Raw genomic sequence first — 72,089 nt, 5'->3', positions numbered from 1 at the left:
AAAAAATAATAAAAAATAAAATCAATCCCCTCCCCCAAGCTGTTGTAGAGCTGCAGTTATTTATTGTTTGCAGGTAGCTGGAAATTAGCCCATGTGTAGCTACACTAAAGACAACACAAATTAACACTTTACCAGTTGTTATAAAAGGCTCCCACTGCTTTCCACAGAGCAATGTAATATTAAGCTGTGTGAGCCCAAAGTTCCCCCTGACCTGGTGACTGATAAAGTTTGCCCTTTTGGATCCTCCTTTACTCTTACCAGGCTGTACAATGACCACCTGAACTCAGCCAGCCACCTGTTTGCTGACTTACCTACAACAGCAGGTAAGGCATTTCATAATGGGACTTTCCTGAAGAACACTAACTGCACTGATCAGATTCTTGTAAAATGCTCTCTCATGTCCACAGTGGCTTTGCTACCCACCATCTCTGCTTTACAGTAAAGTACCTGAAGCTGTAATGCCATGTCAGAGAGAAAACACCTGTACCTTCAGCTTCAGCAGGTCAGAGCTTACCAACTCAGTCCTGAATAGACTGGGGAAAGCATCAAGGTGTAAAGACAAGTTGTGCTCTGAGCTAGCAGATAGGATGCTGAATCCATCAGTGCCAAATCCAGCCAGGGCAGAAGACAGGGCTTGCTGCGACCATTAATATGAAACATATAGCTCTCCATACTGCAGAAGTGACTTATGGTGCCCCCACTCAGGGAGACAGAAGATATTAAGTCTCTTCTGAAAATGTTGCCTTAAAGCTGGAAGTAGCTCCAAAAGCCTAAGAAGTAGCAATCAACCACTCTGTGCAGAGTAGCTCTCTCCGGTAAATGGAGTAGTTTTACATCCGATCTAAGCCCTGATTGTCATTGCATGTCCTGAAAAACAGCCTGCCAGGCTTTCTAGCAGATTTTTAAACTCTACTCTTTAGAACAACTGTAGCAGACTTAGACACTAAAACATATCCCTTGGCTGGGGCACAGGATGAGGGTTCACCTTTCCTATTTCCCTGAACTGGTTGCAACTGCTCTTCAGGCAGACCGGGCTATTTTGGGGCACATATTTTTTGGACAAATATATTCATCTGGGTTCTGCACAGAAATTTGGAAACAAAACCACAGACGCAGGCTGGGCATGAGGAACAGCAGACCAACCTATCAATCAGAAATGAGAAGTATCGTGGTGTGACCTCAGGGAGTCTTACACTGGGTGGTAAATCTGCACTGATACAAATCTTGCACTGTGCACCAGTGTGCTGGACTCAGCAGCTAAACATCAGCCTCTTCACAGTCAGTTCAGAGGCAGAGCAAAATCCTACAGCTGCTGGCCTTTAGTGCAGCTGAGACCTCACTGAGGTAGACCGGACATCAGAACTGGGCAGGCTTTGCTCACTTCTGAGATCTCAGGTACGATAATCTAACTCCTCAAAATTGCCAAAATAACACGTTCTCAGCCAAACACTTCTATAGGCACCAGCTCTTTTAATTAGCAGTTTCTCCTAGTTAATTACTTTTGGGAAATGCTCCAGGCTCTGAATTAAAGGAGTATATTCCTAGGAGAATGAGTCACCTCTCCTACTTTATAGCAATCATAGTAACAGTAACGCTTAGGGCTTGCGAGAGCACCTTGCCTTTGCAGGGCACAAAGCACACACCAAAGGGCAGGGGCTCAATGGCACCTTCATCCTGTGGAAGGGGAAACTGAGGTCCCAAAGACCTCCCATGCCTGCCTTGCCCAGCAATGGTCAGGACTGTACTGTGGCCATAGTCACTGGGCCAGGCTCACACCATGGCCACCGAACAGGGTATCCTTGCTGAATTGCCAGTCACAGAATCACAGAATCACAGAATCGCTGAGGTTGGAAGGGACCTCTGGAGATCATCTAGTCCAACCCCCCTGCTCAAGCAGGGTCACCTAGAGCACATTGCACAGGATTGCATCCAGGCGCGTTTTGAATATCTCCAGAGAAGGAGACTCCACCACCTCTCGGGGCAACCTGTTCCAGTGCTCTGTCACCCTCACAGTGAAAAAGTTCTTCCTCATGTTCAGATGGAAGCATCTGTGTTTCAGTTTGTGCCCGTTGCCTCGCATCCTGTCACTGGGCACCACTGAAAAGAGTCTGGCTCCATCTTCTTGATACCCTCCCTTCAGATACTTGTACACGTTAATAAGATCTCCTCTCAGCCTTCTCTTCTCCAGGCTAAACAGGCCTAGCTCTCTCAGCCTTTCCTCATAAGAGAGATGCTCCAGTCCCCTAATCATCTTTGCAGCCCTTCGCTGGACTTGCTCCAGTAGTGCCACATCCCTCTTGTCCTGGGGAGCCCAGAACTGGACRCAGTACTCCAGATGTGGCCTCACCAGGGCTGAGTAGAGGGGGAGAATCACCTCCCTCGACCTGCTGGCAACACTCTTCCAGCCCAGGATACCATTGGCCTTCTTGGCCACAAGGGCACATTGTTGCCTCATGCTTAACTTGGTGTCCACCAGCACTCCCAGGTCCTTCTCCGCAGAGCTGCTTTCCAGCAGGTCAACCCCCAGCCTGTACTGGTGACTGGGGTTATTCCTCCCCAGGTGCAGGACCCTGCACTTGCCTTTGTTGAACTTCATGAGGTTCCTCTCTGCCCACCTCTCCAGCCTCCCCAGGTCTCTCTGAATGGCAGCACAGCCCTCTGGCGTATCAGCCACTCCTCCCAGTTTTGTATCGTCAGCAAACTTGCTGAGGGTGCACTCTGTCCCTTCATCCAGGTCATTGATGAAGAAGTTGAACAAGACTGGACCCAGTACTGACCCCTGGGGGACACCGCTAGCTACAGGCCGCCAACTAGACTCTGCCTCTGATCACAACTCTCTGAGCTCTGCCATTCAGCCAGTTCTCAATCCACCTCACTGTCCACTCATCTAACCCACACTTCCTGAGCTTGTCTATGAGGATGTTATGGGAGACAGTGTCGAAAGCCTTGCTGAAGTCTAGGTAGACAACATCCACTGCTCTCCCCTCATCTACCCAGCCAGTCATTCCATCATAGAAGGCTATCAGATTGGTTAGGCATGATTTCCCCTTGGTGAAGCCATGCTGACTACTCCTGATCACCTTCTTTTCCTCCACATGCTTGGAGATGGCCTCCAGGATGAGCTGCTCCATCACCTTTCCAGGGATGGAGGTGAGGCTGACTGGCCTGTAGTTCGCTGGGTCCTCCTTCTTGCCCTTTTTGAAGACTGGGGTGACATTGGCTTTCTTCCAGTCCTCAGGCACCTCTCCTGTCCTCCATGACCTTTCAAAGATGATGGAGAGTGGCTTAGCAATAATGTCCGCCAGCTCCCTCAGCACTCGTGGGTGCATCCCATCAGGGCCCATGGATTTGTGGGTGTCAAGTTTGCTTAAATGATCTCTAACCCACTCCTCCTCCACCAAGGGAAAGTCTTCCTCTCTCCAGACTTTCTCTCTTGCCTCCAGGATCTGGGGTTCCTGAGGGCTGGCCTGAGCAGTAAAGACTGAAGCAAAGAAGGCATTCAGTAACTCTGCCTTCTCTGTGTTGCTGAGATGGTGTGTGAGACAGATGATTACCATGGTACCCTGCAGGACTCATGGACACACAACTGGGCTCTGATGGGACATCCAGCTCAGCATAAAAGGCAAAGATGAGAGACAGGAAAATTAAAAAATTAAACACAAGAGATACACAAATGTTAATGTATGGTAGATAACTGCAACAATAACAAAGGCTAGAAATCTTAAGTCACATGCTAATGGGCCTTTGAAGGAACCACTCAAACATAACCTTAGAGATGTTCAATCAGAACAGTTGAAGGGGCTCTGGGAATGTATAAAACTTTCTATGGGATATTTAGGGGAAGGGCCAAAGGTGGAGTGAGGGACGGATCAAAGTAGATTGGGGAGGAAAATGGAGCAGAGCAGGGACAAAAGGAGCTCATTGCATGTGAAGAAGCTGCTGATCAGTACATATCTGGCCCAGACCCRCACCTGTGTCAGTGTGATCACAGGTCATAGCAACTGGAGATAGAAGCCACAAGTCTAAGTGGCCTGTCAGTGTGGAGGCTAGCTACTGGATAGACTGAACATCTAAGGCCAGCTACTGAAGAGACCCATTTCTGTCAGTATAACACTAGTGAACTTCAAGCTTCTCTAGTCAGCAAGCAGGATAAGAGGCCTTGGAGCCAACTATATGAGAAACTATAGGTCTGAGAGATTGATACCAGAGAGTCCAGGGGTCTGAGGGACAGCTACTGGGGAGACTGTAGGTCTGGGTCAGATATGGGAGAGACCTGTCTGTGTGTGGGTATGCATGGGTGTGAGATCCACAAGCAAGCTTTGAGCCTGATTAGCTGTTGAGTAAGAATAGGATCAAGCCATTTGTATTGTTTATGTTTATGTGCATATTATTTGGATTTATATAGTGCCTGTAAAGGCACTGTTCTCATGTTTTTGTTACCCTGTTCATGGTCAGCCAACTGTGTCTGTATCAAGTGTGTGTGTGTATTGGTGATATCTGCTCAATCTTGCTGCTGGCTGGACTAGGACAGGAGGCCACAGCAGCCCAGCTCTAGCAAACTCAGTCAGAAGGAATTTCCTAAGTCTCAAAGTCCACTAGATTCCACTTCCCTTAACAATCTCTGCAGCCATTTGCATGAGGGATCTTCCTGGTCAGAGCCTCCACTCTTCTTGTACTGCCCTGACCCCTGGGCCCTAATGATGTCCTCCCTTTCCAAACAGCTGTTCCCACTCTGGGCTGCTGAAATATTGGGCAAGCTCAGAAGAAGCATGCAAGAGTGGCGAAGTCTTGCAGTGTATATGTGTCTTTATATTCAGCCCCATGGGGGTCAGTCATTTCTTCTATTTCTTGGCTTGAGCTGAACCCCTTACTCTCTCCCCAGTGCATGCTGGCTGCACATCTGGGCAGTAACTTAGCATGGTTTGGACTGAACAGTGCTTACACTAGTGTCTGGCTGTGAGCACAAGCCAGATCTGTCCCCACTTCTGCGGGCTACTCCATGTCTATAAGAAGGTATCTCACCACACATAGTACCCATGGGGACCTGGTGTGTGTGTGGCAGGGGGAAAAGGTATAAGGTGCTGTGAATCTGCAGGCATGCACAGCAAGCATGGGATCAGCTCTATATTTGGCCCCTCTGCAAAACAGCAACTAAATGCCACTAGCGACCAGGGAGATCATGGGGATGGGGCAGAGCCTACCTCTCCATGGAACCTGCATGCCCATGGCTAGCTGCCCACATTTGTTATGCTTCTGCTAAGCACCTATATGAAACAGTGCAGCAATATTGAATTCTTCATAGGAGTTATCCACAAACTGCCTTAATCAACTGTTGTGTTAATTGCTCTGTGGATTGAACGGCCCCTCTCTAAGATCTTGTTCATTAATGAGCGTGAGTTTGTGGATGTCGTTTATATTCGTATAATCGGAAAGCCATCAGGAGATTTGTGGTTGAACGATTACAAGGCTCTGGAATAGCAAGTGCCTGATTGCAGATTTCCCTATGCCTGGTACAATTACTCCTGCCTACAGGCCTCTTGAAGCTCCAGTTCTCATGGTCTCTCATCATGTGTGAGTTAGTCTGACCTCAGCTGCATCTGCAGGTAGATATAACAATACCTGTGATTCCCAGTGCAACATATCACATTGCTCCAATTCCATTATTCCCCATACCAGAGCTGTTAGTGTTCTGTAAAATTCCCACAGATGAGTTCTCTGGAGCACTCTGCTCCTCATTGGCTCTTGCCCTGCCAAACTTCATTTGGGGCTTCCACTGCTTGCAATTTCCTTGAAAAAATGGGAAAAACTGTCTCCATGAGCAAGATGTATGAAAATTTGGAACAAAGAGAAGAGATTTTTCACAGGAGCCTCCTTCTAGTAATAAGAGCCCTGTGAGGACCAGTCCTGTCTCAGAAAAGCTGACATATCACAGAGACTTTGGTGGTAGAAAAGGGGCTCAGTAAAGTAGACTGGCAGAGCACAGCCTTTTCATAGCTCACGAACACCACTTTAACAAGACTGGAATCAGTCAAATTCAGAAATGTATGTCCTCTTGTGAGAAACCTGAGCTTGTTTAATTCATGAAAAAGTCCTGGGAACTGATGTACAGATAGGGGAAGAACTGGGGGAAGTCTGGCAATGGTGTTGGGGGCACTGCCTGGCCAGAGCAGAAGCCCTGATCTCACAAATCAGAACTAATCAAAAATGGTGGCAAAAACACTGTGCCAAGCTCTGTGTTTGGTTTTCATTCAAAAACACTATGTATTTTTGGCCCAGATTCTAAAAGCACACAGTTATCAAGCTAAACTCCCATAATCTAGTACCATGCCCTGCATAGTCTTGGATTTGAAGATGCCTATTTTGGAAGAGTCAGGATGAAGGCCATTAGAACAGGGGTTGCAAGCTGAAATCTCTTCTAAGAAAAACCCTCACTTAGCACTCCTGTATGACAGCAATCTGGTTTTCCACCACCCATTTAGTGGAAACCCAACAGCTTTTCTGATTTGCTCCATGTGTATTCACACCACATGTTTGCTTCTTTTTGATCTCCTACAACTCATGGACGAGACTTGCAAGGATTGCACTCAGTCCTGCTAGGTGTGCCTCAGGGACTTTGCAATTCAGTGAAAATTGATAGGCAAATTAGCCAACGCATATATTCTACAGGTACCTTTCCCCTGCCACATGCAAGCTGATGAATGCTTCAGTGGAAGCCTGCAGTTTGGACAGGAATGTTTTTCACATCATGAATGTGCATTAACAGAAAGTGCAGATAGCCATCTAATAAATACAAGCAGATCAGCTCACAGATGCAGTGAGGTATGGCATAAGGAACACAAATAATCACATTGGAACAGAATGCATGACCAGTAACCACGTAGCACATCTGCAAGTGGGATCAGCTGAGGGATTCTGCACAGACCTTGCTGCTTTATGGTCAGACATAGATAGAAAGTGACAGTTCTTTTCAAAACGATTGCCTGGTAAATCTCTGATTACACACCCATGTGTTGCTGGGCAGAGCCCTCAGGAGTCATACTAGCAATCCAGCACTTGGTTTACACAGCTCCTTCTAGCAACAGAGTGCAGAGCTGGAGAGGCTGATGCCCTGGTGGCAACAGAATAAGATCGGGAGCAGAGGTTCAACAAAAAACAAGAGAGATACTATCAAACACCCAAACTTCAGAAAGCAAAATTCTGTGCTTTCCAAAAACACAAATCCATCAGAAATCCTGAAACTGGCCTCAAATTGTGAGACTTGTTTGTAGAAGAATTAAAAACATTCGGCTTTCTGCTCTTATTGAATTCTTCTCTATTCATGTAGGTAACAGCCCCACTGTCAACTCTTCCATATCAAACAGAAATAAGTGAGTTTGCCCACTGAAAAATGTCTTACTACAGAGCTTTTGGGCCAAGCAATGCCCAAACACACAGCATCTTTACTCCAGGGAATTCATAGTCTGGAGAAAAGCATAGAAAAAAAGCATGGAAAAAAGCTTTGCCACAGAAGTACATACTAAGATCCACAACACTCATCTTAAGAGTATCTAATATTGTAGCTATGAAGCAGGTAAGGAGCAGCTGCTCCCCACCCATTCATTGCAGATACTTTTCAGAAGTCACAGGAAGAGCTAGGACAAGTATGTGTGGACTCTGGGCCCTTCCACAAAGCTAAAGTGTCTTATAGGCACAACACTTGACCTCGCTTCAAGCTCACTTGAAAGCTGGGAAGTGTCACATTTCCTACTGCAGCATAAGGCAAATTCAGGTGATTTGTGATAGGACTGTGTGAGTTGACAAGTCTGCTTTTGGCTGCAAAAAATACCAAGTAGATACTATCCACATGCAAGTGTGTGAAGTCTCAAACTGATCTCACTGCTTTTAAAAACTGCCAAATCAGAGACAAGCTATGATCTTGCTCCTTTCATCTGGAGAGGGCTGAAATGAACAGTGTATTTTTAGTGACCTAAAAGCCTTGGCTTGAACCGATATAGACACACAGACAGTGCCATTCCATGACCCAGGCTGTGTATAGTGAAGGGTTTTGTGTAAGCAAAAAGGCAGCTTTTCCAGAGGAGAAATTCAAATTCTTGAATATTTGGTCTCTGTTTGTTTTAACTTCTCCAAAATTATTGGTGTCTGGGTCTCTTGGCTTTGTACAATATTTCTGGGCTAGGCCAAACTTGGGCCCATCCTCAATCTACAAATCTCCAGGGTATTTCTGCAAGGTTTCTAGAGACCTGGCCAAGACTAGAAGTGAAAGCCATTTGGGAAAATAAATGAACATTAACTGAATAGTCCAGATTTATTGGGAGCTTTTAAGGTTTGGGATGAAGATATGACCCAGGAAGTGGAGATGATACTTGGTTGCGCACCTTCAAGTACTCACTTCCAGGTGGAGACTGTTTCTGTGCTGTTGCACAGCACTAGCAGAAAGCATCCATAGGGAACAACTGTAATGCAACCAGCACACCTACCCATGGTCCCAGTGCAGAATGCTGTGGCGTCTAAGCTGATTAGAGCCCAAATTGATTGTATTTTTATGTCCTATATGTCCTTTATGCTGTCAGTCTTAAAGAAGTTAGGTGTTCCACTAAGTACCTCATGAGTGATAAGGAGCATTAAGGGCCCTGTTCATCAGTGGGTGGCTTGCATGGGAAAGAATACATCTATGAAAGCGCAAATTTCAATCTTGTTCTGTGTTTTATGTGGAAAAGCATTGTAAACACAGCACCAGAACCTTCTGACTAGGTAACAGAGGTTCTGCAGTTTGTTATCTGCAGGTGCAGGAATCGTGGCCTCTTTTTATGGCCCTGATTTAGGGAAGTATTTGAAAACAATCATGATTTTCCCCACACATATAAGTTTTAATGAAATCTGTGGGACTTCAGAGGCCCATGCAGGGAAGGACCAGTATCAGTTGTATTTCCCCATTCTGTGTTGCAAGAGTGGTTTTGCTGACAGATTCTCAGCACTTTGAGATTTGGTCGCATTACCTGGCATAGAACTGCGAAGAGTTAGAGCATACTCTTAGGAATGACAGGGTCTCCTGCGATGGGTGGTCTCCCCCTGCTCCCCGTGCATCTGTTTAGCAGGGCTCCTGGGGGCCCTTCAACATCCCAATGGAGCCTTGTTTTTTCAGAGGTCTTGGTATCACTGAGAACAGCAGGATATATCAATACATAGTTAGTAAGGTGACTGTAAGCACATTTGTCTCCTAAGTTAGGGACAGATGGGCTCTCAAGGCCAGGCTCATGGTGGGTGTTGATACAGCAGCACAGCCTCCACTTTGGGCAGAGCTGGGGTGCAAAAGCATGCTGGAGGTGAAGGACACCTGCATGCTCACTGCTTCAGCATGGGCCCATATCAGGTCCCTGCGGCCTGGAATGACCAGGCTGGGAAGGGACTGAACAGACCACACCAAGCAGGCAGCAGGCTTCTCAGCCTGGCTGTAGAAACCTGGAGTCAGCTGGAACCAGACTAACAGCTGAAAAAGAGCCCATGGCCTGGATGTCCTTGTATCCAAGCCCACTCCTCACACATTGCTCACAGTCTTAGCCCCTTTCCAGCTCCCTTGTGCATGCATCCTTTTAGAAGAGGGTCCTTAAGGCAGAAGTATTATGCTTTTAGCAGGGACTGTGTTGGGATTCCTCTGAATACTTCTTCTGTGCCAAGCACTGCTAAGTGGTATTTCCCTTGCAAGAGAACATGACTTCTGTGAGACCTGTCCATGGTGCCACAGAAGAGGCCACTCTTAGCAAAAGACTTTTCCTGAGACAGCCCTTATCACAGTGCTCCAAAAATACAGGATTAAGCAAAAGCTGAGAGATCTTTGGCCTCCTTAGCATCTCCTCCTGGCTCGGGAGGGGACAGGAATTGTCCTCTTTGGCACAAGAGGGCAGTAACAAAGGAGCTAAGCAGAGTAGCCCAGAGACTCCTTTTGAGGTCAAGTGCCAAAAGCCAGAGGTGTGAAAGTGTGCCTGCTCTCCTGTGTACCCCAAGCAGAGGAGAGCCCATGTGGATGGGCCTAGGCCGTTTTCTTTAGTTACAAATGCAACAGCCAAACTCATGCTCCCTGAAGCATTTCCCTGCCCTGTCCTACACCACCCCCTGGCAGAGCTCGGCATTAAAACTCATCTCCTCCTCTCCTTGGTTTTCCCTGAATGCCTCCACCTTCCCAGCTTTTCACTGACATCCCTTACTACAGAGCAGCAACCCCTCCCCATGCATGCTAAATATTGATATATCCCCTCTGCCAGTAACATGGGTGCCCTCGGACATCCACATAGCAGTACAGCTGCATTGCTGTCTGCTCATGCCCATCCCAGGAACTTTGACACCCAGCTGCTCCCATGTCTGTTTCCCCAGTGTCCTGCTATCTCAGAGCAAATCATCTCACAAATGGTGAGGATGGATCCAGCCAGCCAATGGCTTATCTCTGGTTGTGGCAGCATCAGAGGCTTCCAATTTGTGAGAATCTGAAGTAAGAAGTGAAAACAACCTGCTTTTCACCCTGGATCTTTTCTTAGTGTCTAATGACCAGAGACCAGCACAAGCTCTAGAGCAGAAGTGTTCATCATTCTTCATTATTCTCCTAACAACCATCCTCTAAGCTTCCTGACAGGGCCTGATGCCTACAGAAAACGTCCACACTCTCTGATTCTAGCCAAGTATTTGGCTGACTTCCTGTGGTGATGACTTTCACAGTGCAATGTATTCACTGGGAAACGATGTGTCCTATTTGTTTTGAAGTACCACATTTCTAAACCACTGCCTGCATAATAAAATAAGTTTTATTATGCTACTTTTCATCAATGGTAGCAGCCTTGGGACTTCACAGACCCTCTTGAGCCTCCAGTCAGTCCTGTGCACATTATATGGACTGAAATGCCTGCACAGCCACCCTCACACCTCTTGATTGTGTGATGGCACCCGTTTTCCAGACAGATCCCTTCTGGTATGCCAGATGGTATGTGCATCAAGAACATTCTGGAGTATCCTCAAGGACACCAGGATGCCAGATTTTCCTCAGAACACTCCCATTCTTTCCTTTACCAGAGCCTGTAACAGAAAGTGCCAATTGCTTCCTCCCTGGGGGCAGAGGAATTAGAGTTCAAGGCATTCATCTAAGTGCTGCAGCACGGCTGTCATGAGCCACTGACCATCTCTGCTGTGACCTATCTAGAATTTTAAACTTAAGAGGATTTTCTCTGACCTCCCATATGATTTGAGCCAGAGAACCTTACCCTGTGACTCCTGCCTCAAATTCTGTAACTCAGAGTTGAGCTAGAGTAGTTCTTGTAGAAAAAAGCACCCAACTGCTGCTTAAGTCCCCAAGTTGTGAAAAATCTTCCATGGCCTTTAGCAATTCTTTCCTCTTTTTCTTAGAAAGATGTTCTCTATTTCCAGTTTGAATGTCTTCTTTCTGTCTGTTACACTAAAGAGCTCCTCAGTTCAGAAATGGTCTTCCCATGATCTTGTCGCCTTTCTTGTGATGAGTTAAATAGTGAGATCTCCATTCATCTCAGTTAAGACACTGATCTGAGACCCCAGGAATCTCTGTTCAGTGCAGCACTGTCCTCCAGGTCTTGCTCAGGAACTGTAGCTAATCTCAGCAGAAGGACATAATTAAATCAGGGCACTTCTCTGAGTGAAGACTTGTACTCACTGGCTAGCACTTCTGGGCCATTGAAGATTAGCTAGGGAACATTTTGAAGCAGCAGAAAAATCTGCATCTTAAAGACATTATTTAAATTCAGTTCAGTCCAACCAGCCTTAATGATGTTACCCACAATATATCTTAATTTGATGTTGGTAATAAAGTTCACTGTAGCTGGAGCAGTATCATACCAATGTACCAACATACAAATGAATGTTACCCATGTCATTTAGTACCCCTGGCTGTTAAGGTGTCACTTTAGCCATATATTTAATAAATAGGTCCTTTTATGACTATAATACTGATAAGTATTCGACTAATTTCCATGTATGTTGCATTCTATATGTTGCTAGGGATTTTACCAAGGCCGTCACCAATAGCAACTGGGACAAGGAAATAATAAATTCAGGAGGCATTCAGAAAGATCTACAACATAGAATCACTTTATAACAATACAGGAAACATTAATCACATTGGTGGTTAATGGGAGAACTTGATGCAATCATTTTAAATCCCCTCTGAGAGTGAGAGAAACCACTTACTGCTAAGCCCCAGATCTGCTCTCAAACCGGAGTAAAACTTGCCTGGAAACTTTTGCCGGGTTCATGATCCCAGCCTATTTTTGTCTCTTTAGCCTGTGATGCCTTTGCTCTGATCATGGAGCACTGCAGCAATACAAGAGAGGGCTTCAGAGACATCTGGAGTCAGAAAAGGTGCCAGAGAGCTACATCTTCCGGTGTGTTCTAGTAACTGAAAAAAGCTGCAGTGGGAGTGTTCATTTTCCCCAGACAAAATCACAAGCTGCAGCCAGCACCTTGCTAATTAGAAACTACCTGTGCTGTTGGAATCAACTGTGTTTTAATTCCATCCTCTTTCTGCACTGCACTTGTCAGAGAGGTGTGTTTTTATTTTAATTGCTTCACCACGCTGATGTGTTCTGGAGTGGCAGCACCTGGAGTACCCCACAGCCTTACTGCAGCAACAAGTAAAGACAGGCAATCCCCAAGGAGGGGAGATGAGGCGGAGGGGTCAGACTGAAGCCATAATGAGTACTCTGCTGTTTCAAAGCACAAACCCCCATGTTTTCCCTCAGTGCTGTGTTTGGGGGTTGATTCCTCTGTCACATTGCCAGTTCATTAATGCGCACAGTGCACCATTGCCTTGCCCATAGGACACCCTGCCACACATGTGCAAGTCAGATCTGAGCAGTAATCTGTCACCATGCCGCAGCTCAGACTGGGGTGGCCTTACAATAGCTCATTATTTTGGCTCATTACAGCCACTTGCACCACGGCAGGGTAACCTGCTGCTGTAAGTTGGTAGCAGCTTGTCACACCAATCAATTACGCAAATCCTCTCCCCCGCAAAAGGGAACAAAAACCTACTCAGCACAATTTCTGTATAAAGAGACAGACCTGCTGATTTTAAACAGGAAAAGAAAGAGGTTAGTGAGAGAAGGGCAAGGGGCCCTGACACCTCTGTTGGTTGGCATCTGAGTACCTCAAATCTGTAGGATGCGAGAGGAAATGCTTCATCTGAGGACCTTCCTCAGCTTCATAAAGAGAGCTTGAGACAAGGGAAGCAGAGCTGGACTGGAGGGGGCTTTGTGAAGGGGAAAACTGGCACGTTTTTGTGCAGCACTTCAGTCAACACAGCCTTGCATTTTCCTTCAAAGACACTTCTGGGTAACTGTGGTGCATTATGATACCACCACAGCCCCGCTCCTCTGCACTGTGAGACTCTTCCCTGGACCACAGCTTCACAGCCCATCTCCCCAGCTGTGAGTACCACCCAGCTGGGACTGTGCTCTTTGGACCCACAGGGTCTGTGGCTCCACATCCCGGCAGGACTTCCCCGATCCTCTGAGGGACATCTTTGATCCATGGGATGTCACGGGTGGCTGAGCTGGCTGAAGTGGGAGCCTGCTTAGACTGCAAACAGGGAATGCATGAAGAAACTGACTGTATGGTTCTTTAATAAAAACATTTGGATCAGGGCAAGCCAAGCAAGAAAAGCAAGTCTTGTGCACCCTGTGTGCCTAGCATTTCTGAGGTTCAGTGTATGCCTCACCCTGTCGGTGCAGCCCCACTTCTCCAAAAGCTCCTGGCTTTGTGCCTGGGCCCACCCCACAGCACATGTAGGCAGCCTTGCGTGGTTCAATGCCCTTCTGCTGAGAGTATGTATCATTTTCTTATGCCTTCCCTGTAGGAGCAATGCTGGGTATCTAGGCATTCATTCAACCCAGCCTATGGTCCCTCAGAATAAAGCTCTTCTGTCTCCCTTGGCCCCAGCTCCCCCTGCCCATCAACCTCAACCCTTGATTCCCTCCCTTTCTCAGTTCAGGAGTACCTCCCTCAAATGCAACTGCCCCTCAACCTCTACAGTTTTCTTTTGCTGGAGCTGAAACATGCACCCACCTATGTACACCTGTCACACCTCTGTGCTGCCCTTCACCCCTACAAGAGAAGTCTCAATTTACCGCAAAGCCCCTGTACCTCATCCTTCAGCCCTMCATGCTCTTCTACATCTACAAAACCCTGTCAGCTGCAGTCTGCAACTCTGCCACACTGCACACACCAGCTCTCTTTGCATACAGATCTCTTCTCTGTCTCCCTTGAACCCACTGCTCTTATTCCACCTACATCCTCAGCTCCTCAGTCCTCTGTGCAGACAGCACTCCCAGTGCTGTCTCTGCAGTGGATGGCCTGGTTGGTGGGGTTGCAGATGACTCCTCCATGTGATGTTCAATAGGCTCCACTCCCTGACTTGAAGCTAAACAGAGCATTGAACCTATATAATGAAGGCTCACTCTCCTTTCCCCATGTCTAAAGCCAGGATGCCTCTTTCCACTCCCAGGACTGGAGAATGCACTGACTGCATACGAAAAGGACAGACATGGCCAGCCCTGGCAGCCTAGGGCTCCTCGGCAGGAGATACAGATGAAGAAGTGCCCAGCTCATTGCAACACAATATCCAGTCAGAGGGACCCTTCTCATGTGCTGTTTGTGGAGGGCACTCTCCTGGCTTTCCAAAATGCTGGAGCAAAAATCTGACATGATCTTGGTGCTCCAGGTGCGGTGCAAAGGGTACCTGTGCCTGGCAGAGAACTCTCATAGCTAGTGCTTTGCAGCTTAGGGGCTCTGCTGAGCAAGCTCTCTCCCCAAAGCCAGAAAGGTTTTCAGGAGTCTTTATGCAGCAGTTGGGAATTAGGTCTGTGCACTCTCTAATGCCCACAGTTATGGGGAGATTGTTGCATGGTGACTCTTCCTAATATATTCCTTGCATGGTGCTGCATTTAAGCCACTCATTTATCTGCTCACCCTGCAGCATACCAAACAGCCCAGGGCTAGAACAGCAAGGTCAAGCCTGAGCATAGTTCTCCTTAGCCTTGAGAATGATTCTGGTGTATTCAGGATACAGTGCAAGCAGAATCCCTGCCCTTTTCCCTGTCCTGTCGTTACACTTATTCTCCAGTAGCATCAGGGATGGTGGTACTATTCGAAGAGGCTGAACGGAGGCAGAACAAAGTCAGCAGAGACACCAGGTACCTGGGATGGGGTATGACTCCTCAGGGGTGTCTGCAGCACCATCAGGCCCTGTGTGCCTTTAGGAAAATTAGCTTCACCAAGCACCTTCTAACGGCCTGCTCAGCTTAGGCTGGATCACAGATCTGCCATAGCCACTGGACTCAGGTCCAAGTCCTTCAGCTGACACTGGTTTCAGGGAAAGGGGTCTCAGCAGCCATCTTGGATGTGCTTTACAGCAGCCTATGCTTGGTTAAGCTGCTTCCTCCAGGAACTTGTTCTTGTGCACAATGCCATGTCTCCCCCGCAGAGCTGCATTGCACTGGTCTGACATTGAAAGAAGAAGTCTTCACTCTCCAGTGGGCTCATGGAGATACTGAAGAGAGGGGAAATCAACAGATAGTCTTCAAAGAGACCCTTTAGTCCTCAATATTTTTAGAAGATGAATTACCACAAAGCACTCGAGACATGAGCTCTACTTCAGCTGGGCTACCTCTACCAGTGTGGGACAAGGGCTGAATACTGTCTTCGGAGGGAACCAGAAAACATCAGCTAGGGCCCGCCTGTGACCTCTGGACCAGGGGCAGGAGAAGGACCGCTGCCTGAGAATAAAGATTATTTCCAAGGAAAGAGGTTGTAGAGTTCCTGTAAATAGTGTGTGTTCTTTAAAGCACTAGTAGCCATGAGCACAATGTGGGGATCACAAAGGAAGCATGGGTAGACAAAATGTCCATGCAAGAAGTCTAAGGTAGTGCTGGGGTCAGATACAGGCAGAGAGATACACAGTGCTCATACTGAAGGGGGCTGCAACATCTCTTTTCCACAAAATCCCTAGCTCTTGGGTATTACTTCCCATTCAAAAGCAGGGTGAAAAGGTGAAACCCTGGATAGTTTTGCAGCACTGAAAACTCTCAAACATTTAGTCTCAGCACCAGGGTGTTCCCCTTCCCAGGACAGACCATGTCCTTTGCGACTGACAGCAGCAAGCACCCCCCTTTTGTCTCAGGGAAGACTCCATGCTTGCATCTCAGCTCAGGTTAAAACACTGGTTGTCAAGCTGTCCAGAAACAAGCATCCCCATTTGAACACAGTGGAAGAGTTTGATCTGGGTGATATCAGCCCACCACCAAATATTTCATTTCATTTTCTCAATGTAAAAAAAAAAAGAAAGAAGAAAAAAGAAAAAGAAAAGAAATTCTACCATGAATATTTTCAAATGTGCAGACGTTTCATTTTCTGGCAAAAATCTTGCTTTATTGGATGTATTCTTAGCTCCTGCAGGTCAAAATACATCCAAAGAGATGGTACATAGAGTACCATGGAGTGGTACATGGAGTGCGCAACAGGTTTTATGCTGAGTGCTTTTGCTCTCAGTGTAGATCTGGTTTCACAGGTTCTGCTGCTTGAGTTTTTTGCCAGTTGGTTTGGCCGTGCTGTCCTCTAACTTGCACTGAAATATTGTGGTGTGTACTACAGTTAGTTAGTAATTACTGAGGTGCAGTAAAGATAATTGCCTCTTCTCTAAAGAGTTAGCAGTAACACAGAGTAATTCATATTAAATACCTGCAACTGAACTACTTGGGGTCACATTTGTTAATTGATCTATTGAGTTGTTTCTATTAAAGAGTAAACAATTCAGTTGCTAACTGAAAATAATGCCCAGTAATTCATTTACATAGTCTTTAACATTCCTAGATCACAGCTGTGTGTGGCAGGAGCAGCTGGTCCCTGTGCATCTGTGCACACACAGCATCTGCCACAGGAGGTCTCTCAGCCACCCAGGTGTCCCCTGCTGCCACCGTGTCACCACGTTGGCCCTGCTCATCTCTACAGGCAGAAAGTCAGTGGGACTGCAAAGAGCCCACAACCCAGATGTCTGCCTTGCATGCTGCAGCAAACACTGCTTTTGACTCCCAGTGTTGGGATGGGGCAATACATCTCTTGAGCATCATCTGCAGTGATGCATGGGACAGCACTATGCTGTTGCACATCAGGGTAAGGTGTCCACCCCACCATGTCGTGGCCATCACACAGCCTTGCTTTGTCAGTGAGTAAGGGGAGCAGCTATGGGGCAGCCAGGAAACTGGCAGATCTGGGAATGAAAAATCCCATAGTTGGTGTAGAGAACTTCCATGAGTGTCTGCAAGGGTAAATCAGCACGGAGACACTGGAAACAGCTGAGAGCTGGGTGTGCGCTCTTACACCAAACAGCTCAGGCAAGTACCTGAATTTAAAGGGCTGGGATCTCACTGTGAGCCAACTGTAGGCCCAGCCACAGCTGGGCTCTATGGGATGTGGAGCTGCACCCTTACATGATTTCAGAGGGGAAACGTTCTGCACATCCAGCATGCAATTACAGAGCCCTGTGCTAAGAGCCTGGGTGTGGGAACAGGGAAGGTGATGGGCCACTGATGAGTCTGTCAGGGAGGTGGGCAGGAGATCTGGCAGGAGAAGGGCTCGTTCTTGAACACCATTGTGGTGTGAAGGGAGCTCATGAGACAGAGATGGCAGTGGGACAGTACAGGGTGGAAGGAAAAAGCACTCACATATGCAAGGGCCAACCCAAGCCTTGGTACTTAGCTCCATGGGCAGCTGAAATAAGGCAGAGCCTCATTTCCCTGCTCCTTCCTCACATTTCTCTCCAGCAGTGCCCATACTCACAGAGACACAAACTTACCCACATAGCAGAAAACTACCCAGTCTTTGGGCTGGGATTTTTATCTGTTGCTTTGGTGAGTAGACATGATTCATGGAAGGTCTAGTGGGGGCTAGTGCTGGCCCAGGGCACACAAGGCTGGAGAGAACAGTAAAGGAAAGGGAGAGAGTCCCAGACACATGCAGGAGCAGGACCACCACTGGGAGCTTTGGGGCAGTCAGGGTGCTATCACAGGACTGTGTGGAAGGAGAGGCACAGTGCCCGCTCTGATCTGCACTACCATGCTAAGGCTCCACTCACTTGGCACTTGACTTGCTACCTGTTGGTGGAAGAGGAGCCATTCAGAGACAGCCCAGGAAGGGGTTCCCTCCAAACAAGCATCTGCTCCCAGGCCAGAGGGGAGCCCTGCCGAACACAAAGAACTGGCTGTGCAAGAGCAACAGGATTCATTGTTCTACGCTGCAGCAGAAGGAAACAAAATCCTGGCACCCAGCTCCATCACACAATCAGATCTCTGAATGAGGAACTCAGTTACTTTCCTAACGAGTGTTACTCAGAACGTATCATCTCAAATAAAGGCTCCAGCCCCTTGAGTTTTAGTATAATTTTTGTGTTTAATTACCATGTGAGGTTCTTAAAATCACTTGCTTTCCTGAATAAATACAAAAGCAAGTGCACTGCTCCAGCAATTGGTGTAAAGTCTATTGTAATCCAAACTCAAAACTCTGGGTTGTGTGAAATGGGGAGAATGGGCCAGCACAGCCTGATGCACAGCAAAGAACAAAACTCAGTACACCATTTGCACATCTAACAAGTTGGCTAAAATAGACCACTTAAGCTGACACATTTTATTCTAAATGTAATGGGCATAAACCAAGAAGGCAAGAGTTATAACAGGGATGGTCTTGACCAATTAGTTGATTCTTTCAAAGACTGCATCTTGCAAGCAACACAGAATTTGTGTTCCATAAAAAGCACAGCATTCTTTGTTTTATCTGTGAGGAACACCCTTCTCTGCCCATAAGACATTGTGGAGCAAAGGCTGCCCCTCTTAGAGGGGTGTGTGTGTGTGTGTGCGTGTGTGCGTGTGTGTGTGTGTGTGTGTGTGTGTGTGTGATGAATGCTCTTTTTGAAAATAGTGAAGCCAGCTAGACATTGACTTCTATGGTGCTAGCTACCAAAAGGTAACCCATGCACAGGACCAAAATCACTGCTTGGAATGAGTCAGTGTGATTTGCAACTAGACCAGCATGCCTGAGAGCTTGGGGAGTGCTGCGATCAGGCAAGTTCTGTCCGCCCTTCTCATTACCCACCCAAGCTTGTCACACACCATAAAACAGCATCTGCTGACAGCCCACTGAGCCCATAGCTTGCAGCCAAGTTGGAACAGACCTACCCATCTTTCACATAAGGATTTCCAGAAAGGTTCTTGCTTTTAAGGAGTATGTATGGAAAATTGACAGGCAGCATGCCAGGCCTTTGGGGGAGGACATACAAATTTGCTGGACTCACCTTGATTGTAAGTGGAATGGAGCCAGCCCCTCTGATGGTGCAAACCAGCTTTGTGTCCCATCAGACTCTGTCCAGAACACGCCACAGACATTGAATTATGCATGGCTGCTGTTCACCCTTGGGCTGTGCTGCATCCTAGGTGGTGACTCTCATAGCATTCCTGCTGTTCTCAGAGGTTAGGTCCACATCTCAAGCTAGGCTGGGATTAAGCCCATCATAGTATAGACAAGGGAGCCTACCAGACCCAGAGCATTCATTATTTTCCCTGCCCCTCCTGTTGGCCCTCTCAGACTCTTTACTTCACTCCTCACTGAAACATTTGCCCCAGATAGCAGATGGCATCATGCTGCATGTGCCCAGGTGATGAGCTCTTTGCATCAAAACCAGAGCAAGTCCAAGACCTGTCTCTGGATCTTGTGTGGATCATGGAAGACAGTGCGCATGGGAAGAAACTGTGCATAAGGTCTCCATCATGGCCAGCTACCTGGGTTGGTTCTGGCTCTGCCCCTGAGCCCGGATCATCCTTTGAATGGTCAGCAGTGCCTTGCAAGTGAGCTCTGGGACACTGAGGTGCTTGGAATCAGGTGATTGGTCCACAAGCAAAGAAAAAAATCTGTCACATCCATTGTCCCAAGCTGGATTAAACAAAAAGACAGTGATGGCCCTTGATCATGATGGAGGAGTACTGAGAGCATTCTGTTTGTGAGGCAGGAGGGAAGCAATCAGTAGCTGGAGGATGTACTGCTGGCCCTCCTGCACCTCCTGTCTACTGCTGCACAAGTGGTGAAAAGGAGGAACATGGTTCTCATTCTTCCTGCAACAACAGGATCAGTCACCTAGCATGCAGCATGGCCAGCTGGGCCTTCACATTCAAGTATTTGCCCCTCTTCAGTCACATGCAGCAAAGCTAGCAGGGAGAGGAAGGGGCAAGCAGATTAGGGGATGGAAGTCCAGCCTAAGTGCTTGAGTGACACAGTCTTCGAGGCAGTGGCAAGTCTGCAAGAATAAGGATGCCAGTCATAAATCTGTAACACTTTTTTTTTTTTTTTCCTGGCAGAGACAGTTCATGACATTATTCATATCACATGACTGCTGTGTTCCTGACCAGATCAAGTGGTTTGGGGAACCACAGTCAAAAGGAATGTGAATCAAAATACCTGACTGCTTTAACACTCACTTAAACCAGCCAGTAAGTCCCCAGCCAAGTGGCACACCATGCTTACACATTGGGGAAAAGCTAAGGCTTTAAGAAATTAATGAGTAAGCAAGTAAGACAAAAGCAGAACATGGGCAAATCATTGGATCCAGCTAACATGCATGCTGAGGGCCACAGGCTTTATTTAAGGAATGAATGATAATAATGACATTTCTTTCTGTTTAGTAAGAGAGAAAAGGAAAAGCGAGAGTGAGCGAAACAAAGCAGATGTGAGAGCCATCTTGAACAAAGCAAAACAATGCTCTTGGCACTGGGCTGGCTGTAATATCTGCCTAATCCTTGGTAAACCAATGTAGTACATGTTAAATATTAAAGGCAGGAATTTATAAACATCCAGGAGGATGGAACTGTGAGTGTCAGAACCACAAAAAAAGACATTACAGAAAAAATTGATTTTTTTTATTATTATTATTTTTAATAGAAGCCCCTAATTAGTGCATGAATGGGCCTCAATAGCTGCAGCCTGTCTGAATTTTATTAAAACATCTGATGCATTGTCTCGTGAAGCCATACTTGAAAAATTAATTCAAACTGACTTGGCTGTGGTCAGAGTCACATGGGCTTTGAATGAATGGAGATCCACAAAGTGCAATAAAAAACCATTATCTCTTGCACGACAGCTCATTTCTATACAAATGAACCTTGCTTTGTGTAAAACACAGCCCAGCTCTGCTTTCACTTTGTCAGGCAGGAGTATCTCTGATGAAGCCATGGAGAAACAATGAAATACTCTCTTAGACGGAACAGCTTGGTGAGTTCTCTGTCTTGAGTGTATGTGAAAAGGAGGCTGCATTCTTGAAGTGTCACAAATTTTAACAGCTGGTTTATTTGTTTGCATGCTTTCTCAGGAATGCTTGGTGTCTCTAACTCTCATGACTTTCCTTACAAGTCTTATTATATCTGGTGTTTTTTTCTTTAAGCCCCAGCTGCTGAATTCATATAATTATCATGAGAATTTCAATTTTTGATTAAAATAAAAGTAAATTTCTAATTTTCATCATTGCTGAAAAAACATTAAATATTGAGTGAACCCTCAAGTGCACATCAACACAGAAGCAATGGATAATTGCTAATTATTTTTGTTGTTGTTGCTGTGTTTGTCAATCCTTTCCCAATACTTTCTCTGCATGTGATCACTATTTTTGGATATTGAAGGCAGTTATGACTGTTTTTCACTCACCTTTACTTGTTGCTCTCCTGGTAAAAGGACTCAGTAACCCAATAAGGGGGACAAAATTATCCCAAGTGACCAGTAGCATGCGGTGAATAATGAGTAGCAAACAGTCAACTGTCACAATGAACAGCCTTTGATAACCCTGCAGAATGAAAATGATTTACCTGCACTTACAGAATCCATACGAATAATGAATCCATTTGCAGAACTGAGCATCAGCTCGTGAATGAATCTACAACCAAAGAAGCACTCAGTAATACAACAAAAATTAATCATTATGATCTGTTTACATAAACGTACAAACTCTAAACTCACAAGGTACCATCGCTCAAGCTGGGTGGTAGAATGAGTCTAAGCAAGCTTGTCACAAGTTTTCTGTCTTAGTGGTAATGAAAAAAGGCTATATAGTAACTGTGTTCTCCTTTGGAGGCTCTGTTCCCATTTCTGAAGTTAGTGTTTATGACTACAGCAAACTTTTGAGCTGAAATTAAATACTTGCTTTAGAATATCCTTTTAAAAATGGAACATGGCATCAAAATGAATATTCTCTACCATATTTTATAGTGAAAAATGTCAGTCAAAAGCTTCAGCCAGATGTAAACAAAAAAATAGACTGATCTGTCAACTATCAGAACTGCTTTAATGCCCTCTGTTTTCTTTTTTTGAACATATTAAGACAACTGGAGCCATAAAATCATATGTGTGGGTTTCCTTGCTAGGAGTAGATCAGAAAAAAATTCTGATAAAAATAGCAACATTTTTGCTGTAAAGAGTTACTGCAGGCCTAGATATGACACCTGGAACTGAGGTCAAGCCTTGTGCGCTCCATCCAGACCCAGCAAGCCAGAGCTCCTGGCACAGGATCCCAAGCCAAGGGAAGAGCCATGCTGAAAACCAATTCCTTCCAAGATATGGTTGTGCAAGTGGCGACCAGTGTGTCTTCCCAAAAACAACACCTTTACAGAAGCTGTGTGGAGAAACCATAGTGCCAAACCCAAAGCTAAAGCGGTGAGGAATCCTGGTGAGAGCCAAGACTTGGAGAGGTCTTTCCCAAGGAGAGAACACTGAGTTGTCGTCTAGCAATGGAGCCACTGTCTGTTGTAGCAAGAGCGCCACAGGGCAACTAGAAGAACCATAAAAGCTGCCATCTAGTAGTTAGCTGAACTAATTGTTCTTGGGGAAGGACACACAGGGAGCAGCCCAGGACAGCCCAGTGCGGGGAAGACCTCCTCCTACCAGATAGCTGCAGGGAGAAGATAGGTTTGGGAAGTTTATAAAATTATTAATTTGAATGTCAAAATTGATGCAGGGTTCTGGGTTCAGCCTGCCACCAAACCATGTCTGCCATGGCAGCCTGGAAATATCCCAGTGACAAACCACAGTTTATTCTCCTGACAACTGCTTTAGTCCAGCTGAAATCAGAGGGCTACATTTCAGCGAGGACAAGGAGTCAGTGTCCTGCAACGACCAGGAGATCAAGGCAGATCATTTAATGCTCACGCTGCTGCACGACTGTCATTGCGACGCAGCTGAGAGTAGAGGCCTGTCTGTGCATGTGCATGTGCGTGTGCACTCCCCACCACCCTGACAGGCACAGATGGTAGTTTCTCAACGAACAGATGAGCTGTTTTTCCACAAAGCAAGTGCCAGAGGTTTTGTTCATGTGCAGAAGTGCAGGAAGCTCCAGAGCTCTCCTCTGTGGGGAGAGAGTAGACAACATGCACTCCTCCACAGACCTGCTCTCCAGCAGGAAGGCTTACCATGTCAGAGCCCCCAGCTGGGTTAGCCACGGACACAGGGGAGACCCCACATCCCCAGGCCCTCAGAATCATGCTCCACAGCTCTGTGACCTCCAGAGCAGTCTATTTCTGCCAAAACCCCACAGCATAGCTGAACAGTGTTCTCTTTTACTGGTCAATCTCTCTGCCATGCCAGCTCAGGGGGCCCCAAGGGGAATGATCCTAAGCACAGTGACATCTCCTATGAGATGCTGTCTGGGGACTCTGTGCATGGACATGACTGCAGCTGCACCAGCTTCCACATGGAGATGTGGATGCAGTTACCCCCACCATAGCCAGTGAAGGCCTGCTGTGCCATCTGGGAAGAATCCAGCACTGGTCACTGTCAGTTCCCTCTTCAAACCAACACAGTGCTGCCCCTATGCACCCACACATGGCCCCAGAGCTGCCAGTGGTCTCTGTGCAGACACAAAGACACAGAACTGCCACAGCACCTCCACACCCACAGGCAGATCCAGCACTGCCCATGGTCCCTTTGCACCCACCAACCACGCGCAGCACTATCCACGGCCTCACTACACCCACACGCGGACCTAGCGCTGCCCCTCTGCACCCCAGTACTGCTTGTGACCTCTCTGCGCTCACACACACCCACATACACTCAGAGTGCTGCCCATGCATATCTTGAGTCCTGCTTGGGTCCTGCTCAGTTTTATTCAGACTGTATGCAAGCATCCTCCCAGAATAGAGTTTGCTTTCTCATTATTCCCACTATCCCACTAGCTGTGTCACAGCACGGCTCTAGATCAGAGCCCTGGCAGTCGAAAGAAGGAGTTGCCTTAGCAACAGGAGCGGTGTGAAAGTGCACGTACTGGCTGACATCCCTTCAGTGCACAGGTTGAGGCAGCAAAAGGTACTAGATCTGACCCCGTGACAACCCCCTGCCAGTTGATGCCCAGGTCAGTAAAAGGGAGTAGAGTGCATGCCCTTTCCCAGCTGGAGTCATCCCTCAGCTCTCCAGGCCCTCAGCTATTACACCAGGAGTAAATTGAATGTACATTTTGCTTTGCTAATTGCTTCCTTTGTACTGGCTTCTTAGCTGGAACAGCAGGGTGATATCCAGGACTAAACATATGTAAATAACCAGCAACACAAGCTCCAAATTGCTGGCTGTAGTTCTTTTTTAAGTGTCACTTAAGTGAGGTCAATTGTGGCAGAGTAAAAACGTTTGGGTTACTAGACAGGAGCCAAAGCAATGGGAAAACCTCAGAGAATTCTGGGGTGGAAGCAATGCCAACACACCACACAGCAGCACTGCTCTGGGAGCCAGCAACTCAACAGGATCTCTACCTAAAGAGCAAAACATGCCGTTTCAATCTGGTGATGTACTGCAGAATGAGGAAGGTAATGAATCCAAGAGAGTCTTGAAGGGCTTAACTTAGAAAGCCATTCCCAATGTGTCAGCAACTCCCCCCAGCAGATACTGAGGGTTATCTACACCCCACAGCCACTCAAAGGTGCCACAGGAAAGCACAGAATCCCCCCTTGCAAATACGGTAAACTGCAGAAGTGAATCCAGAGAGTAGATGCACCAGGAGCCAGTTCATTGCAAACCCACCCGGGCACTGTTGGTAACCTGCATATGCAGACAAGTGCCCTGGGGTGCAGGTCAGTGCTCATGTGTGCACTAACGTTTGGTGCACTAACTGGAGTGCAAAGCAGTGGGCACTGCAGAGAGGCACAGCCACCTGCATTTAAAGGTGTGGAGCAGATAGAACACCTGAAGAGCTCTCCTCTGTGGTGATCTGCACCATGGATCACAGGAGAACTTTTCCCCACATAAGCAAATGACTCTAATTTGTCTCCATTCCTCTTTCTGCTTGTGAAAAGAGTCATTTTTTACTTGCAAGGCAGAGGGGGAGCAGTGCTGAAAATCCCAAACTTGTGGCTTATGGTAACTTTCCCCTCCACCGCTGAAATAATAGGGAGAATTTCCATTCATGAGATTCCAAAACTTCTGCACAACTTGGCCCCTCATTCCCAGGGCTCGCCTGGACCCAGTGTGGCTCATTGCATGTTAGTAACAGAAAAAAGCTGGGTCTACAGTGATAGGCTGAAAGCCAACAGGGGAGATCCCCCATGGCCCAGTTAGCGCCTAGCCGGATGGTACCACTCAATGACTGTCTGTGGTGGCACAGGTAGCAGTGAGGCCCCACCATGTCCAGTCCTGTTCCAAGCCAGTGCAACTATGCCAGGCCGTTACACACAGGGATTTGATGTCAGTTCCAGGACCTTTCCCTACACAGGCACAGCCAGGAGACTTCGTGTGTTACCAGCAGAAATTCATCCTTTGGCTGATGACCCTTTGGGTTCATTGCTCCAACTTTCACACCAAAGTCCTGCCTTGGTGACAGGATGCTGACCCAGAGTTGGAACAGGGCTGCCCACAGCCCCACACTGAAGGGCACACACTGAGAAGGGACAATGAGCCAGGGTGGTCCAGGGCACCAAGGATGCACTGAATCTGCTGGATTTGATGACAACAGGGCATTTGGACTTTAGAATGAGTGCAATTTCATCATGCACAGCTGCCAGGAGGGTGAACTCTGTGCCTTCCTGTAGGATATGCAAAGTGAACATGACATCTTTGGCAAAAGGCACCCCTGCCCCAGAACATTTGATTTCCCTTAGCAGGGAGCTGTATCTACAGGTGTCAGGCTTGCTGGGGGTTTGCTCCTGGGAACTTCTTTGCTGCTGCTTACACAATCTGAGATAACTAGTTTCTCACCTGAGGATGGGGCTAACTTAGGACTTGCCTGTTTTCAGCATCAATGCTGGGCACATTCAGCCCATCTGAGTCAAGCAATAGTGCCTGATGCCATGCTGTAGGAAGCTCTGATTTGGAAAGAGTGATACATGACAAGGATAACCAATGGCCAGTGAAGCAATATATGTGAGTGTCACTTTCTGGGAGAAAGCAGTACACATATACTAATTAAATGACTAGGGTTACCAAGATGTTAATAAGTGGAATTGCAGCATCTGCTGTGGCATGTACTTCACAGAAAAGACTAAGGCTACTATTCAGGGTCCTGGGCCTCTGCACTGAGAGAAGTGGCAGAAATTCTGGGACTGCATAGGAAGTGGGAAAGTCAGTCTCAAAGCATTTTATACATTGCTTCTAAAAATTGACAGAAAAAATAATAGTTGTCCAATGCTAGACAATTATCAAATGTTGTTAACTTTCTTTTTCCTCAAAGTATCATTTTTGGACAAAAGCCATTGAAAACTGCATTTTGTAAGAATGTGCCAGCTCAGAAAAAAATCCTTAAATAGTATCATCAGGTATAAAAGAGAAGCTGCAAACACTCAGGTTAACTCTACTGTGGGCATTCAGTATGCATTACTGTATCTGAGACTGCATTTTCAAGATTGGCTTATTCAGAGACAATACACAAGACAATAACAAGAGCTAAATTAGGATAAATTACATCTAGAAGCACAGTGTTTACAGGGACTGGTAATTCACGCACAGTATCAAATGACTTTTATGACAAGAATCTGCTTTTAGTGGGCTCAGCTGTTGTGAATGAATGCGTCTCCATACCAATGCAGATTTCATTTACCTGGAAAGTGTTTAGTCACCCCTAAGGATGGGAGATAGATAGGTGAACAGACAGATGGATGGAAGGATGGATAGATAGATCAATAGACAGAAACACAGATACCCAATATAAAATCTGGTCTGCTTTGAAATGATGGTATTTACAGAGGAAACGTACAGAATTGTATTTAGCAGCTTTATTAGGTAAATGGACTAACTAAAAATGAGAAAAAATCACAGACAGGATTCTTTGGAATAAGCTGCTCTTAGAGAAATTAGGCATTTGCAAAAGACACAAACACAGCTTTTTCATTTCACTCGAAGTAAAACTTCCACTGGAGAACACAAAGTGCTTGACTTGCAACTCAGCATGACCAGTGACCTCAGTGACCTCATCCCCAACCAGGATATGGTTGGACATCTTTCTGGCTGTTGCTAATATAAAGACAAGAGTCCCATTAGAGGAGCAGCAAGTTGCTCAGCAGATCAAGGATAAATGCATATAGTCATTGCACATCTCTTGCAGTCCTGAAGTTCTGACATTGCCGTGACATCAGCCTGTGACACATATGAACCAGCAACATATGGAGAGGAGCCAAGGTGGAGTCAGTATTTGAGAAAATATCCAAGAAAGAATTTGAATGCTTTAGAAACCTTGCAAAAGAATCCACATAAACAAATTTAGATGGAAGCAGCTGTGGTGCAGGGATGACCTTTTCCAAGCAGTTTTACAGAAAATGAACTTCTGAGCTCCAGTTAAATACTGTTTGGGAAGATCAAGAGGGAGGTAGGAAGAAGAAAGATGAAGAGTTATTTCCATGCTGTTGCTAAAGGGCATGCTAGATGATGGGATGAAAAGAAAACCCAGAGGCACTTGGACAGTGAAGACTGTGTTCCTAACGGGGGTTTAAAAATGTGAGCCTGGCATACTGCAGTGTGGCTGTGGCCAGGCAATATATTCATAATGGCCCTGATGTCCAGCCAGCTGTTTTGTTTCCCCATTCCTGATTGGTTCCACCCCAAGATCCGCATGCAGAGCAGTCCCCACTGCTCATTAAAGGCCCTGCTATGAAATTTTATGGTGCACGCACCAGTCCGCCCACAGCAAATTCGAAGCTTGGATATGAGCTGGCAAAGTGCTGTGACAGGACAGCATATCAAGACCTTGCTCTAATTTTATCACATGGTTATGCTAACTATGTAAAACAGATATGGTTGGAAAGCATATGGTGCAATATAAAAATCTCTATAAAATGAATTACAGCAACTTCACAGAGAAGATGTAAAAGAATTAAAAAAGAACATTTCAACAGATTTTCATATAAAATATAAAACTGCTTATTGGCTGGTATAACATGATTCTGAAGTAGTAGCTCTTTCTTTTAATTTTACACACACACATATAATGCATGCACCCCACAGAATGATGGTGACTGAGAGTCCCTCAAATGAATTCCTCTGTTGTGGTGACAGTGTGCTACATATCTTAATAAAAATGTTACAGCTGGACCTCAGATTGTGTAATATGATCTCACTATTGATTTTCATGTAATGAGATGCTAAATATCTTTGCCTATGTACATCAGATCAATGAGAAAGATGCATGATGTATCAATGTTCAGCATAAAGATTATATCATGAGCCTCGTTTGTTTAAGCAGTGAGATGATCAATAACAGATAACTTCAATCAAAAACACATCAATTAATAACTGCTTTTCAGCTTCTGTCCTTTTTGTCATTTCAGCTATTTGACAGATGAACTTTATGTTCTCTCAGCTATCAAGCTGTGGCTGATTGCCCAGGCAAGTGTATCAGATAGATTGGATTAGATTAGATTAGATTAGATTCTACTTCTTGCAGTTCTATACAAACTGCAAGTTCTCTGTCTAGGCCACTAATAACAAGTTAATAAAAAGTGAAAGAATTGTCAGCACATTCTTATTGATACTCCCACATGAAAAACACATGATATGCTTAAGAAGCCATGTTATGATTATACAGATGTAGCAATTACTCTGGGCTAATTTGACCTCAGTGGGCTTTGCATCAGAATCTTATGAAGAAACAACCTTAAATACATAACAACAAACAAGGTTTTAAAACAGAAAACTTCGAAATGTAAAAATGGAATGTTAAAGAATCAAAATCTGTATAAGAAAGATAAATTCTTCATAAAATTTATCAAGAAACAAACATGGCTCTGTCCCCTTGCACCGTGACAGAGTATATGGAGCAGTCATGTGAAATGGTAATGTTTGATGAACAGCTTCCCATCTTTCTAGGCTGGCTGATTGCCCCCAGCTTCAGCTGCAGCCTGGCAGAGCCAGGCTGGCCTGGCAGGATGTCTGTGGACTGAGACGTGGGTTCGCACAGGAGCTTCTCCGAGAGACTGTGGTTCAGGACTCAGTGTAGGGGGACCACTCTCCCTGAGAGGAAGCAAGGTAGACTCTGCTTCTCCTCTTCGCCAGACCCCAAGAGCTTTCTGACTAACGTCTCCCTTGAAACAGAAGAGTTGGACTGAGTTCAAGTTTATTGTGGAAGTGTTTTATTTCATTTCAAGAACTGAATAATGAGAGTAGGAGAGAGAGACTAAAAATTCTGAGATGAAACAGAAACTTCTCATCTCCTCCTCTTCCTTTTTTATAGCCAAAGAATGGCTGAAATTGTGACTTATTCTAGAAAAGTAAACAGAAACAGGAAACAGCTGAGAAGGCAGGGCAGGAAACAACCCATTTTTGAGTTCAAGAAAATGGTGGGATCTGCCACATTCCTGACCACATCCATGGCATTCCTATGGCCACATCCAAGCCTTTGGACTACATATTCCTCCCCTCATGGATTGCTTTTCTGGCTGATAGGAAGCTGCCAGTCCCTAGTAAATGTACATAGCACATCACCACTGTTGCAGTGACTGTCTTGCTGGCAGTCAGAGCCCAATGAGTAAGCCTCCAAAACTTCCCTTTCTACGAAGACAAAACCCGTTAGTGGGCACAGCTCTTTTAAGAAACCTTAGGCTGATCTGTTATGTTTTCACCAACAGTGAGCGGAGTTCTCATTCCCAGACTGATTCCTTAGGTCATTTCCTTCCCATTCAGACAATTAAGGATCTCTGACCCCTCCATCCCGGACATTTCCTCCAGCTTCTGAACTGTAGCAATTTTTATTGTAAAGCTTCCAGAAATGCTTGCTTCTAACAGGTGGAATGAAACTACAGAGCCTGAGGTACAAATTAGAGGCCCTTTAGTGGTGGACATCCTTGGTCCTTTTTTTTCCACCTGCTTAGGGAAGACTGGAGACCTTCGGAAAACTGAGGGTTCCTCAGGATGAAGGAGTCAGCCTGCCCAGCCACTGAGCAAGAAACAAAGTCCCAAGACCTGAGTGGCTTGCCTGTAAAAAATCTGCAAGCAAGTTTTTCCCCAGCTTCACCAGTGCACTGTGAACAGGTCCTCTGCTTTATAACGAGACTGTCTGGCCGGACTACTTGTTCAGAGAACAGCCTCCAACTTCTAAAGAGAGTCTAAAGCTGCAGGCTGGGAAATCCGAGTGCTTGGTGTCTTGTCGTATTACAAGACAAAGACAACAGTAGGCAAATGCACCAGGCCTTCCCCTTCCGCTGTGCCTGGAAGTTGTACAAATTACTCATGAAATGACTGTTGCCCCAGAGTCCCACCCCTCATAGCCCTGGGGGTGGCAGCCAATGATGACAAACAGTGTTTAGGAGTCACAGAATTCCCAAAGGATTCCCAATGTTTGCACAGCCAAAATCCCATAAACTTCTTAGAAGTTTGCTTTGGCTGGAGGAAACAAAAGCCAGGCAGTGCCTGGACCACACTGTGCTCCAGGGATTTAGGAGGATAGGTGGTCCATCCCAGACACTCCAGCAATGGACAAGGGCCACACCAGCACCATAAATTAAGAGTGAAGGTCCACAGGATAGATTCCATGTCACTGGGCAGGAAGCCATGATTGCAGAAATGCTTGGAAACAAGGAAAGGAGCTGTGAGATTGGACATTTCTCCTGTCTGTAAGAAAGAAGCAGGCTGTACAGTAACAGTGGCCTCTATTTCAGAAAAGTTGTGTGCATGTGGTATAAGCAGGTCAGAAGCCAAGCATCCTGGAGGGGGTTCTTCCACTCTCCTGGCTCTGGGCTGTTCCACAGCAACTGGCTGATCACAGCCCTCTGGCATAGCACACACTTTTTTAAACCACATGTTTCTATACTTGGTTATAAAATCCACATCCACGCAGCTGCAGTTGTTTCCCTACGTCATATAATCAAGGACTACGAACAGTAACACATGACTCATGTCACTGACCAGCATGGTGGGAAATCTGAACACTGACACTGACTGCTGGCAAACCATCAACAGACCTAGAGCAATTTGCCTGAAAAAATGCATGACTAAGCCTGAATGAGGAATGGACTTGCAAATGTAGCAACCTCTTCATAGAAAATTCACTAAGAGGAAAAAAAAAGGCACCACTGCCTGAATTAATTCTTGCAGATGATTCACTTGACTCTAATTATAGTTGAGCTTCTAAACACAAATGTCAATTAAAATGTTATAGTTCTTCCTGCAGCTGTCATTCATGCGCTGGTGAAGAGATCAAGACCAGAGCTATTAAAATCTTCAGGAGTGAAACTAGGTGAAAAAGAGCCCTTCATGGAGTAAAATTATCAGGGAAGAGTTTTGTCCTGAACATTTTAGGTCCACAAAGCTATTATCTATATTAGAAACCAACCTTCTGCTGCATTCCCAGCAGGCAACTAAGGGCTTTTAGGAATGGTTTCTTATTTCTCTGAAAATGCTGCAGCGCACACAGACCCCCTACCACCTTGAAGTGGAGTGGGGAAACAGAACAGGACACGACTATTACTGTCTGGTCCCTTACCCACAAGCAGAAAAGTAAAAAGGCTGAAAAAAGCAAAGTATGAGCTGAATGATTGTACCCAACTCCCTGCCTCTGTGTTGGCTGGTGACTTGCAAGGAGTAGATGTCTGAGAAATAAAAAGAGATTATTGCATTTTATCTCTGATAAAAATGCCTGGATTAATTAACATTTTTTGGTTCAGCATTTTTAGACACTCGGATGAAAAGCCCTTCCACAGGAATGCTGTTCTCACCCTTCTAGTTCAGCCAGGATTTGTCTTGAATAGAGGCCAGTGTCACTGGTTTGTAACTGGCCAGGCCTTCTCTCCTGGGACTGGATAAAGTGGGGGAATAGCAGCCTTATGTCACCTCTCATCTAAAGTAGGATGCAGGTACACACATTTTTAGGGTGTTCCCTGTGCTCTATTGAAGGTAGGACAAAAATACCAGTTGTTGTAGACATAAAATAATACAGCAAAGACTGCATTGCCTTTTTGAGTAAAGAGAATCATCCTATTTGTTAATTACATTGCAGGTTTTGGACTTATATTCATGTCCCCCAAGAGAGCCAGAGCTGTCCTTGGTGACGGCTCTCAGGCCTCTATGAGTTATCTCAGGCTTCCCCATGGCCTCTGCGGCCACCACCATGTCCTCACACAGCACTCCCATCTGCGTGGTCTGGCAGGACAACCAAGTCATTCTCGGGTATCACCCAGCAGGACAACAAGGTCATATCTCAGTTTCCTCACCTGGAGCTCAGACCACAAGTTTTTGACAGGCAGCCTTGGGGATTGTCTTCTGCTACTTTCCAATCACCCTCTCAGTTCATGCCTGTAGAGTTGCTATCCACCTAGCTCCCTCCATACTTTGAGGGTGCCAGAGGCTCTGTCTGCACCCTGATTTCTTCCAGCAGTATTCTGATGCAGCTGTGAGCTGCTAGGGCAGAGCAGAGCTTTGTGCCACCTGGACCCCAGGCAGTAGTGGCAATAGCTCTGCTGGGATGATGTGTCTGTGGTACATATTAGGGCTCATGAGCACATCAAGAGGAAGGGTAGTTCCTTGCCCAGAGCAGACTAGGGCTTCACCCCTCCGGAGGGAGTAGCTTTGCAGAGGGTAGCTGGGATTGCCATGCACATGCCTGTTGCCCAGCAGGCTAGTAATATTAGCAACCAGTTACTTTCCAACCATCTTGGCTGTCCGAGCACCACCACCCAGATGCCAGCAGCACCTGGAGGAGGGGATTTCTTTCACTGAAGCCCCCATGCCACATCCCTGTAGGCAGCAGAGACGCCTTCAGGCAGGTTGTACTGACAACCCTCTTGCTGTCTCCCAGACTTCTCCTGCCTGGGGTGGGAAGGGAGCCACACAGATACCCACAAGAGGAACATGGGGGAATCCTGCATAATGGGGGAGGGATGCAGGTCATCAGAAGGATGCTGAGCTTTGCCCAGGTTTGTTACCCATGTGCATGCCCCACAGAACACAACAAAGTTGCAAACCCTGCTTGAGGCAAGCTAAATACTTACATCCCCAGAAACCTGAAAAAAACAGTCCAAAAGCCAGTGCTGGGGGCAGAGATAAGTGCTAAGACCTCCTGCATTTGTTGGCTAGCTCTTGGGAAAGGAAAGGCTGTTGGGCAAAGGGACAGCATCTCCCAGGGGAAGCACAGCCTTAATAGGATCTCTGTTCCATTATTTAAACTTGCTCTTGGCTGAATATGCCCAGGTAACTCAGGTTAGGTTCTAGCCACTCAGTGAAGACTCCTAGTGCAAATTAATAATCTGCTGCTTCCTGTTCAGCATGCTCAGTACCATCTCAGCAGTTAACTCTGCAGCCTGTGAGCATTTGGAGTATACAGTTATTTTATTTTCCTAGGACAGATGGCAGACAGCACTGTAGTAGAGGGGCAGATGGTGGTACACCTATGAGCAAAACAAAAAACCTGCATGGCTAAGCTGAAAAGGAACTCTGTTCCTGTTCTCAGACACACCCTGTAAACCCAGCCACATCCATGTGACTTTCTCTCACCACACATATGGAGGTGAGAGCAGGATGTGGCCCTTAGGGTTTATTAAAGCATCAGGTGCAGAAAGGAACAACAGTTTTGTCACTTAAGATATAATTTGAGGATAAGAAAGTCAGGGCAAGCCTAGCACCAGGTGAAAACTGCTAATCACTTCACTGACACAGGAAAGCTGCGTGTGATCTCCCTCCTTTCCCATCTTCTGCTGAATTAAGGAAGGCAGAAGAGTCTGGCAAAGCCTAGAACTACAAGAGGGAAGGCAGAGTGTACAAGAGAAAGTAATGTACAGCTAATGGCCAAGGCTAGCTGGAATCTCTGAGCAGGTCCAAGGGAAGAGAAATCATGGAGAAATCAGCACTGGTGCATTACCCGGGTCTAGCAGCCCAAACATTCCTGCCCAGGAAAAATAATAGGACTGAACTATCCCTCTCAGTGTGGAGAAAACACCCTGGGCAGGTGTCAGCACATGGCAAAGGGCACAGCAGCAGCTCTTACTCTCAGTAATGCCTTATTACAGAAGCTATTGATCCTGCTTCAACACAGTTCCTGCTCTTTCTCCCTAAGCATCTGAAGCCAGGGCCAGCTCTGTGTTTCTGGTGAGCTATTCAGCCTCTTGCTCTTGTCAGATTAATTGAAATTAGAAGATCTATGGCATAATAAGTTAAAGTTCTGATTTTGTAAATGCTTTCAGTAAAGAAGGCGTATCACAAGCTGCCTATAGCACCATGTGCACATATCATTGGATAAAAAATATTTTTTTCTTTATCTAGAAACCAAATCCAAATGTTAAAGTGGCTCTAATGTAGGACTATGAGAGAGGAAATAGATTTTAAGAGCTGGAATTTAGGATAGTTAAGGAAACTTGGAGTTTGACAGATCTTAGATACCTCAACTATTCAGGCTTCTGGATAGAAAAAGTTAAAGGGAAGCAGCCTAGGAACATTCGGTTAGGAAAACTATCCATTCCGCATAACAATAAAATAAACAACAAGGCTATTCAGTTAAATATTCTCAGCTTCTACCTATTTTTCTGTGAAATCAAATGACCCAAATTTAAGCCTTATTGCTCGGTGCAAGACATATGAGCCAATCCAAATGTTAAATATTGTAATCCTGGGGGAAGCAGAACCCGGAAAACCCCCAGCAGAGCTTTTTACAAGACAATTTCAACAGAAGCCCTGGTAGAAAAAGGCACATGAGAAGACAGAACTGAGTAGCTACTTTACACTTACATGTCCCACAGAATAAAGCTCGCTTAAAATCTCCAGATTTTGATTAGATGTCATGTTACTCCAATAAATATTAACTTCCAGTATTTGAAACCTCTTAAAAAGAGAGTGATAAGAAGGTCAGACCCACAAGAGATATGTCCCTCCTGGTCTCCAACAAATTAAATGTCAGAGCTATCAAGCCAACATTAGGAAAMCCCCGTGTTGAGGTCTTGTGTGTTTTTTTTTTTCTGAAACAACTCCTTTTTATCCACTCTGAATGATTATTTGCTCCCTTGCCATTCATTTTATAATTAGTCTCTCTGGAAAGAACTTGAATTTTTCATTGACTCACTCATGGAGAAGTAACTGTTAACTAACTTTGTTCTTCTGGAAGGTTTAAATGCCAAACTACATCCTGCACTCAGAGAAATTCTTGTTTTCTGGTTCATTAGAGGGGCTGCTCCCTTAATTCTGCCCCAATCATTCAGGCACAAGGTAGGAAATACCCAGAGTGTAAAACAGCTGCCAGCTTAGATAGTTCTTGGCAGGGGCTCCTGAATGGCAGAGCCCAGTGGTGCTTTCCATCACCGATGCATGCACAAAGGAGCAGTACTGCAACTCACATTACAGATTTCATTATCTTACCTTGATGGTGGTTTCTCAAAGCAAATAATGATCAAGAAACTCATTGTGCAAATGTTCCTTTGTTTTCCATCTTTTTAGGAACAAAAGAGACTTATGGCCTGGAATTCCTTAATTTGAAGTATGAATGGAAAGGGGATGAAATAGCAGTCTTTAAATGACTCAGAATCAACCACAAATTTGTACCAGTGCCTCATCAGCTTGAGAGGAACTGTTCTCTGGGCTACTAAGGAACGATCTTTACGCTTTGTGCAAGAAAAAGAGTCTGGTCAAATCTGAGAGGCCAGAGTTAGAAGAAACCCTGTTGGATTATGGCAGAGACTTTTAGAAATAATAGTCTAACTGATTCCATTAGAAAATTTGTTATTTTGGGAATGGAGTATAAAGCATCATAAAATAAGAAAATGTTTGATCATCAAAGAGCTCTTAGAAAGAATTTGAACTTGTTTGCACTGAGAAAAACTCATTTTTAGCGTGGATTCATAAAGAACAAAGACTCATGGGATCACACTGTCTAGTCTTCCCAACCGTCTGCCAGTCCCTTTGTATAAGTAACTTCAGTCACGCTGGGAACAGGGGAGAGGTCTCAGAGACATGAACAGTTCTGTCATGAAAACCTGCAGCTCAGTAAGAGAAATCAATGCTGTTAGTGTCCCCGTTGTGGTGAAGGCAGGGACAGCTCTACCCTGATCTGCTCAGAGCAGCAGCAGGCCAGTCAGCACAATTCCTATCAGCCATAGTTCCTATTAGCCTCAGGCAGCCAGTCAAAAACAAGTAGGAGGATATTTGGGGTGGTAGAGGTGTTTTAGGGTGAGTCTAACAGAAACAAGCAGGACCTGAGAGTCCTGTAGGAGATTCAGGGGTTGTGGAAAGCAACTGTAAATACCATCTCACAGAAGCACAAAAATATATCATGGATGTGTTTAATTTACCCGGTTAATGTGACCTGTTTTTCATTCAGGATGCCCATGGTCCTATCAGAGGCCTGTTACTGCCCCAGCCGTGCCATTAGCATGCCCATCTGCAGATGCTCTGTTCCTCTGCAAGAAAAGGTGGCCATTAGCTCCAAAACCAGCTCCAGGTCTAGGCAGAGGGACCAACTGCTTGGAGCAGCTACAGCTGGCCAGGCACCTGTCTGGCCTTGCTCTGCCAACACTGAGGAGCCAGCTGGGGAGTGAGGAAGGAAGGAAGGAGGTGACCCAGCTCCAGCCTCTCCCCAGTGCTGAGATGGATCCAAGCTCCCCTTTCTACCCAACCCCTTTTCCTTCAGCCTGTTCATGCTCACAGCCCTGGATGGAGGGCAGAGGGACAAAGGCTGAGCAGAGCAAGGTGTGCGTGCAGGGTCAGCACAGGCCTGTGAATGTGCCTGAAAGCAAGTCATCTAATGCAGCCCCCTAAACCTCTCTAGATCCTCTGGCAACCTTTCTCCCCTGGCTCTTCACTTGCTACTCGGAGCCCTCCCCTCTCCGAGATCCCATCAACAACTCCAGGATGGACTGCACTTCCTCCCTCATAAGAACTTCTTCTGTAGCCACCCTCAGATGGAATTCGGGCAGTAGAAGGCACAAGGGCAGATTACATTACTTTGTCCCTCATCCTTGCAACGCCAAAATTTTACTTTATCAGAGTGCTGAGAAGGTTTGAGCTGGCTGTGCTGTTTCTCTGGTGTGTGTGTGTGAGCCAATTAATTGCATCGACCTTCAGAGGGCCAAGGACTAAAGTCTAGGCCCAGATGCCTTCTCATTTAGAATAGTCACAGAGGAGAAAGTTTCACGTCCTTGGTTTTATCTCACCTGCCTCACTTCGGTTGGAGTGAATACTCTCTGCTAACCTGGTATATAATGCTTCTGTGCTGAAGAGCTCGAGCACTTATGTTATGAATAAAGAATGCACATCAGCTTCCAATCAGATGTCTGGAGCAGAAACTTAATACATTTGTGATTTTTAAGCTCTTCATGGCTTGATTAACTACATTTTCTAGTATTTTTAAAAATTGAGCTGGCCAAGATTTTGAGTTGGGGGAAGAAAAGTCTAATCAAGCTTGAAACAAAAATATTTAAAAACGACTGGATAGGATGGAATTTAAATCAAATAATATGTGTCTATGGATGGATCTTTATTTAAAATAGTCTAGGATCTGAGGACTATATATGAATTTGGAATAGTGTTAGGTTAAAAAATATCCCTACAGCTTTTTTTTTTTTTTTGGGGGGGGGGGGTGGTCTTCTTTGAAGGAGAGGTTGCTAGGATCAAGAGATAGAAACATTTCTGCTGTAGAAATCAAGCCAAAGTGAAATTTTGGCTGATATTTTATTTCCATTGCCATTCAGGAAATTACCAGTTTGGGTTCAGATGCCTTTTACCTCCTTATTGAAAAATGGAGTACATGCTATGCAATGATAATATTTTGTTTATAAGGGTCGTTTACTTGTTTGCATGGAGAATGGAAGAAATAAAGAGAAAATGCATAATGTAAACATTATTTATGATGTCAATGCATCAACGGATTGCTAATGTTTGCAATTTTATTGGTAATTTTAAGACTACTTTATAGATTGGTTTAAAATTTAGATTGACTTTAGGACAAGTGTTGAATCTGTGCTTTTTTATATTTTGTATTGTATCAATTTTAAGATGAGCATGTATTTGGATTAGCAGAATGAACAAATTTGAAGATGCCATAGTAATCAATTCAATAGGCTTTCACTGACTGATTGAAAATGTAAGGAAAAACTTTTCCTCCTATCATTTTACTCAGGACTGACTTTCACATCCTTTCAGGTAGAAAAAAAGAAAGTTCTTCAAGTATTTCACACAGAGCCCTCCCTTCACTTTTCAGTAGAAATAAAAGTGCAGGAAGTAGAAAGAAAGTTGTTCAGTGAGCATCAGAATTAAGACAATCTATTTTCTATAGATAGCTTCTAATATTTCTTTATCTGCCTATCATTGGATCTTCCTTATATCCTCTCTTACACTTCTCCTTTGACAGTACCTCCAAATTGCTGTGTGGTCCTGACCCTCCCCCAAGTCCATGTACATGCAGCAACTCTAATTCCTTTCCATGTGCTTCAGCTGCCAGCTGGGCAAGAGGAAGAACACGCTGCAACTTGCCCCAGCTGTGCATGCTATTGTGTGGCTAGCTATGAGTGCCTGTTGGCTAGAAGGCAGAGGACAAGAGGAACAAGTAATTATTGAGTGCACGCTGCACCCTTTTAAGAACGAACTTCAATGACTTTCAAATCCTGAGACACATCCACCGAATTTAGTTGCAATCAGTAAAACAGTTAAAAAGTTTTTAAGGGGCCTCAGAGTGGGAGAGAGTGATAGGCAGACATGCAGAGAAATAGGTAGATAAACAGACAGCCTGATCACATAAATCTCATGCCATTAGGGAAAGAGACTGAAAAGGGAGAAAAAAAGAGTGAAATAAAACCCACAAGTTCAAAAAAGTAGTAAATACTTCAGTTCTGAAAAACTGGAAACAAGCAAAGTATCTAAATGGAACAAAAAAACACGTTTGAATTTGTACAAAAATTTTGAATTTCAAACCAGTGATGAAAAAGTAGCTCACATAACAAATATCACATAAAACATAGGCTGCTTCTCCATTAGCAAGCAGTGCAGTGCAATAGGTGTGGCTTTGTAGAGTGAAACAGAGGGTGCCACAAATCCAGCTTCCTTTGGGTGATGATATGAACAGGGAAATGGGCTGAGCTAGTAAATCAGGTCACCTGCTCAGAAAGCTTCCAGGTGGGCCCAACTTCGGACATGGGATTCAAGAATGCATATGATGTGCTGCTTAAAGTAACTTCAGACAGACAGACAGCAAACTGTTTGGAAATAAGCTGAAATAGGACTGTACAGTAAAGAGCTCTGCAAATAATGCTAAACAGGAGGAGATGATGAACACCAGAGGGGAAAGACAAATACATGCAAAAGTTCTGAAGTATGTGTAGAAAATAACAAAACACAAATTGCCCTGGTAAATAAAGGGTAGGACAGTTTGGGGAAAATCATCCAAAATAGCAGACAGTCAACAGGAGAGAAAGGCAGTCAAGCAGGGAAGCCACAAGGCTGCGATAACTGCAGGGCAGCAAATTAAACCTTCACAGCCTGATCTGACTGCAAAAAAAGGCCAGGAGTCCTATGGCAAAACTCAGGAGTGTCAAGCCAACAGGCAGAAGAGAGACAGTACTTGTATAATGTTATGAGGGTATAGGCACATGATCCCCAAATACTTACAGCAAACTACAGAGAAGGACAGAGAAGCAATATAGCTTCCCAAGTGCACAGGGACGACTTACACTACCACAGCAAGAAGAAGGCAAAGACCAGCAGAGCTTCTTCACCTGTTCAGAGCAGATCCAGAGCAGTGAGGATATTAACTGGATTTTTCCAAGACACAAAAGTCCTAGTGGTTCATTGCTTCTCCTCCAAGAAAACAGCAGTGTCAAGAAGACAGAGGTAAGCCTGTCTAAACTCCCAGTTTGAGACATTTGAAACACAGGTCCAACCCAGGAGCCTGTTCAGAGGCAGCTCACCAGCACAGGAGACCCAGTGACATAGGAAGAGTGACCAAAAGGTCATATCTATCCACTCATTCACCCAAAACCTCCTGCCAAAAGCTCATGTACTCCATTGCTCGTTGTCCAGAGGCCTAACCACAAGCTGAGCTGATTCCCTGCCTGACTCCCCTGCTCAGACCTCAGCTTCAACGAGTGGCCACCTTACTGTGAAGGCTCCTCCTCACACTCCCAAATTTAGCTTGGAACTGAGAAGCTTAGGTGACACCTTTGGTGTGTTGCTGCTGTTCTTCTCAGTGAATTTTTAGCCCTTCAGTGAGAATATCCCCAGCTGTAGCTCTTTGTCCTATTTTCACATCAGCAGATTGAGATCTCAAACAAGCACTGCGCATAGTCCCATCTAAACTGCTGATCCCATCCAGGCCTGCTCTTCCCTCAAGAGCCTATAACAAGTTTTATGCCCCTAAAACACATAGGCTAACTTAGCAAATTATTAAACAGCAAAGAGTTAATTTGCTTCCTGTCAGGTTAAGCCCCATGTTCTCGTTACAGGAACTGAAAGTGCCTAGGGAAGTTTTCCAACATCCTTCAAAGCTCTTCAGCCACAGCCTCAGCTTTCTTGCCAGCAAGTGGAAGTTCCTGCCTGCCTCCCCACACGTCAGGGAAGCCCAACCCTCCTGGTGTGCTCAGGCACCAAGTCCTCAATGGCTTTCAGCACAGGGTCAAAGACCAAAAAGTTCCTTTTCCCAAATGGATTTCTTCAGAGTACCAGCTCAGCCATCTAGGATCCAGCCCAAGGCTGGTCTCACAGGAGAGTCCTGGACCTTGTCATCAGTGTGGCACCAGGGTCCCATTTCAAGACATAGGCCCACATTCAGCTCTCTGCCAGCCTGTTTGCAGTGCAGGAACCACACAGAACACACATTTTAGATTGCATCTTCTGTACCAAGGCATCTCCCTCAGTGCCCTTGCCCTCCCACAGCTTGTCCAGGTGGCTCCTGCTCCCAGGAGCCTGCTTTAGTTGAAGGGAAGGAGGCATCTATAAGGAACCAACTCTTCTCCAAGGAACTGATTAACAGTCACTAACCCCATTCCCATCTATAGATGCATACACACCATCAGATACACAGCTCCATATATGTGGAGATGAACTGCCCCCTCTTTTCCACCAGCACTCACCAACATGCCTCCTTTAAAACATCAGCATTGTTTTATCAAGCCAAATATACAGAGCAGCTTCCTCCTTTCCTGACTTTGCAGCAGCTACCTGATTAGAAAAACCCTCAAATGGCAGATGAGAAAAGCAGAGGACCGAGAAGATCTGAGCTGGTTAACTGTCAAGAGCAGAGAAGAAGAAAACGTGTAGACAGTGACAGGGCAATTTCCCTCCACAGAACCAAACCAAACAGCCATATAGTAAGTGCAGAGGGGAAGATTTCCTCTCACTGGGTCTCTCATGCTCTCCTTGTCCCCATGCCTCTCAGAGCAGGCTTCCATGGAAGAGTCCATAGAAGAAGGAAGCTCCATTGACCCACAGGCAAAGTCCCTGAACAGATACCACGCTGAGGCATTGCTAGACTCTGCTTCAGCCTCCACCCCACCTAGAGCAGGTTCCTGTGATCATGAGCCACCACAGCTACCCACTGCTGTAGCTCAGCGTCACCATCTCAGAGATGTGGCTGACTGCTGGAGTGTTCAAATTAGGAAGTTCAGTGCAGAAACCAGCTGGAGAACAAGATCAGATGTGCAAAGGGGAGACAATAGTCAGTAATGGACATGACTCAGGCAAGAGCAGCACTTCCCTGCAACACAGCCCTGATTGCTCTGTCTTTAATTTAAGCAAAGCTGCCTACAAGTGCTAGGTTCAGGGCTACTGATGGTCAGAGGCTATTGCAGAATTCAGGGCTTGGTGAAGAAGACCACAAGTAAAGGAACACCCACTCACTTAGGCACCAGCTTCAGTTGGAAGGGAGTGTTTAAAGACTTCTGTGACTTTCCACTCACCACCAGCATCTCCTTCTGTGAGCTCCTCTTCTGCGGTCAGTTTGATCTCTGGTTTAAGCTAAGCTGTTTGGCTGAAGGCAGTGATGGAAAGGAGTTGAGCAAAGACACACGCAGCTCCTGGTGTCCTCATCTGGAAGGCAGCAGGGAGAAGCACCATCAACCCTCCTGGTGCCAGGGTCTCAGTGTGATTGCACATTCCCCTCTGCAGGCACCGGTGTGGCAGGCACTAGTCTCTTCCTGGATTTCTGCTGCAGGCTTACCATTTTGGTTGAATTAGGACAAATCTTTCAGTGCCAGGCACCCACCATAGGTCATAAATGCAGCTTTCTGGGGAAGTTACAGCCTCCTGCAGTAATCTTTGGTCAGTTAGCATTTCCACCGCATATCTGTTTCCTTCCCTACTTCAATTTCACTGACTGCTGCTTCTGGGCAATGTCCTGCCATTGTCCAATAGACTGAAAGAGCTCTACAGTGTTACAGGCTTTCTCTTATACAGGGCCTTAGACAACAGCCTAAGCTGCACCTCAGGCTCCTCTAAAACACAAAGCAAGCAAGGTGGCCTCTAAACTCCCATTTCACGTAAGGTTTACCATACCTTTACAGATCTTTTCTCAACCCACTCTTCTTTTCAACTTGAAAATCAGCACTGATTTCTGTGTGACATGGTGTGCACTGTTGCAGTAGGACCCCAGTTTAGACACAACTTTGAGATGTCTTTGCCTAGCCTTTTTCCCCCAAATAATCTTCCCAAAGAAGATCAGTCAGTTCAAGAGAGACAGGTATTATTTATAATATGCATTAACTTTTATACAGAAAGAAAAATCAAAGTGACAGAATAGAATTAGATCAGATAGCATAGACATGAAAAGGCTCATTAACAGCTATCCCCCACCTACAAAGTCCTTGCAAGTTGGTCCCTGCTTCCAGGCTTGCTTTTAGTCAGTTCAGTGGCTTTCTGAATTGCAGCAAACTCTGCAAAGTCCTAGGAAGTTTTGTTCCTGGGAAGTTTATCCCTGGGAAACTTTGCCTCTGTCTCTCTGGAAGCCCAGCTGTTTGTCTCAACAGCCTATCTCCCTGCTGTGACTTTCTCATGCTCTTTCTCCTGCTTTGCAGTTCAGAAACTTCTCTCCCCAGGCACACTCAGGACAGGAGCGATTTCCTCTCTCCCAGGGGTCCATTTGAGCATTTCTCTCTCCTTCCAGAGGAACAAAACATGCAAAGAACAAACTAATCAAGCAGATACAATTGCTCAGAAGAGGGGATTCCACAGCCCTATTCCTGCTCCATATTCCCACTTACATATGCAGGGGAGAGATTCATCTCGTTTAACTTCCACTATCCAAACACTAGATACTGAAATCTGGTCAGGTGGCTCAGGCTTTCTTGGCAGTAAGAGGAGACACAGGTGTCCCAGCACATCTGCCCTGTTCAGGGCACCTCTCCTGAATGAATCAAACATCTTCATCTCTCCCCATCATCTAGGAAAAGGGCTGGATACCAATGACGGGTGACAAACCCCACTTCACATCAGCAATTTTAGCCACAGTGCTGCCCTAGGAGCTCACAGCAGCCATCTTCTGTCACAAGCCTAAGTATCGCTCAGTCACTGCTTTCCATGAAACACTTCTCCTTCCCCTAGGTGTGACTGATGCTTTTCATTCCTCCTACAGCAGACAGAAGTATTTGTTTAAAATGTATTCTCAATGGAAAATTAATTTTTTATCAAAACCAGAGACTGCCATGGGAAATTTTGTATTACAGTTTTCATATTTTTCACTGAAAACAGAACAAACAATGAGAATGGAAATGTTCTGGAAAATGAGGTGTTATTCTCTGACTAAACAGAAGTGCTCAGTGCTGTTATAGCTGTCCCAGTGCCTGACAGTCACTCTGCCCAGCTGCTACACCCATCCCTCCAGCCCACACCTGAATGCATGGGCCTCTACCTCCAGTGAGCAGCTCCACCCCAACATCCTCACCAGAGAGACACCAGGTTCAGACATCAACCCTTAGAAAAGTGTCCATACTCCTGCTCTCATGTGTGCACAGAGCACACCCCTCTAACATCCTGCTTCCAGCACAGCTCATTTCTCACTGCCAGGCATCCTCACTACGGTCACTGCCTTCACACTGTGTCTGCACTGTGTCCTTCTATAGTGAAGGAGCAGAAGAAGGTGCCTCAGGCTGAGAGTGAAACTCTCCAACCAGTGTTAAAAAAAAAACCAATTCCACACATGCTGGATATAGCCCTGGAAACAGTGAGGACAGAGAAAGTCGGAATGAAAGCCTTCTGCAGTACTCTCTTAGGCCAGAGGAGCTAGCATTAGGGTCCAGATGAAATTGTAGAAGTTATTCTGGGACATCAGTAGGGACAGCTTGGGTATAAAGGGCAGGGATCTGAGAACAGCTAGAGGAAGCCAGGAAATGGGCAGAACATCCTTCTCCAGGACCTTCTGCTTACCTTCTCAAATGCTGGTACTCCAAGCATGTACTCCACAGTACTGCTTCAACCCTGAAGCCATGCACAGCCTCCTTCCTCTAGGGTAGGCTCACTCTCCACACACTGCCATTACCACTGCCTCACCAGGTGATGCAAGTCAGCACTCTGTTGGCATCCTGGGAGCTTCTTGCTCCAGAGCCCAGCCAGACTACTGACTGGTGTCTAACACATCTCAGATGGATTCATCTCAGAACAGGAGTCACTCAGTTCCCCACACATCTGGGGGTCCAGAACTGCAGTGTGTAGTTTCTATTGCCTTGCTCCACTATTGAGAGTGCTGCACAGGACACTTGCCGTCATTTTAAAGCCATTCATGAAGGAGAGTGAGTGCAGGTTTAATTTCAGGACTTGTGCAGCAGTTATGATGGCCACCTGCATTGACCAGCCATGCTCCATCATTGACTGTGCCAACTGCCATGTTTTGCCAAGTGAGAGCCATGGACTAATTTCACGCGTGCCAATTATCTGGTTCAAGAACAGCGGTGAGCATAAGCAGAGCTAACCACCACTGTTTTCCTGTGAGGTGGATTGGGACACTGGGACATTGTGCCATGTCTCCAGACGGATGTGTGTTGCCAGGGATTTTAGAATGGAGAAGTGTTAGTCAGAAGTAAGTTTTCAGCTTGTGAAAGACAGTGTGACAGCATACTGTCCCTGCATTCTGATAGGGTCTGTCCAGGAGGCCCCTGGGCATAACCTCAGACCTGTCCTCCTTTTACTTCACTGGGAGAATGTGCAGTGCTGCTTCTTGCCTTTTCCAAAGATGAAGTATTTCCCCTTCCCATTTGATATAAGTGTAAAGAAGACATAGGTTCAATGCAGCAATCAAAGAGAAGGAGAACAAATATACATAGCCTTCCCTTGGCTGTATGGTGCAGGGCATTCTTGATAAATTCAGGATTGTTTTTCAGGCAGCATTAAGGGTCCCCATTCCCTCCTCATGTCCTGCACCTGCCTGAGTGAAGACACCTTCCCTGCCCATGCATTCCCCTCCCCTCCTTTCCCATCCTCCTCTTCCCCTCCCACTCCTGCCCTTGGACCATCCTGTGCCAGAGGAACTGCTTTCCTGGACAATCCCTTAATGTGAGCCTTTGTAGGAGAGATTATGCCTTGCCATGCTGAGTGCTAGTGTGCTGCTACTGCAATCCACATGGTCTGTTTACTCCAGTTCTTTCCCTGGACACAGGCTGTTGCTGCAGATGTGTGCTTGCACGTGGTGCCCCTTCATGGGACCTTCTTTGAGCTAGAAAGCTCTGTATTCTCTCAGCCCTGCCTTGTAGGAGCAGCACCTCTCTGCCTGGACAGAGATCCTTATTGTCCTTTGAGTTTGCTCTTCATGGAGGTCTCCCTAGCAGGTGGAAGACTGCTGTTTTCCAAGGCCTTATGGCAGAAAAACGTAGCAACAGCTATTGCGAAGGGACAGGAAGGGGTAGAGAAGCACACAGAGGCATGCGTGCAGTTTGTGCATATGCCCTGTAAGATGTCCTGCTTCGATACGACAGGGCCAAATTGCTCTGTCCTATGTATGGCCTCTCATTGTGGACCTTCCTGCGGAACAGGAAGTCTGGGGCAGATGAATTGCAACCAGACACAGGCGGAGCTCTACAAAGTACAGCACACTTCCTCTGAGTCTCCAAATTGCACCTGGGAGGTTTCCTAGGGAAACTGAGGATTTATTTGGGGGTTTGGTTTGCTTTGCTTTTTTGTAGCTTTGCAGTATTCAGAACAAAACCTAATATATGAAAAGAATCCTTCATATATTCTTTTCCCCTTTTCACTGTCATTTTTGTCCAAAAAGAAAACTTTTCTGTGATGTAATGAAGGAGCAGGATGCTTCTCTTTTTCTGGGCTCCAAGAAGGCTGACTGACTTCTGCAAGAAACCCTTTGCAGAGGCATTGGCAAAGAGAGGTAGGAAACCACTGTGAGATGTGAACACAGCCCAGTACTCTGCTTCACATCCATGCAGAGACCTCATGCCATCTGCACCATGCCATCTGCATGCTTAGTGTGGTGAGTGGTGCACTTAGCATGCAGCTCATTCTGAAAGCAGGCCCACACAGGCACACTCTGGAAAATAAAGAAAAATTAATTACAGCCATGAAGGGAAGGCATTAGGCAAAGCGCACTGTACTTTAAGTGGGCACTTGCAAAATTGACTGATTTTGGTTTGCAGGAGCTTAACTGAGGAAGTAGATTAAATTAAATCGTGAAAGCATTCTTAGTACAGGCAGAGTGTCCCTACAACAGGCAGGACTGGAAGCATTCTTGCCTTTTAAATTTACACCCTGCATTCCTCTGCAATAGCATCCTTGTGTAGACAAGCCCTGAGGTCACTTTATTCTTCCACCTGTGCCCCAGAGATTGGATATACCTAATCTAACACCAACTGGAGTTTGGCACCTCTGGTTTATATGACTTCATTTTAGCTCTGTGGACCAGATCCACTGCAGAGGACTGTTGTCCTGCAGGCAGCGCTGGGAGAGAAGGGCCTGGCAGCTGTATGTTTGGTACGTTCATCACCGCAGGTCATGGGACTCGTCCCACGTCCCCCTCATTCACAGGACAGCACCTCTGTGGACAGGAGTAAGATGTGCTTCTTTGAACTACTGCCTGTTCTGCTTCACTCTGTGCCCTGAGCAAAACAGGCCTTTCCCACTCACAGAACCATCTGGGACTAAATGGTCATTTTACTGGAGGAACAGTGAAGGGAAGTAGTTAGTCTGGACCTTCACATCCTGACACCTCTCACAGCCCAGCATGCTTTTCAGCCCTTTGAGAAAGGGAAGTAGCAGTAAAATGCAGCCTGGTCTGGAGCAGGGAGTTCAGTAAGTTCTGCTAATATAACCCAGCAAAGGGCTGGCTCACCTGTGATAACAAAGGGTGAATTTGGGGGTTCTGAATATGTTTATTCCTGCTCTCCTGGTTTCCTGATGTTGCTGTGTAGTGAGACAGAGAATGGATCCAGACATTTAGGTTAGAGAGTGGAGAATAAGCAGGCTTGCGTGCACCTGCTATTGATTCTGCTCTTTTCTGCTTAAAGCATTCCTCTGTGAAAAATAACTGGAGAATTACATAACAGGACTCCAGGTGCTGGCACCTTAATAAGAATATCATCCAGGATAAGACTTGTGATTTAATCATGGGAGGTGGCAATGCTGCCTTTCAGGCAGCGTTCACTGCAGTTCTCAAATGTGACTGGTTCCAGGCTTTTACCTTACTCTTCTCACCCTCAGCACCTGCAAGACACCCCTGGGTGCTCTCAAGAATTGTTTGCTATCTCCTTAACTGGTCAGAGGAGACATACATCAGCCTTGATCTCCTCCCCTTCTTCCCTGTGGATCAGGAGCCTTTTATCCACCCAGTTGCCTTCCCAGGAGATGAATATTTTAAAATCCTCCTTTTTGCTATTTTACACAAAATATATAAAATGTTAAGTATGTGTCAAAGCGGCTGTTTGATGTTTTCTCTCTTCTACATGCAGGGGCTTCCTGGGCTTGAGCTCAGTAATTGATTCAGGAGAGTCCTTTTACATGTCTCACTGTCAGGGACTCCCACAGAAAGCAGCCCTCAGCTGGCCTAGCTGAGGGCAGATGAGGGCCTTTATTTGATTAACCACAGCTTGTTTGGAGCTGCTGGATAATTCATTCCTTGCACATCTCTATTGATTTATTTATTAGACTCTTTGCTTGTAGGAATGAAGATCTGTGCTTTTGTAAGTTATCAGACTGGCAAAGCTGGAAAGCAGCCATGATCCGGGCACGCAGCCACCCGCCGCGATTCTCAGAGACTGCCTTCGAGGCATCACACTCGCTTATATACAAACTCGCCTGCTGGGAGGCAAATGTTGCTGCTTATGCCTGTATATAGCCTGACTCCTAAAGACAAACTGTTTAAGAAATAATAACAAATACCATAAATCATAGATTTTTAAGAAACCAACAGTCCAGCAAATCTAGCTTCTGGAAGTGAGTCATATTGGGTATTACACAGGAAGACCTAAAGTCCAACATACATTCCACTGTGCAAACTGTATCATTGGGACAGATTGATTTCTTCCTGTCCCAACTGACTAGGCGTGAGCCTCTACCCTGAAGCTTGAGACTTGTTAACACACATATTTTTTCCTTCCTCACTAGTACAACGTCAGACCCAATTCTTATTCATAAAAAAACTTATCGAAGGCAAATATAAAGACAAGCTGACAGAGTACAACAAAAGGGAGATATACTTAGAGGTCTCCTCTGTACCTCATTTGCTTTCAGAAACACCCACTGCTCCCACCCCGCCTTTGGTGGGTGACTTCCGTATTCATCCTGATTCCTGCTGTGAAGATTTCCACCTCCTACTTCTGTGTGCACTCCACTGTTCCCATCCTCCCTATCTCTCAGCCTCCCTTTCCCACCGTTAATGGTTCCTTACTGTGAGGTTGCATCCTCTCGGTATACAAGAGTGTCTGGGCCTTTTCTAAAGGAAGGGTGTTTTTCACTCTTTCTGCTGCTCCCTCATCTTTCTCTTCAGCCCTTCCAGGCTCTAACAGTCCATTTATATCCCCTGTGTGGTGTTTCTTTCTTCTAGCACCAGCCCAGGTGCTTGGCACACCTCTCCTGTCCTTGCTCCACTGCCTCTGCTCCCACTTGTCATTACTTACCTTCTCTAGGACAAGCCATTAGGCCTCATCTTTCTCCTCCTGCTCCTTCACTTTTGGCTGCTTTGGGATATATTGATCTTATCATGACCTCCCAACCCCAACTCTAGATTGTGGCCTTTAGTGCCAGGCACTGATGAGAGTCAGGTTAGCAATCAGTACAAAAGGGCTGGCATCATCACATCATACATGGTTCCTGGGGTGCGACTTTGTTCAGAATTAAAATCCCAGACACCAGCTCATATGGAGCCAGCCACATGTGGACACTTGCATTTAGGTGTTTCCATCTGGACCCAAACTCCAAACTTGCCTCCAATTTCCTGGTGGGCTATCAAGACTGAGACATGCTATACTTCATGGAAGGATGAAGGTTCATTGGCATAGTAGTGCTTTGCAATTTGCAAAGCTGCCATCTCGTGTGTCCTGCTCTAAGAAGGGCAGAGTTGCTTTCATGTTCAAACCCACTCCTGCAAAGTGCTTGGAAAACTCATGAGAATGATTCCTTCAGAGGGCATCCTGCCAAAAGCATAGGCACAGCCATGTTAGAGGTAGCACAGAAAACTCCCACTCTCTGTCTCTCATTCATGCTGTGGCCTTTGTTTTCTGAAAGCCAGCAGAGACCCATCCTGCTCATGATAGTGAGGCCTCTATTCAAACACATAATGACCCCAGATGTACAGAACAGCACAGTGAATGCTAGTGGGCACCCATTAGTTTTTGGGCACAGACATAAACCACTCTTCTGTCTGGGGCTTTCTCTCATAAATGTTGTTTTTCAGCTGACTGAAATGGTAGCAGCTGTTAATCATCTGAGGATCTGTCAGCTCTACTAAAGGTAGGTGGTGGTTATTTATTTTCTGCATAATTGCTTTAAAAAAACTGCAAATAGTCACCTGAAAAAGGAAAACTGTCTCTTTAAAGATTCCCAATATTATCATCTACAAAATGTTTGTTGATGGGACTGACTATTTCCTGGCTTTCACTCCTCAGATCAAAGCCTCCGGCTCATGCTGAAAGGATGGTATTTCTGAAGAACCTCCCCCAGAAGAGACCTGCTCACCCAGCAAACAAGCACAGGCACTTCTTGGCTTCACCATAGCATCATGAAAGGCTGAAAATAGTGAAGGCCAGACCTTTGCTATCCAGCCATTTTTTATTTTAACTGCTTTATTTATTTGACCACTAAAAAATTCATTACATCTAAAGTTTAACGAGAAATTAAATGGATGGATTGGCTGCTAAACAGCCTGTGTGAGGGTGTGAGCACTGCCAGAGGGGCTGTGGGCTAATGAAATGTTTAATGCTGAGGACTGCAGCGAGCTTGGGCGCAGCAGATGCCAGGTTTGGTATATAAATAAATGCAATGGTATGATCTCATGTTCTCTTGACACTTTCCTGAAACCCTCCTCTTCTTGCAAAAAGCTTTAAACTTCTCAGGAACTTCCTGAGTTGAAGGCTGAGCTCAGACAACACTCGCTCCCCATCCTCCACCCACATGCACAATGGTCAGTTCTGCTGCTTTGCTGGTCAGGGCTGGATTTTCTTTCAGTTCCAGGCTGACACTAATCTTTAAATTCAGCCACTGGAAAACAGCTGATATTTGCTGAGAAAGTTCTGTCAGTCTCCAGGCTGGCCAAGGAAATCAACACTGATGACTCTCTGACAGTGCTCTCTTCAACCCTTTCAAGCAAGTCTGCACACATTTTGGAAACTTAAGGGTCAGAGCTCTGTACTGTGCTCATTAGAGACCCTGTCTTCCTGCATTTCCTGAAGATGCAGAGAAACGCAGATGGTCTTCAGATCAAAATATGACATAGGGAACCACCCGAAATTCAGAAACAGAGACAGTCAAAAACAAGCAAAAATCTGAGCCATGAGCACCTTACCACTTCCATATTGAGCCATGAGCACATGGAAGGGTAACCTGAAGAGTTACGCTCCGGGAAAAATCAGCAGCTTCCATGCAGTGTCTCAGCTTGTGATAACTCCCATTTGGGGTTAAAGAACAGATTTTGTCATCAAATCAATACAACTCAAGGCAAAAGTGCTCTGCACTGGTACACAGGTCTATGTGGAAGAGGCTGTGGATGAATTGTGGGTACCTAAGCCCAGAGGCAGTCTCACAGCACATACTTTGTGCTTGCATGCATGAGTCCACACAGGGCATACATGAGGGTTTATCGGCTTTGTGGATATTTAGAAAAGAAAGTGGCTACTCATAAAGAATGGCATGAGACTTGCTAGAGCTATTCTGACACCCAGCAGCTCTGAAGCACAGCAAGAAAAGGTGCCATCACTGATAGAGAGACTTGATGTGTAACAGGGAGCAGGATCAGGGTTTTCCCTGTACAGCCAGCTGTGCAGTAGGCCTATCCCTCAAGGTACATAGGCACCAGCTTTTCATGGAACCCACTGGAATTGGGCACTGACCTTCTCCAGGAGGTGACACCAGGGACTGACCTCACACACCATTAAGATATTTTGTGCTTCATTTTTTAAAATCTTGCACTGACATATCCCAATATAGTTCCTGCTCCTTGATGGCTAGGCGTTGGTCACACCAGACCTGCTCTCCTTCGGTACCTCTTGAGCGATTCAAGCACTCTGTTCAGCCACCACATGACTCCTCTGCACAACTGTCAGCAATCTGAGGAGCTTAAATGATTGCTTCACTGCACCAGAGACCCAGTTGCATTTCTTCTTAGTGAAAGGGTCTGTTATCCTTTAAAGACAGTTGTGGAGAGAGCTAAAGCATAGAGTAGACAGGGCGTTCTGTATGGGTTATGCAGGGCCTGTCTAGGGACAAGCACCTAGCAGAGTGCATCAGATAAAGCCTCAGATTATTTGAGATTTCTTTTGCACATTAGGATTTAATGAACTCCATATGCAACAGATTTCCTTTGAGGAACAGTGAGTATGGACCTGTAGAAATGGGTTCTGGTGAGAGACAGTCCAGATGTCTATAGAGCCGGTTTCTGGGCCAGGGAGCGGGAAAAGAGGTGGATCCTTGCAACCTCACCAATTGCATACAGGCCTTTTGGTGCACCCTACAAAAATCTTCAGCATCCTAGCTGGCTCCATGCAGATCAGCTGTAGGAAGATGTTCMTAAGAAAATCATTTTAGGAGGAAAGTATTGAAACCTCACACGGCTTTCAACAGAAAACTGGTTCTTTCAGTGACAGAGGAGCTGGCTGGGCCCTGAGATGTATCTATGCCTTGGAATACCTCTCTGTGGACTGCCCAGTTCAGCACTGTCTCCACTGTGATATTGGGAGCTAAGGATATTCAAGTGACAAACCTGATTCTTTTCACCTTCCCCAAAAAATGCTCAGACGTTATGCTCAGACAAAAATGCTAAGCACAGAGCTCCTTGCAGCACAGCATCCTGAAACCCCTTAAAACACTCTTGCTCTATCTACCACAGCCAGAGAGGGCTTGTGTCTTCTAATTTAATCTTCTTTTCTTGAGCAACTGAATGAGTAGCTCTTCCTAATAGCAAAGCCAGGCCCTATACATGACATGCTTGGGCCTCAGAGACCTGCTGCGATTATGGATGACAGCCAAGCAGGTGTCCAGCATGGATTGTATAGTGTTATCACTGTATACAACATGGAAGTGCTAAACAAGCCTGACAACATGTACAGCCAGAAAGCAGAGAAGAGCTCTCCTGTTCACACCTGAATTCAATGGCTGCTATCCTGAAATGCTGCGCACTAAGCCATGCATGGGAGTAGGCAGCAAAGAAAGCAAAGAATCAACCCATGTTACCAGCACTATGTTCTGGTGCCATTGCTCTCCTGGCTTCAGTACAAATCTCCCCAGTTTGTGCTACTGGTGTAAGAGGAGTTTCAGGCTCCAAGAAACTTGGTATATCAGATTTGACAACTTGCAAGCAGTGTGATTGGAAGTCATGGTCATGATCAAGGCCAGGTGGAAGTCAGTGCTGTGATCTCAGCCTGCTCCTCTTCTGTCATTGTACCTGAGCAGGCTGGTGCCCTGAGTACATCTCCAGAAGAGATATTTTCTATCCTGTCTGTAAGGCTTAGTGAGAATCACCAGTCATTCCTGCTGCACCCTCCTGGCCTTTCTTTTCTTACATAGTTCACTGTAAAGTTTCCAAGATTTAGTTTAAAAAATTGTGATTCTACTGCTGCCAGGAGCCTGAGTGGAGAGGGACAGTAAGCTATCTGGGCAGTGCTACCAAAGTAACACTGCAGGGCTCTGTCACCTCTCTCCTTGTGGTGGCAGGAGCATCCTTTTGTTACAGTGCTTGTCACTGCATCACTGGGCTTTGCCTTATCTCTGGCTCAAAGATAACGTTGTCCTTCAGCAAGTGAGTAGCAGAAAGCATACACACGGGTGGCTACATGCTTGTGTCCCACAGCCCTCTCACATGTCTCTTTCCCTACCAAGCTGAAGTCACATTCAGCTCACGAAGTATTACCACCAACCATGGTGGCATTCTGCCCTGTGCATGCTTCCTGTATAGCAGGCACACTAGTGTGCTGCAAAAGGGACACACTGATATCTTGATGCTTTCAGCTCCAGGGAGCAGAATGGGACTGATGCAGTGATCAAGATGGACAGATCCATTTCTTTGTCATTGTTGTACTTCTCAGAAAGCTCTTGATAGGGATTCTCTTCACAGCTAATCAGGAGATGTCTGCTAAGGAGTTGAGGTGACTACATGCCTCCACACAGAGGCATCTCTAATTAAACTTGCCATTAAGCACATCCACATGCTGCCAATCATATAGTCATGGCTGGTTTAGTGCTTGTAAGAAAAAGCAGGGATTTCCTGCTGTTTTCAGAAGGGAAGCTGCCTCTAGGAGCGGCAGGGGTGTTTGGATCTTTTCTGTTACAAGTCTTTAATCTTGTAAAATTGGCTAGTAGGCTTGAAGCCAAAGGCAAATCCCACAGATTCCCAACAGCATCCTTTAAATCAGAGCAAAACCAGCAGAGTTAGTCAGAGAGGGAGAGATTGCACTTGTGACCTTCACTGTTGCCTGATGACGTATCAACCTACTCCATTTTTGATGGAGAGCTCCTTAGAGGAACAGAAAACTGGGGCAGGAGCCTTCCCCACTCTCAGCCCAGAAGGTGTTTGAATCTTTCATTAAGAGGTTTTCTCCCACTTGTTTGTTTGGAGTCAGAACCACATGTTCAGACAGAGACTGGTAACTGGGTGATCAAACATCCCTGCTTCCTATCACCACACACTCCCAAATGGCCTTTCTGCCTCGGTGGACATACAAGAGCATGACGGTCCAGGCATGGAGCAGATGTGGCATTTCGTAGCAGAAGGGTGCTTGGGTTATTCTTTAATGACCCACAGAACTATTAGAAGATGCCTGGGAGCCACAGTCACTCTACATTTCTAAGAGGAGCTTCAGGGAACAAATGTAGCATACACTGAATGGATAAGCCTGCCTCCTGAACAGGGTCTCAAAATGTAAATGTGCATGAAGAGCACAGAGCAGAGATGTTTCTAAAGAGCTGCAGTGGGGACCAGCTCTTGGCCATACATGAGTAAATGTTTTTAACAATAATCTGGAAGAGAGAGTAAAATCATCGCTGCTAGGGTAAGCAGGGAGCACACAGACCGGGAGAGCTGGTTAAACACAGAAGAGTATAGGTGATCACCCAGAGCACTCTGGAACATTTGGTAATGAGTCTGAGAAAACACAATTCTGAATTATCAAGTAGGAGAAAAAAAACAGTTTGTGCCTCTGAGTTTGGCACTGTGGTTACCACTGTTGGAATAGCATGTCCCATGCAAAAAGTGCAATGATAAACTGGACAAGATGCAGGAGAGAACCAAAAGAGTGGGTCACAGACTCTCACTGTGCTTCATTTATCACAGAGAAGGTCAAGAGTGACTTGATCATTATCTGTAGCTGCCTGCAAAGGGAGCAGAAAGACAATAGCCCAGAGCTCTTCAAACCACCAGACAAAGATCTAATAAGATACAAAGTGATGCCACATTGAAACTAGTGATAGGGCACAAAAGTCTTAAAATGGAGGTTTAGAACCAAGGATTGTGGGGGATTCACCAATAGTATAAATTTTAAATTAAAGCATTCTGCCTAAGAGATACTGACTTGAAGTAAGAACCTGCTCAAGGATAACAATAACTGTGTTGGGGTTTTTTCATTTTTTTTCCTGGAAATAAGACAAGAGATCTCATCCATGAACTGGAACTTTGTACAGGGAGACAGGGAGACAGGCTACAGCCTCCCGAGACACCTCTGCACTGGCTGATTAACCTGTAGTGTTCTCCCTGGGTATTCAGGAACTATTCAAAAGACTAAAGTGCTCTGCTCATATCTAGTATCCTTTTCAAATAGCCATGGTTAATCCCTTCAAGGTGTATTCTAATATGTTTGAATAAGAATAAATTGAGTCAGAGGATGAGCAGTGACAGGTACATCACTATTCAGAAAACAGTGAGAGAACACAGCCCCAGCTGGCCAGGCCTGCACTATAGGCACACAATTGTTGTCCTCCTTCCTGGAGGCCCAAAGCTTTCCACTAGGACTTATGTCTCTTTCATAATCATGGGCAAAGGAAACCTTTCCAAATTCAGATCATCCAAGAATCAGAGGCACTCTGCCAACCCTGTTCTCAGATTCACCCTCCGCTCACAGCACAAAGGTCTCTTTGCCGTCACAGTCACAGAAACACCTTGAAATGAATAGGCATAACACCTTCCTCCCTATCAGGAAAAGAAAAATAATGTGGCAGCCATAAAGCAGACACTGTCTTTTTTTCTGGAGGAAGCCACAAGGCCCCTCAGATTGGCTGACAATCTCATTTAGCTCTGAAATCATCTGCTTTCTCTGCTATCAGGAAGCGGAGAAAAATGTGGTGGGTATGTCCATTCAGCAGATACATCCCACCATATGGTCAGAGGAATGCTTATCCACATGCACGCACACGCGCAGAGCTAACTTGGGAGTCTGCAAGGCAGCCCGCAACCTTTCTGCAAAGATATTCCACCAGCCCCAGGTGGGCAGGGGGCGATGAGTCATTGCTGGGGAGCAGGATTGCAAAGAACATGTGATGCATGCAAGCTCTCCAGCAGACTTCAAGAGTTTTAATCCACAGAAATCAGAGAGCTAGCGTCTTCTGAGTAAATCCGTCTCTTCAAGCAAAGAAGGAAAGAGAGATCTGAGTAAAGCTCTTTGTCAGAGAAGAAATAGTAAGGATTTCCCACTATTCCTGCTAATGTGCCAACCCCTTACCTGCACAAAGCACCACAGGGCAAAGGTTTCTACAGCTCATTAACTCTCTGGATCAGAAAGGTCACATCAGCCTTCGTTACAACCTTCCCCAACCCCCACCCATCTATGTGCTTTGAGGGAGCTTTTCCTCCACATCAAGCAGCCACATCAGGCCCTTTTGCCCTGCTCCCCTGAACCCTCCTCTGTCTCTCCAGCATCAATTCTAGGGAGACTCAGTGAGGGCCAGAGCTAGCCCTATAGGGCCTGTCCACATTCCTCTCTCAACCCCTTTACCACTTTATCCACCTGTGTCAGAATAGCCTGTTCTTCCTGACTGAACACAGTCTCCTTTGATTGCTTCCCTTCTGTCAGTCTCAGCCCCTCAATCTTCTCCACTGGTTTTCAGTCTCTCTGATCCCCAGCAGCAGAATATGCAAGATCCAATGGTCTGCTGACACTAGACAGAACTCAACAGCTCTTGCCCATGGGATTCCTCCAAGTAAGTCCCTGAAGAGCCAAAGTTTGCTCTCCTAAACTCCAGGGTTGCGATCCTACTTAGTGCCCTGCCTCCTCCTCGCAGGATCCTGAACTCCACCATCTCATGGTCACTGCAGCCAAGGCTGCCCCCAACCTTCACATCTTCCACCAGTCCTTCTTTGTTTGTTAGTACGAAGTCCAGCAGCACGCCTCTCCTTGTTGGCTCCTCCACCACCTGTGTCAAGAAGTTGTCACCAGTGCTCTGCAGGAACCTCCAGGACTGTTTGTGCCTAGCTGTGTTGTCTTTCCAGCAGATATCAGGGTGGTTGAAGTCCCCCATGAGAACCAGGGCCTGGGATCGTGAGGCTACTTCCAGCTGACTGTAGAAGGCCTCATCGACTTCCTCATCCTGATCAGGTGGCCTGTAGTAAACACCCACAACAGTATCACCCATGCTAGCCTGCCCTTTAATCCTTACCCATAAGCTCTCAGCTCACTCTTCACCCACCCCTAGGCACAGCTCAATACATTCCAGTTGCTCTCTCACATAAAGAGCAACTCCACCACCTCGCCTTCCCGGCCTGTCTTTCCTAAAAAGCACGTAGCCATCCATGACAGCACTCCAGTCATGCGAGCTATACCACCATGTCTCTGTAATGGCAATGAGATCATGTCCCTGCGACCGCACACACATCTCTAGTTCTTCCTCTTTGTTCCCCATGCTGCATGCATTGGTGTATAGGCATTTCAGCGAGGTGATTGAGCATGCAGGTTTCCCAGGAGGGGTACAAGAGGATCCTCCATAGCCACATCCCATGCGCACTTTCCTGGCTGCATTCAGCTGCTGGAGGCATCCTGACTTGAGCTGTGTTTTGCCAACTACCCTGTCACTATAACTCTCCCCTTCCCCCATCTTTCCTAGTTTAAAGCCCTCCTTACCAGGTTGGCCAACCTGTTGGCAAAGACACGTGTGCCCCACTTAGTGAGGCGGATCCCATCTCTCGCCATCAGTTGTCGATCTTCAAACAGGGTCCCATGGTCGTAGAAACCAAAACCCTGTTGCCAACACCAGCGGCGCAGCCAGTCGTTAACCTGGAAAGTCCGTCTCCTCCTCCTCTCATCCATCCCCCTCACTGGCAGGATTGAGGAGAAGATGACCTGGGCTCCCAGACCCTTGACCACCATCCCCAGAGCTCTGAAATCCTGCTTGMTGGTCTCCARTTTGCCCTTGGTGTCATTRGCGCCCACATGGAAGAGCAGCAGTGGGTAATAGTCTGATGAGTGGACAAGCCTTGGCAGTCTTTCCATGACGTCTCTCACACGAGCCCCTGGCAGGCCACAAACCTCTCTAGACATGAGGTCAGGTCGGCAGATAGATGCCTCCATCCCCTGCAGCAGGGAGTCCCCCACAACAATCACCCACCACTTCTTCCGGGCATTCTGACAAGGCACAGGGTCTGTTGTCCCAGTTACTCCCCTTGCAGTCATGCCCATCTCCTCCTCATCCTGGAGGGCACTAAACCTGTTCTTCAGCTTCAAGTCTTCAGGAGAAGGAAGGAGAAGGGGTGCTAGCTTCCTTGAGAAAATCTGGTACTGGGAAAGCAGGCTGGCCAGCATTGCTGAACATGGCACCAGCTGAACACTGCTGAATGCTGCATGAGGTTCATACCCAGAAAGAGGGCAGGACTCTATAACAAGGTATATCATGAGGACAGCAAAGCCTTGGCAGTATAACAATACTCAGAGGCCCAAGTCACAGCTGGTGACCCCATATACTAATTTCTCTGTACCTGTGCAATGAACACAGTCCCAAAGAGTTTGAGAGACAGATTTCCCAATGCTCTTGGAGTGGGTACATGGCCATGGGGCTCAGGGAGCAAAGCACAGCCAGCTGTGATACTAGCCATATCATTTTGTGTGGTGCCATTGATTCTGTAAATTCTTGTGTCTTAGCCTCAGTGATGTCCAATGAGCTGCCTAAACTCATACAAGCCTTTGAACTCTGTATACATAGATGAGCACTGACTTTAAGTACAGAAGAAGCCCAGACAACAGCAGATTACTTTACATGTACTGTAGATTTCTTATTAACAGGCAGGTGCAGCTCTGAAATGTAGGGACTGGCAGTAAAGTCTGTACAATTTTTCCTTTGCCAGTCCAATGAAATCTTTCCTAAGAGACCACTCAAGGGACCAGCAAAAATCATTGCTTCTATTAAAGACAGAGCAGAAAGGTAGGCAGTCCGTTCAGAGGTACTTTGGGACAGTCCCTACAGGCAGTAGGTTGCTTACTAAAGGTTTATTCTAGATGCCACTTATTCATGGCCTGTTAGTTTAGAGAAAGCCTAGGGAATGCTGCATTAATATTAATCACTTGTCAACTGTTCTCTTCTTGTCTTTCATCCATGCTTGCCCTCTCCAGTCTGCCAGTGAGGTCAACCTCAGCCGCATGTTCAGCTGCTTCTCCCATGGCCATCTCCACATTTTCTTTCATACAGGAGACTGCTGCCTTCCCTGGACTATGTTATGCCAGCATCTCCCCCACCACTCCTCCACCCCTTCACTTAAGTACTGGTGAGAATCAGCCAGTGAATGGTACCTCAGTCAGGAGCAAATTAATAAACACACCACCGGAGCCATGACTCTTGTCAGGGTGCCTCAGTCCCACAGCTGTGCTCACACCTGCCTCACGCTTCCCCCACCTCCCCCCTAACTGGTGTTTCCCTCTGAGATGAGGCTGCAAATGCACCATGGCAGGTGCTGCCTACTCCTTCATGTTTGAGTAGTGCTTAGCAGGACCATAAGACTGTCCTACCGTCACAGTGACCCCAGCAAGGTCAAGCCCACTGTTTTGGCTGATAGTGTGAGTCAGAGAATGGTTTATAGCAAGACTGCCCTTGGGTACTTTATTGTCTTGGCCATGAACCAGAGCAAGCCATGAGTGCAAAGCAGGTCTGTGCAATCCCTAAAGTGACATCCAAACACAGTAACACACAACCTAGCCCCTGCCCAGACATGCAGCTGAGCTCTGAGCAAAGCAACTACTCCATAGCATGGCTCATGTGAAGTAAAGCACTATGAGAAATATTGTGGACTTCTACACAGAGCTGGGTAGTTAGAGCACTCACCCAGCATAGGGGAGATGCTGGCCCCAGCCCCCCTAGAGCTCCATGCAGCCCAAGCCCAAGGGACTTTCTTGGGTGGGAGAGGAAGCTGGTTCCACTCCTCCTGTTGAAGCTACTTTATTTCATATGTGTGAATGAGCTTCCCTGGGCCAGATACCCAGGATAGCCCCAGAGAAGCCTTAGGAGGGAAGTCCTGTTCCTGAGTCTTTGCCCAGGGCATGCCATGGTTGTAACTGCTCCCAAAGGGCAGAGCACATCCTGCCCTGGAGCAGGCCACAGCCAGGCAGCAAAACGCCACAGTGGCCTGGTTCACAGTGGGTACGTGAGTCTTGATGAGCTGCAAAGGGCACTGCACCACAGCCCCACTGTTCCTGGGAAGCACAATAACCACTTGCTGCCTACAGAAAGCAAAGCAGCACCTCCGCTACCAGCAGCTGTGTTGTAGGTGTGTGCAGCATGCGGGGGTGCATGCTGAGAAAATGCTTCCCAAGCTGAGTGCCTCTGAGGGCGGATGAAGGAGCTCCTGGCTCCCCAGCACAGGTGTCCTGAAGTGCCCAAGGCAGAAATCTGTTCCCTGTTCCCAAGGCTGAGGCAGACATGGAGGTATCCAAAGGCAGCAGTTCTGGCGCCTGCAAAGCATCAGCGCTGCAATTTCAGGCTCTCTGGGTACTTAGTAGGTGGGAGGGCAGCCAGAACCACAGCACTGTACTCCTGGGACCAACTGCGTCCAAGTTCTCCTGACCCACAGGATTTCAACAGTGCAAGTCTCCAAAAATGGGGCTGAGACCTGTGAGCGGCAGGAAAGGAGGCGCCCCAGAAAGCTCCCAGGAGCAAGCCTGGAGCAGGGCCCTGTGCACAGCCTTCTTGGCCATAGTTTGTCAAGCTGTGAGGTGGGCTGGGCAGCTCAGATGAGTGCAGGAGAATGGAAGTTTGAGATGTGCTGGGCCCAGGGGCACAGGAGAGTGCTGCTGGTCTCAGCAGGATGAAGAGAGTGGGCAGGGGAACAGGCCTCATTTGTGTGCGAGCTAGGAGACGGCTCACAGCAATAAGCAGATTTTAAAGGCACTGATGTGGGAGGGGAAGCTGGGAGATCAGTGTCCAGCAGACCCTGGGCAGGGGTCACGAATAAGGCATTTCCTAGAAAAGCTTGGAAGGCCAGGCTCTGAGCTGGTAGAAGGACATACCAGATCACACTTCTGGCCTGAGCCAGAAAAAGGTTGCAAAGGGGCAAAACCTGGCTTGCTGCCTAAGTGCCTCCATCAGCAAATTAATTTCAGCTGCTCCTGCTGGCTTGGATTAGCTTAAATAATTAAATATGAGTTGGGCCAAAGAGAAGATGCTGTAGTTTCTCTCTCAAGGGGTCTGTAGCTAACACAAGGGAAGTGGAGTTGTTTGTTTCCCCTCAATCCCCTTTCTGAGGGTTTCCCCTCCACAGCTGGAGACCAAGAGGTAAGTGTAGATGTCTCTGCCTATGCCTCTGCTCCCTGAGGACAGCAGCCCCCACATAAATGGCTGTGCTGACTTCCATTTAATATCTTTGATCTTGTGTTTAAATACAGCTGGTCATAAAGGAAGAAGAAAAGTTTCCCTGCTGAGATTTGATTTCCAGCCTCTCCATCCTCCCAATAATACTATCAAAGTATCAGATTTTGGAAGATTGACCATTTCCTTGGCTAATCAAAAGTAAGGGGAAAATAGAGCAGTGAAATGAATTCTCAGGAACAATTACCTTTAGGTTATTTTTCAATATTTCTTTTCTATATTATTATTTGAAATTAAAATTCAAAAGCTGGTCTACCTCTATAGATTGCACCCCCAGTCTTAATCATGGCAGCAAATGAGGAGGTCATAATCCTGATGGATTTCCACCACAAACTCATGTTCTTTCCAGAAACACTGCTTTCACTACCTCCTCTCCCCTACCCTGCAAATGTAACATATATTTCTGGTTCCCACATTTATGACCTGGCATTTAGCTGCATTAAACCAGGGGCTGTTTTATCACATCCAATTTACTAAGTGATATAAACAACACCACCTGATTACCCCACTCTTGTCATTATTTACTGCTTCAGCAGTCTCTCGGTGTCATCTTCAAACTCTATCAGTAATGATTTTCTGTTTTCTTCCAGATCATTGTTAAGATACAGACTAGCACTGAGTCCAGAGGAGATACCTGTGGGACCCAATTAGAAATGACTGTGCTGAAGGCTGATGTAGCACCAACAATTATATTCTGAGGTCTAGCAGTTAGCCAGTTTTTAAATCCAGCTAATCATGCCATATTCATTTGTATAGTACTAACAAAAACAAAGCTACTACAGAAGTGCTCAAATTAACTCCTAGCAAACTCAGCCCACCATCAGCTGCATGAAAATTCATTACATTGGCTATAAAAAGGAGTACTTACTATTTCATTTCAGACATGACCTTCACAAGGCAGCATGTTAGTGTCAGCTCCATTCACTGCCCTGGAGAGGTCAGGTCTCTTTCTCATGTTTCTTTCCTGCTAAAGAGAATTTGTCTCCTGGTACTGAGAAGAGGGACAAGGCAGGCAGTGAACAAGAATAAAGGCACCTTCAGCTGTCCTCATCTGGGCTAGATATTCCTACTAAGCTGATATACAGCTTTATAAGCTCTTGGAAATGGATGCTACATCTCTATGAAGAAGCTAGTCTCCTTTATCTCCTCCATTACAAACAGAACACATGCCCAGATCAACTATGTAATAAAACATGTTAGCTAGGAAAACAAGGTGGGGGGGGGGGTTAATTAAATTAAAGGGTTCTCTAAAGAGAAGGCAATTAGGGTATTGATTGCAAGAAGTACCAAGTTAATTGGGCATGTGACACATTGACATTTTTCACAATCAATAAACCTGCAACACCTTCAAAGAAATCTTGAGCAGTGCACAACCACATCAGGGTCAAAAATGCAATAAATTTCTTGAGCTGATTATAGCTGTTGGCTTCTTTCATGTTTTCTCAATACAGAAAGCTGTCTGACAGGGCAACTCTTTCCCCATGTGGCTTTAATAAAAGTCTTTGATGGAGCCAATGCAGGCTTTCTCTCTCTTTTTTTTTTTTTTTTTTTTTTAATAAATCTTGTCAGCTTCAGTCAGCCTTGCCTTCCATTCTCTGCAGCTTACCAGAAGAAAAGGGGCTGGGGATAGCTGGGTAAAGTCAATTAACAAAGATAGCAGAGGAGTAACAGACTAACTGGGAGCCATACTCCAAAGACAGGCTGGTGCCTGTAGACTGCTGGGGATCGGGTCCACTGTGACATTGTGTGAGCTGGAGAAGAGCCTTGCTGTGACAGGAGATCAGCACAGTCTAAAGAAACACCTTTCCTTTTCTTCTTTTGTTTTATCTGCTGCTTAAAAGCGGAGCTGAGAAGCTGGAACAAATTGAAATCTGTTTGTCGTAACACTGCTTGAAATGGGAGTCCATCCCCCTATATCAGCCCAGGCTCTGCTGACAGCCAGCATCCAGGGAGGGCAGCCTCCCCTGGGGCCTGTCTCCTGGCAGCCAGAAGGGCAAGCTGTTTTCCAGCATAGCCCTGAGGGTACTGATGGGTCTTGCTGGAATGCATGACTATTTCCCTGCGGACACAGGGCAGGATCTCTGCAAACAGAGGTTAGGAGGAAGGATGCTTCTTCTGGCATAGAACAGGAGTGATGCTGCTGCATAGAAGCAGAGGGGAACAGTGAGCAGAGGACCAGTGCTGATGTCTGGGTTGCCTGATAAGTCCTGGCCCTGTTGTGCTGCATAAGTACTTTCATTTTTGTACAGGAGCAGTCTGGCTGTTGTCCTCTCCTGAGCCCAGCTCCCCTGCTTTTGCCTGTCCCTTCATCCATATGGTTTTAGATGGATGCTGTAGTATCTCCAGATACTCTTCAGGAGGACATCACCAGGTTGGTCTGAGAGCCCATCTGGCTGCTCTTCAGTGTGCATCCAGATTAGCCTCATCAGATTGGCAATACTTTTGGTGGTTAAAGGACCTGCCCATTCACACTGCAAAGACATCGGTAGCAGCTGTGTTCAGAGGCAGCCCAGAGAAAACATCTGGCCCTGCACCAGATTGTGCATCTGATAGCTCACCTGGAGCACATCTTATCCTGAAATTCCAAGTGATCTCCCAGAGGAGGGGCTGATTCAACAGCAAAAGGGGAAGTAGCAGATGGGAAGATGAGGTATTTAACCAGGTTCACTCTATAGCCCAGTCAAGGCAGCTGGAAATAGAGGACAGTACAAGCATCCTTAATCCCAACTTGCTGCTCTCCCCACTAGGCAGTATTATCTCCAAGCGAACTCTGCTTCAGGATGGGTGAAAAACTGCCAATCTGATGATGCTAAACTGTCCTGGGATGCTTATGCATACTGACTGGACTGGACCCCTCCCAATACACAATCATGGCCATTTTCATTGTCAATACCTTCCAAGTACCAGTATCATTTTCAAAAGCAACTCCAGATATTTTGAAACTTCACACAATAAGTAAAGAACATCCATAGTGTTTCTTGTCCTGGAAAGGAAGGGTGTTTGAAACTGACATTTCCACTCCAATGCCAAGGAGATGCTCTAATGACCAGGAAATATCAGGAGAGGAGTGGGAAGCAGGAATCGGAAGGCAGGAGGTTTCAGCTCCCAGAGGTTAAGGTGAGATTGAAGTTGGGTCTTCTACCTCCCAGGTGAATGCTCTATGCATGCTACTCTTCTGTCAAAGGTGGTGGCTCTAGTGCTACCTTTTCCTCCTCTGGAGCTGTGCAATTGTCTAACAGATGAGTCCCAGATGCCATCTGTGTACAGAGTTATTATGGACTATTTGTTGGAAATAGCCACACCCTGGCTAGAGTAACTGAAAATTCAACGTTTTGGTTCTCTGAATTGTTTTGCTAAGGAGACCTGAGCACTTGCTCCACAGTAACAGCATTATTTGAGTGGTAAGTACATTAGTACGTGCCTGTTGCTTACATTAGTGACTCAGAAATTGCATTAGCTATTACAATGTTATATGACTTACAACAACAAATTATTGTGTACTCACAGAAACATCTGCAAAAGGATACCATAGCTGTGGAATAGCATGCAGCCTCATGATTACTAATTGTCTGTCATTTGTGTTAACCTTATGTAAGACTACAGTCAATAAATAAGTTGTACAATTAGAATTTAATAGGGTCCATAAAAGCCACTTCCTGCCAGTGCTTTCCAGCACTCGCGCCGTCTCATTAGCACTGTCACCCAGGCCAGTTCCTATTGCACAGTGACTGCACTCTCTACTTCCAGGCTCTGTTAAGCTGTGGTGTTTCTAGCCCCATACAGCAGCATTCTCCTGCAGGAGTTATTGGTGAGCACGCTCACCTAATTATGATGAACCCTGCTGCCTTATCTTAGTAAAGCGGAGCAAAATTAGCTTGCTCCCAGGAGACACAGGCGTGAGCCAAACAGGCTCTCTGCTGTCCTTGTCAGAGCTGGAGAGAGGGGACAGAATCAAGMAAGCAAGCAATTTCCAGAAGCTGCCAGGGAGAACTTTCCTTCAGGCTCCAGCACACATACAGCAATGGCCTGGTGACAAGGGTTGTCACAGGGCACATCTCAGTCTCATGTCCACAGTCTGATCCAGCTGTTTGGTAGCAGGATCTCTGGGCTGAGCTACGATCTGTGAAACCTGAAGGAGGATGCAGGGGTGATGTCTGCATTGCTGCATTGTCCATCACACCATGCTTATTAGTGGGGGGTAAGGTGGTTCTGGTGCTGGTGGTGGCCAGAGCTCACCCTTGCCCTGTGAAAGTGGCCAGAGCTCTTTTATCAGGACATTCACCATGGAAAATGGGACCCCTGAAAAAATTCCTAAATGAATGTAACTGTAACCAGCTTATGCCACTACCCAAGCCTGAAGAGTTTCTCTAAATCTTGAGCAAAGGGGGTCTTCCTCCTCAGAGAAAGATCAGAAAGCTGTCAGAGAAGCAGTAGGGCACCTTTGCTTGAGATATAGGTTGTAATGACACTAGAAAACGGACACTAAGCTGGCAGCCAGGGCTCTTGCCCAGGTAATGCATAAGGTAATTTCTGAACTGTTCTTAACTGGTGTAAAGAGCTACAGGCAGCACTTGTGAGTACACAAAGGAGTCTAAGCCATCGATAGTTTCAGCAGAAAACATGAGGGTGCTTTGAATCTGCATACACTCCGGAGTATTAAAGAAATACCCTATTCCAGAGAGATATCCTGTACCCAAAATGCAAGAAATTACATGGAATGGCAATTTAATACAAAATGCGTAAGTAGTCCTCAAAGAGCAGACAGAATCCAGGCCTCTTCTGGGATAATGTTCCCTTGTTATTTAATAAGTCTATGCTTCATTCATGGAAAGTGCTTCCCATCCCTACTCCTTGCCTCAACCTGCTGGACCTCTTGCAAGGTGTGTGCTCCAGGAGTGAACTCCCTTTAGGTGGAAGACAGCCTGGAACATGGACCTTCTCTTTCTCATGCAGTGCTCAAAATGCTAGAAAGTTGCATACCTACTGCCATGCCCACCATTTCTAATTTAAAAGTTTCATTAATCTCAACACTGAGAAGAGTTCCTCAGGGGTCTCTCTTGACTCCAGCACTATTCAGTGTTTCCATTAATGACCCAGATGATGGAAGAACTAGTAGGCTTATTTCATTTCCTAGATAATGCCAAGTTTTGAGAGGCTGTTTGTACCCAGAAGGACAGGATTAGAATTCCAAGCCCCTTTGTGAATTATGGAAGCAGTCAGAAAAAAAAACAGGATGCAATTCTACAAGGAGAACTGCAAGGGTCCAGTTCTTGGCAGAAAAAGGCTTGGAAGTGTCCCAGAGAGAAAATGAGTCAACAGGACAAACCAACAAGACAAACCAAACCAAAGCAGAAAAAAAAGGCACATTTCATTCTAGGGGGCATGCACGCGGGTGTCATCCATATAAAAAAGTGCAAGGTCTTCCTCCTGCTATTCCCTGCTAAGGTTTCAACTGGAATAATTTTTCTAATTGCCAGAACACTATTTTGAGAAAGGAAAGGACCACTTGGGGGGCGTTCAACAGAGAATAACAAGAATGGTCAGAGATCAGGAAAAATTGAGCCCATCAGGCCTTACTTACAGGGTTAGGCAAGACAGAAGACTAGGAAGACACATAGCAATCTTTGTAAGGAAGGGAAAACAAAATTCATCCCCCACAGTGGACAGAACAGGAAGCTTAAATGGCAACTTTTCAGATCAGATGTTAGGAAAATCCAGCTGTTCGAATAGTAAAGCACTGACACAGAGTGTCTGGAAGAGTCAGAGAATCCTTATCACTAGTAGTGTTTAAGATTACAACAGAAAAACATTCATTAGGAATGACCCAAACAGACTTAATCTTGCCTTGTGGCAGGAGCTGGACAAGATCATCTTTTATTATCTTTTCTAACTCTATATTCTATGAAAAAAATAGTGAATTTGAGAAGTAGTGGTGAATTAAGTGGAGAATTTGTAGTGGACTTAGCTTGAAAGTGTTCCTTTTGTACTAAAATGGAATAGGACATAGAACATTATATCACAATCTTTTAGTAAAAACACTGTTTTCATCAAAACCATAGTTTGTAAAGCAGATTTATTTCAGTGGAAAGTATGTCAAAATAAATCCACTTTTCTGGAATATGTGGTTTTCTTCATAATTTTGAATTTTCACACTAATTCACCTTTTCTACATTTTCATATTAGCTTTTCTTGTTTTTTGTTTTTTGGGTTTTTTTTTTTCACATTGCTTTATGGCATGGAGCATAGCATAATATGCATATTTTGTTTACCTGGATCAAGTTTGTGGTCCTCAGAGAAGTTTTCAAAGTAATTATTATCAATTGGATGTCATAATAATTGTGAATATTCATTTATAACTCTGCTTTTGTTCCGTAATGTACACAAGAGGAGCAATCAGCCACAGTCTTTCAAGAGCAGGTGGAACACTGGAGCTGAGCTCAGTCACAACTTGTAAAGTCGGCATCAGTATGCTACTGCAATGGACACTTGTCATCTTACCCAACATTAATCAGTTTTCATCACCCAGAAGCTTCTAACATGATTTCTCTCATCCATGAAAAGTTCTGCCTCGGAGTCTAGAATGTCTTGCAGGGCCAGACTTGGCTTTAAAGAAACTGTGATTGTCTCTCTGTTCAAGACTTACTGGTAGTAATGGTAAGCACAAGGTTTCTCAGCTTCACCTCCTGCAAGAGTCCACTAGCAACAGCAAGAGTGCAGTAGCACAAAGAGCAGGAGAAAGGCTGCACGTGCAAATCCATAAGAGTGGGTGAAGACTAGGAGACAGCACCCAGCTGAGGTCTGTGCTCACTGGGAGCAAACATTAGTTCTCCCTTCTGGCAAAAGACATACCCAGGCACCTGTGAGCAGTCATTCAGCTTTTCTACAGGACTGAGCAAAATTGGCTCAAAGCAGGGGCAGATGGTAACCTTAGGTAATACAAGGTTCATCAGGATGGGGACATCAGAAACACATGTCAGCAAGGAATTGGAGAAGAGCACAATCTTGGCACCTCTTTGCACAGCACTCCTCAGGTCTGCTATGTACATAGCATCCTGCCAGCTGGCATGGCCAAGCAGGGAGAAAAGGGTCTGACTCAGCATCACCAGAGATGAACAGGAGGCAGTTTTCTGAGCGATAAACAGTGAGAGAGACCCCAAGTGACAGTTTGTGTGGGGAGGAGGTGGCTGCAATAGGTGTATGCATCCCCATTCTCATATCTGTCTCATTCCTGGAGATGTGTCATGTCTAATCTGTACATAATGCCAGGGATGAACTGGAAACTGTAAAGTTAAAAAAAAAATAGAAGAGATGTTTGTATAATAAATTCTTCTTATGTGATTTATAAAGTATGGTGACAGGCTTAAGAATAATGTAGTGATCCAAAAAATGCTTTAAATAGCAGAGGTGACATTTCCCAAATGAGCACCATTTACGTGTCAGGAGGAAAGTGTTTATTGCGTAAAGCCTGTGCTACGACATCAGTCATCTGCGTAACTGGTGTGTCCCAAGAGTTATCCATGCAAAACTAGCACTGTACCACTGTCATGAGGTCATCAATAACCTTATATAACCAAAACTTTGTATGGTATATGATGCATATTGTACTGTAAAGGTCTGATTTACAAAGTATGTAAATGATGTCTGAGGACATATGTCCAGTGAAGGATTCAACCTTCCAAGCAGAGAGAAAAACAAGAATACGAGTGTATTTTCTTAAAATAAAGAATGAGACAGGACAAGAAAAATGAGGGATTCCAGAGAATAGATTTTGCATTCTATTTGCATAGCAAAGAAGCTAATAACTCCTAAGCTAAACCTTTAGCCTTGGTTCTTCCTTTGTGAGATAGCGTTTGGAACAGCAGATGTTGCTTTGTGATCAGTCCTGTGGGGTGAGTTAGCAACAAAGTCAAGCTCAGATTCATTTGTCTTTTTGTGACTCTTTCCAAATTTGTAAGCAAATGCCTAATCATGCACTTTGCTGGATGCACTTGATTATCATTTTTCTTAATCTTGTCTAGTAGTAAAAGGGACAGATCTCAGGGAGATTTATCAGGCAGTGGTCACTTTACTCCCAAGGAGTGGGTGCACAGATCACCTGGGGATTGTCTCAGCCAAACATGTTACAAGAGCTGGGCAAGGGCTGTGATTCTTCCAAAACGTTGTAAGAGACCGGTTGATAAGTGCTGGATAAGAGGTGATTCTTTCTCAACGTGTGCAAATTGGATGTCTTTGACAACAGGATGTCACAGAGATGAGTAACAACTTAGGTTAACATTACATATGACACAGAGAAGACCACATGCCACCTCTGAGGTGCTGTGGAGCACTCAGCTGCATGTACAACACAGAAGCACTGGCTGAGCGCAGGATGCAGGAGAGCAGGTGTCCCACACCTGAGGCCAGCATGTGAACTGTTTGCCACAAAGCACTTCACCCCTCCCTTTCATTCAGAGCTGAGTCTCACTTGCATCAGCGATGGCTTTGGCAGCTTCCAGAAGATTTTTCTTTGAATTTTATCAAAGGATTAGAGGGTTCTGCTAACAGTTAGGAAACAAATGAGAGCTGTCTATTGGCATGTGACCACTAGGACCTAGGCCTCAGCCTGGATCAGAAGATAAAGCAGCAAAGAAGTATTAACATGATGGAGCTGTTACAAGCAACAGTGCATATATTTGGTCAGAGTAGAGCTTTCCCTTTTATTGTTCTTTGTAGCTGTCAGGACAGTTCAAACCTTCAGAAGTTATTTGCCTCTGCAACACAATAGATATTAAAACGCTCATTGCATTTTTTCCTGAAGAAGCAATCTTCTACACATAGAGACAGTAGAAGGCAATCACAGCTCTATTGCACTTAAAAGAAGATATTATCAGAAGTGAAGAGCTGTATGACCAAAATTTCATGCAGCTAAAGCTGACTAACAGCTTTGAACTTTTTTTTCTAATGCATGTTATTGCTCACTATATTGCTGTTATTACCTGAGGAACTTTCTTGCTTCTATAAGTTGTTGTTCGGTTGCATTTATCCCACAAATAGGGAAAGCATAGCTCATATATTGCAGATACAAAAAATACAGGGACCATCCCTATGAACAATTAATCAAGTTGCGTCTTACTGGGTGAAGTTTTTCAGCAAGATCTAACAGAGTGAAGCACATGTGTAAGAGCAGGGAAGTCTTCCTAGGGAATGCAGGAGAGAGAAAAACTAAAATGTTCTTGTCTCCAGGCTGGCCTTGCACCTTCAGAAGTCTTTACAGCATGTTTATCGAGGGATGTACATCATCAAGGAAATCTGCCTGGAAGGTAGTTAAGAGTTTTTCTGTTCATCATACACACCTGCAAAGCAAGCAAGCTAAGGGGAGCAATGGAGCAGGCAGGAAGCTGCTGGCTGTTAATATGCTGACTTACTTTGGATGGCAGAAAGGATGGTGTCTGTGGCGTTACGCATAGAGAAGGGATAACTGCACTGAGAATAGGCACACTCCACTACTTTATTTCCTAGATCTTGAGCTTGCCTATGGCTGTTTCTGGGGCCTTCTCGTCACCACATGCCTCTGCAGAGTGTGAGAACAGGCTAGGAGCGGTGCTGGGGAAGGCCTTGGGCCAGGGAAAATATGGTGCACTCTGTAGAAAGCGGTGCAGGAGCCTTCTTCTCACAAGAGATCATTTCAGGTCTCCTGCTGCTAGGTTTGTGCTTACCTCTGCACTTTGAATAAAAGCTATACAGGCTCTGTCATGTGCACAGATCACTGCACAGCTATGTCTCCACTGGCTTGTTACAGCTACCCAGTAGAGCCCTCAGTCCAAACAGGATGACTGGTCATGGTGAGCAATTCCCAGCCCACTCCCTGAAGTATCCTGAAATTGTCCCAGCTGGAAAATGAGCAGAAAAGCTTAGGATCACCCAACCTTTACAGAGCCTCCAGAACACCCCCAGTGATGCCTGGTGCAGTGCAGCCCAGAGTAGGCCTCCCTCCCTGCTCACATGTATCTCAAAAGGCCCCATGGCACAGCTTGCACCACTTGTCCCAGTACCCCAGCAGTCCCTCTCCAAATAAAGGCAGGGGGTGGCATGCTCTCACCTCTGCCCAGCACAAGGGATCAAAGCATGATATTAGAGATGAGGCTGTTGCATGAAGCAGAAGTCCTGGCCGCTGCTCTGCTTATGGCCAGAGAACGGAAGGACTCAGAGCTTTGGGAAGGTCACTGTGACAGACACAT

This window comes from Apteryx rowi, unplaced genomic scaffold (assembly GCF_003343035.1).
Source record: "Apteryx rowi isolate R43461 unplaced genomic scaffold, aptRow1 scaffold_571, whole genome shotgun sequence".
NCBI classification, from domain to species: domain Eukaryota; kingdom Metazoa; phylum Chordata; class Aves; order Apterygiformes; family Apterygidae; genus Apteryx; species Apteryx rowi.
This window is presented reverse-complemented; position numbering follows the sequence as displayed.